This window comes from Artibeus jamaicensis, unplaced genomic scaffold (genome assembly GCF_021234435.1).
Source record: "Artibeus jamaicensis isolate MK-2021 breed Jamaican fruit bat unplaced genomic scaffold, CSHL_Jam_final contig_311, whole genome shotgun sequence".
NCBI lineage: Eukaryota > Metazoa > Chordata > Mammalia > Chiroptera > Phyllostomidae > Artibeus > Artibeus jamaicensis.
In genome coordinates this window covers 3302252-3374340 of record NW_026521717.1, presented here as the reverse complement: position 1 = coordinate 3374340, position 72089 = coordinate 3302252, and positions in this window count along the sequence as shown.

The window sequence follows — 72089 nt, the reverse complement described above, 5'->3', positions numbered from 1 at the left end:
ATCATGCACTCTTCACACAAAGCTAAGTATTTTCTCTGCTCCCATTTATCTCTCCTCTGTCTACCCCCACCCCCTTTTTCCCTATAGCTATCATTGTAATGTTATCTGTCTATGTGTTTATGTGTATGTGTATATAATACACATGTTTAAAGATTATATATAATTATATATTATATTATATATAGTTTTTTCTAATACATTTTATTGATTATGCCATTACAGTTGTTCTATTCCCCCTTCATTCCCCTCCACCTGCACACCCCCTCCCCCTCCTTTCCCCCTTTTAGTTTATGACCACATGTCTCAAGTTCTTTAGATTCTATATTTCCCATACTATTCTTGCCCTCCCCCTGTCTATTTTCTACCTACTATATATGCACTTATTCTCTGTACCTTCTCCCCCCTTCTCCTCCTCCCACTCCCCTGTTGCTAACTTCCATGTGATCACCATTTCTATGGTTCTGCTCCTGATCTAGCTGTACTCTTAGTTTGCTTTTGTTCTAGGTGTGGTTGTTAATAACTGTGAGTTTTCTGTCCTTTCAATGTTCATCTTTCTTATCTTCTTTTTCTTAGGTAAGTCCCTTTAACATTTCATATAATAAGGGCTTGTTGATGATGAACTCCTTGAACTTGAACTTATCTGAGAAGCACTTTATCTGTCCTTCCATTCTAAATGAAATCTTTGCTGGATAGATCAATCTTGGTTGTAGATCTTTGGTTTTCATGACTTGGAATACTTCTTTCCAGCCCCTTCTTGCCTGTAAGGTCTCTTTTGAAAAATCTGCTGACAGTCTGATGGGCACTCCTTTGTAGGTGACTGTCCCCTTAGCTCTTGCTGCTTCTAGGATTCTCTCCTTCATTTTAATCTTGGATAATATAATGATGCTGTACCTTGGTGTGTTCCTACTTGGGTCCAACTTTTTTGGGACTCTCTGAGCTTCCTGGATTTCCTGGAAGTCTATTGCCTTTGCCAGATTGGGGAAGTTCTCCTTTATTATTTGTTCAAATAAGGTTTCCAATCATGACTGTTCCTCTTCCCCTTCTGGTACTCCTATAATTCAGATGTTGGAGCATTTAAAGATGTCCTGGAGGTTCCTAAGCCTCTCCTCATTTTTTTGAATTTTTGTTTCTTCATCCTTTTCTGTTTGGTCATTTTTTTTCTTCCTTCTGGTCCACTCCCTTGATTTGAGTCCCAGCTTCCTTTCTATCACTGTTGGTTTCCTGTGCATTTTCCTTCATTTCAATTAGTTTAGCTTTCATATGTTCCTCTAATTTATGACTAAAATCAACCAATTCTGTGAGCATCCTGATCACCAGTGTTTTGAACTGTACGTCTGAAAGGTTAGCTATCTCTTGGTCACTTTGATTTATTGGCTCTGGGGATTTGAGTTCTTTTTCTGCTTAAGCCACAATGTTTTGGTCAGGTCACACCTATTACATATGAGGGATGGAGCCTTAGGTGTTCACCAGGGTGGGGTGACCCAGTCGCTGAGTTGTGATGCTGCATGTGGGGGCGGGGTCAGAGAGGGGCAATGGCATTTGTTCTGCTCTCTTTCAGATTTCTGTCCCTTCTGCCTGTTCCCACAAGCAAACTGGGCCCTTCTGTTGCTGGTTCCCAGGTGTGGGGGCTTGTGCACCCTCCAGGACCCTGTGGGTCTCTCCAACAAACTCTCTGTCAGCCTGGGAGCTTCTCCCGGCACCTCAACCCTGAAAAATCTTTCCAATTGGTGCTTTCAGGCTCTAGTTCCTATCGCTGGGGCCCTGGCCTGAGCGGTTTGTTTCACTGCTTGCTCCTTTGCTTGGTTTATCTACGCACTGATGTGTGACCGAGGTCAGCCAGCTGCCCTGTGCCCTCACTGTGTCCCCCCCATTGCCACGCCACACCTGGAATCCGCCAACCACCACTTATGCTCCTGGACTTCTGAGCTCCTGGGTCGGTCGGCTGATCTTTCCTGCCTGACCCCACTCTGCCGCTGACTTTGCCCCTCTTACTGGTCTGGATGAATGGTTCATTGTTGTCAGACTTCCATACAGTTCAATTTTCTGTGTTTTGGCTGCATTTTTGTTACTAAAACTTTGTTGTCTTTAAACTTGGTTGTGTGAAGAGGCACAATATTTTCACCTATGCCTCCACCTTGGCCGAAAGTGATTTGTTTTTATTATATTATATATAATTTTTGCTTAATCTCTATACTTTCTTCCATCCAACCCCCTTCCCACCACCCTCCCCTGTGAAAACCATCATTTTGTTCCATATACCCATGCCCCTGTTTCTGTTTTCTTTGTCAGTTTATTTTATTGATAAGATTCCACATATAAGTGAGATCCTATTGTATTTATCTTTCTCTGACTGACTTATTTCACTTAGCATAGTAATCTCCAAGTACATCCATGCAGATGCAAAAGGTATAACATTTCTTTCTTGAGTTCTCCTGCACTAGTGGTGGGAAATGCCGATTGGTACAGCCATTGTGGAAAGCAGCATGGAATTTCCTCAAAAAATTAAAATATGAAACTGCCTCATGACCCAGTGATCCCACTATTGGGAAGAAACCCAAAACACTAATTTGAAAAAAAAAAAAATATATATATTATATATATATATATATATATATATATATATATACTCCTTTGTTCATTGCAGTGATATTTATAATAGCCAAAACATGACAACAGCTCACATCCATCAGTAAATGAGCAGATAAAAAAGCTGTAGTACATTTACACAACATAATTCTAGGCATATAGGATTTACAGTATAGAGTTAAAGCAACAGATACTATAGAGTTAAGGCAACAGATACAAATTCAAATTTCAAATTCTGTGGGTGCTGGGAATAATTTTCAATATGCATTCTCCCTTGGGATATGTATATTCTTCCAATCAGCATGGAACTGTCCATCAAAACTAACATTATAAATTTTCTTTAACTTGGCATTGCTAATGTTTCAGGGCTTTCTTTAAAGAATTCTAGACAGATGAACAATCTTCTATGAAAATGACCTGTGTCACTTTCTCAAGTATTGGCTAGTTATTTCAATGCAGTTGAATTTTGAGAAGGGTTTCCCCTCTTATTTTCCCTCTCCCTTTTAGCTAACTTTATAACCATTTTTAAGACATAGAGCTTATGGCTATTTTAATAAAATCCTGATATTTACTGCACAGTGTAAGGTACATTGAGGTTTAAAGTTTATTTCTAATTAGACCAGAGCAAAAGAAATAGTTTCCAAATGAGAAAATACATCTTTTTCCCACAAATTGCTTCCATCATTTTCGAGCCCTGCTAAGCATTTTTAATAGATATGTGCCCTTAGCTCATCTTCTGCATGCTAACAATTTAACCTGAATACCAATATAGACACAAAATAAAACGATTGTTTCCTGCCAGAGGTATCTGCAGAAGAAAGCTTGGGGTAAAACATTGTCTTTGCAGCTCATTGTGTCTCTAATTAGAGTGGAAGGAGGCAGAAGCTTGCTGGTGTCAGTCCGTGTTTAGCATGCCCTGGAGCCTCAAACTCCTGTGGGTATCAAAGTGCACTAATTAAATGAGGGGTCCACAATATGGCACTAAACATCAGAGTTCCAGAAAGAGTCCAGTGTCCTCAGTGCCTTTGAGAATCCTGACCTACGCTAATTACCCATTGTTGAATTGACTTTCCATTCTGTATGGAATGAATGATTTCACTCTCCCTCCTCCCACCAGCCCCTCCCCCTTTCTATTTTACCATCTTTGCTTTGGCTGCCTAATTAATCTTATGGAAATCTCCCTGAAGCCAGATTCCAGGAAGGTTGCCCCAATGTTTATAATTTGATTTGTGATGATAAAAGTGAAGGCACCCGGTGATGGAACAGTGTCATTTTAAACACTCTTGAGAATCGAAGAGGCTATCAATCTTTCCCACGTGCATGGCAAACTGATATCCTCGAAAATTAACTTCAATTAATAACAGAAATCCCAAGACATACAGGAAACTAGAGCTGCTTTGAAAGAGAACCTTCAAAGATGCCTCTGGACTGTATCTTAAATGCAGAACTTTTTAATATCAGATCCTCAATGAGGAAATGTGTGTGTGTCCTTCTACCCCAATACTAATACCAGGGATTGCTGTTATCAATCATACCTGGTGTAGAAAAAAAATAACCAAAGTTCTCTGGGTTTAATATCAAAATATTCCTGTCTTTAAGCTCCAACATTTGGTCTATTTCTCTTTTAACTTGATGAGCAATGCAATTTTAAACATCATTTGAAAATTTTCTTCTCATGCAGAAAGGTTTTATGTATGCAGTCAATATCTGAAATTTAATAACAAAGAATATATGTGTGTACAAACATAAATAAACACATAAAATTCATAGAAATTTATGATGGAAAAGCTTTAAAAAATTGCCCAATACAATAATAGCTACATTGAATAAGGAGAGATAAAAAATCCTCTATTCCATGGTATTATATTAAATGTTATTTCATTTAACATAATCTACTCTCTGTATGTTCAGTTATGTGCTCCATTTGTGAATTAGGCATTTTTTAAAAGAAGGCATTTATTCTTAGCCCAATTGTAGTTTATGATTAAAATTTTAAAACATTTATAATATTTTAATCAAAAATGGAATGATGAATCATCCAGAATAATCTCATAGATAAATATCTAATTGTCTCCTCCTTACCCTGTTCTTCTGCTTCCTTCACTGCTTATGTTTCTACTACTTTTTTTTTTACTATTTTATTTTTCTCTCTCACATTTTCTTTATACATTCATTCATCAGTGGACACTTAGACTATTCCCATATCTTTGCTATTGTGAAAAACGCTGTAATGAATGTATGACTGTAGATGTCTTTTCAAGATAATAATTTAATTTTCTCTAAATATACCAAATTGTGTTCAGAAAAGTCCAGCCACTGTTAATATAATGAGAACAGTTTGCACAACACTGATGTAACCTGGAAGCCAAGGAGAGTGGACGGGAAAGCATATGCGTGAACAATTACTTATAAGTTTACCGTTCTAGTCAGTGAGAGCAGTAGATGCCATTGAGTGAGCATGTGTACTGTGTGGCCATGGTATTCATGGCTGAGGAAGTAAAGCAAAGAGTCTGCATCAAATTTTGTGTTAAGCTTAAACATTACTCCACGGAAACTATTTGGATGATTTAGAAGGTCACAGCTATGGGCAACTGGTGATTGGCAGCTTCATCAGGACAATGCACTTGCTCATGCACATCTCATGCAGAATTTTTTGACAAAATATCAAATCATCCAGGGGGCTCAACACCTCTACAGCCCATATTTGGTGTCCTATGACTTCTGGATTTTCCCAAAATTCAAATCATCTTTGAAAGAGAAAAGATTTTAGACTGTCAATTAGACTCAGGAAAATACAATGGGGCATCTGATGATGATTCCAACGAAAGATTTTGCAGTGTTTTGAACAGTGGAAGAGATGCTTCAAGAAATGTGTGAGGTCCCAGGGTGCCTACTTTGAAGGAGACCGAGGTTTCATTATTCTATGGACAATGTTTCTTGTACCTTATATCTACTTTAATGTCTCTATTTTTCACAGTACATGCTGGATAGCTTAGGGACAGACCTTATATACTTAAAAATGAGATTGCTGGACCATGTGATAGTTCTGTTTTTCTCTTTTTAAAATAAATTAAATTTGTAGGGGTGAAATTGGTTATAAAGTTATATAAATGAGTTAGTTCTTTTAATTTATTGAGGAAATTTTATACTGTTTTTCATAGTGTTAACTTTCTCACCAACAGTATACAATGGTTCCATTTTCTTTATATCCACAACAATAATTGTTATCTTTTGTCTTCTTGATAATACATACCCTAACACATGAGGTCATATCTCATTGTAATTTTGATTTATATTTCTTTTATGATTAGTTATGCATCTTTTCATTAATTTTGTGGCCATTGGACATTTTCTTTGCAGAAATGTCCACTTAGGTCCTTTCCCATTTTTTTATTTTTAATTTTTAAAATTAAAAAGTGTTATTGTTGGCATTATTATAAATATTCCCATTTTATCCACCAGAAAGATAAACACTTCAATTAAAAAATAGGCAAAGGACCTGAATAGGCACTTCTCCAAATAGGACAGACATATGGATGGACAATAGAGAAAAAAAATGCTCAACATCACTAATAATCAGGGAGATGCAAATTAAAACTACAATGAAAAATAACCTCATACCTGCCAGAATGGCTACCATCAATAAATTTGTAAACAACATGTGCTGGCCTGGAGAGGATGTGGAGAAAAGGGAACTTTCATACACTGATTGTGGAAATGCAGACTGGTGCAGCCACTGTGGAAAACAGTATAGAGTTCCCTCAAAAAATTAAAAATGGAACTGAATTTTGACCCAGTTATTTCACTTCTGGTTATATATCCCAATAATCCCAAAACACCAATTCAAAAGAATATATGCACCCTTATTTTCATAGCAGCATTATTTACAATAGCCAAGATCTGGAAACATCCCAAGTGCCCATTAGTACATGAGTGTATAAAAAATGCTGTAGTCCATTTATTTTGTTTTTTAATGCCTTTAGGTTATTAAAGCATAATTCTCAAAATATTAAAAGAAACACAATTCCTACCAATAAATAATAAGCACCTGTCAACATTTTATTTAAAGTATTAATGAGGGAACCAACACAATTACAAAACTAATTCAAAAAGAAAGAGTGAATTAGATTTGTATGCAGCCTTTGACACAAGAATGGTGAAATAAAATGGGAAATTATAGAACTGATTAATGTTATAGCTCAATGAATAAATAACTTTTAAAGTTAAATTTTCTACTAGGCAGAGAAAAATTACCACATGCTATTTCCTAAAAATTAACATCTAGTCTAATTTTTCAGCTTGTAGAATGCGTAGGCTTTAGTCAAGTGTGAGTTCTGAATAAAATAAAGTCACATTTCTAGAGAAAATCAGATGATCCTCAGCCTCAGGCAACATTGTTAGATAGTTATCTAGCATTACATTAAAAAATGCAATTACTTTTGTTTTATTTCCAAAGTTCTAGATAATTGTCTTTATCAAGGTGAATACACTACAATTTTTGCAATTAAAATAGATGACCAAGGTTAATACTGTTTTACAAGTCAAAAGCAGAAGGAGATAAAGATTCTAAACTAAACTGAATCAGCCAATCAACCAAAACACCCCATAAACTTCTTGGAGTTTAGTAACTAAATTGGATAAATTTGTAGAATTTCAAATTCTTGTTAAAATTAGTACTACATGATTGAATTAATTTTGTACCATTTCTTTGTTCTTTAAATTCTTATTAATAGACATGAGAATCTATGAAATTAACAGACATGGGAATCTTATGAAATCTGTTAATTTTGTTATTGTACTTTACAACTTGGACTATTTTGTATGCTGCATTTTCATTGGCTGAAAGCTTATTTTTACCCTTGATAACTAGGATCACCTTTTTCAAAAGATAGAATCACAATCCAATTAAAACCCTACATAGTTCCTGGCTGGTGTAGCTCAGTGGATTGAGCACAGGTCTGCGAACCTGAGGATCACGGTTCAATTCCCAGTCAGGACACATGCCTGGGTTGCAAGCCAGTTCCCTGCAGGCCAGTTCCCAGTAGGGGACACACTAGAGGCAACCATACATTGATGTTTCTCTCCCCTTCTAAAGATAAATAAATAAATAAATATTAAAAAATAATACATAGTAAAGTTATTATATTAGTTTTACAGGTTAAAATTAATATTCTGAGATCTTCACCAAGTAATAAAAATTACTTTTGCCAAAGGAAAGGAGCAATATCAACTTTAATGTTTTCAATTCCATATGTTAACTGTATATTCCGTTAATTATAGGTAAATGTTAAACTAGGCATCAGAATTGATCATCCATATTCCTTTACATTAAAAAATATATATCTGGCCCTGGCTGGTGTAGCTCAGTGGATTGAGTGCGGGCCTGCGAACCATACAATCGCGGTTCGATTCCCAGTCAGGGCACATGCCTGGGTTGTAGGCCGGTTCCCTGCAGGCCAGTTCCCAGCAGGGGATGCACGAAGGCAACCATACATTGATGCTTCTCTCCCTCTCTCCTTCCCCCCTTCCCCTCTAAAGATAAATAAATAAAGTCTTAAAAAAAAAAAACTTCGCAAACCACTAAAATATATATATATATATATATATATATATATATATCTGCCCTGAGTCTAGAAACTAAATTTATTAGCAAATAAAAACATTCATTAATATAATCAACTTATAATCACTCTTAATATAATCAACTTATACTTATGTTGTTTTCAGCATGTAACATAAGCAACAAAGATTTCTAGAAATTACTTAAGGCAAACCTTAATTTACTTCTTAAAAATTACAAGTCATTTTATAAAGGTATGTTTGTATTCTAAACAGAGAGAAGCATTGTTTTCAGCACATGTTTATTATACCTGATTCAAATATGAAACACTGCTTAGTCTCATGCTGTATGATATGCTAATAATTCAAATAGAATTTTCCCCTGTAAAATAAATGATTAAAATAAAGTTGAAAGGCCTAAAACTGAGAATAAACCACAAGTATAATGCAGATTTACAAACACTATTAACTTCATCTGCAAAATCTGTCAAAGGACACCCTTACATAGAAAGAGACAGTGACATATTACTGTTTAATGTATGTATTGTTATAATTAACACACTCTGTACCTGAGTAATTGCATTGTAAAAATCTAAAGGTGACATTTAAATTATCAAAACATTATTTAAAACATCAAGAATGTAAGAACCAGAATTTTCAATGAATATAAAAAGATGTTTACTCTGGCTGTATTAGGTCATGAAGCAAGGCTATCATATGCTAAGGAAAAAAAAAACTGGCCTATTAACAGAGTCTTGTTTTAAAACATATCATCACAAAACCTACAATAAGGGTTCTTACCTACAGCGAGGGTTCTTACTTTATTTTTATTTTTTAAATCCTCACCCAAAGACATGTTTATTGATTTTAGAGAAAGATGAAGGGAGAGGAAGGAGTGATTGAGAGAGAGAGATCAAGAGAGAGAGAGAGAGACTTATGTGAGAAACATCAATTGGTTGCCTCCATATATGCCCCAACTGGGAATTGAACCCACAGTCCTTTGGTGTGCAGGACCATGCTTCAACCACCTAAGCCAGTAGGCTGAGGCAAGGATTCTCATTTTTTTAAAGATAGATGTTTCAGGGTGCACTAATACTCTCCAAAAGGCAACTAAAGATAGGATGCATATTTTAGCCAAACATAAATATATATATGTAATTTATTTTTGGCAGAACTATGTAAAAACTTAATGTCCTGGATAAGGTTGTTTTACTTACCATATCTCCCAGTTGGCACTAAAAAACACATTTCCAGATCCAGTAGGTTTCCCATTTTTTCAGCACCAGGCTACATTTACATAGCATGATTATCTCATCTTAGAAAGTGTTTAATACATTTCATGTTAAATAAAAGGGAGCTGGGTGATGCGATAAGTGGTTTACATTCAATAAAGTAATCATCATATTTTATGTATTCTTTCTTAGAAAGTACCTGTTTCCACACTTCAGAAATGACCTACAAGTAGCCTAGCAATAATGTTAACTCTATATGGTCTTTGTTCTTTCCTCAGTTAATCACACATTCAATTTACCTATCTTCCTGCCCATGCGCATTATTATGCAAATCAGTTCATGTGGAGATGTGAGAGTTTAGGCAACCTGGCCTGACAAGCAAGCTTCCTTTAATTCTTGCCTTAGAGCTAGTCAGGCTCTAGAGTTGAAAATGAGCATAATTAAAATTATAGAAGGATTTAAATCAGTTTTTAAAAATTAAAAACTATTTAAACTAAATATTCAATTCACAACAAAGTAGAAAAAAGCCTTAACTATCTATATACAAACATCTCAAACCTCAAAGGGTCAGATAGTCTTGAAAAAAAAATGGTTGCAAGTACCTTCTTGCAGCCTTTCTCCTGTGGAAGAAAAGTACTAACCAAGCTCCACTCTATTTGCCACACAGTAATCAGTCCAGTAGAAGAGGTTTTGTTTCACCTCTCCTACAGTTCCCAGTTTTATTCCCTCAAGCCCCTATGTAACCCATGATGGTAATACACAGCACTTTGTTCTAAATCCTAGGAAGCACAGGAGATGGAAGTATAAGGACTGCAGAGTCAAAAAGTCTAAGATCTCGCTAAAGAAAACAATTTCTAATCTGACAGTGTCGAAATTGACTCAAACCTTGCACTCCTGGAAAATAGTAAATGTCAAAAAATCCCCTCACTCTTTTGTGTTCTGGAGAGCACCTTTTCTGATATAGCTTGGATAAGACTCATGGATAACGCCATTAACTATAACAACAACCTCAATTCTAGACAAAGACCTCCAAATTCCAACATTTTGTCTTCATTAATTATTAGCACTACTGCTTGTTACCATGGGTCACAATTGGGACACAATTCCCATCAACCAAAATTTGGTTAAACTTCTGTCCACTCAGGGCCCTGAATTTTTGCCTACCCTCAAACTCAACCAGCACAGAACTCCTCTGAGAACAGGTTAACATCAGGGTAAACATTTTCAGACCTCTCTCTCAGATCATGTCATGCTTTCGTCCCATGTCTCTACATCTAGTTCTTTTTGTTCTACATTGTGGCACTAACCAATTAAAAATCCCCTTTATTTTTTTTTTTGTGATTTAATTTTGTCCACATAAAATGAATTTCTTGAGGCCTTGTTTTTCTCTTTCAATATAAAATAAAATTGTTTTTTTTCCAAATTCTTAGATGTTTACAGGTCTTGTGCTCTCAGTGTCTTCCCTCTTATAATAGTTCTTTTCCCTTCTCTTGTAATTATCGTTTTGAATAAAATCCTTCCTTATTAAGTCTAAATTTATTTTTTATTTGGCATCTTATCAATGTCCAGGCAATTTTTGAAAACTTTAGGTCTGTTTCTCACTCCAAAATTTTGCAGTGCAATTTACAATCACCAAGGGCTGGAAACAACCTAAATGTCTATCAATAAATGAGTGGACCAAAAGCTGGTACATATACATAATGGACTACTATGTGGCAGAAAGAAAGTAGAAGCTCCTACCCTTAAAGACAGCATGGGTAGAACTGGAGAACATTATTCTAAGCTAAGTAAGCGAGGTGGTAAAAGACAAATATACCATATGTGATCTTACCTACAAGTAGAACAAAACAAACAAACAAGTGAGCAAAACAGAACCAGAGAGACATGAAAATAAAGAACAAACTGACAGTGATCAGAGGGGCCTTAGAAAGGGGTTAATAGGGAAAAGAAGGAGAAGGGTCATCAAGAAACATGTTTGAAGGACACATGGTCAAAGACAACAGGGGTGGGTAAGATTGAATGTCAGAGGTGGGGGTGAGTAGGGCAGAGGAGAGTAATGGGGGGATAATGGGGACAACTGTAATTGTGCAAAAAAGAAAAAGAAAAATGCCCTGGCTGGTGTAGCTCATTGGATTGAGCACGGGCCTGCAAACCAAAGGGTCCCTGGTTTGATTCCCAGTCAGGTCATATGCCTGGGTTGCAGGCCGGGTCCCTAGTAAGGGGTGTGTGAGAGGCAACCCCCCTCCTAGGCAGGGAAACATCAACGCTACACATTGATATTTCCCTCTCTTTCTCATTCTAATCCTCTCCATCTAAAAATAAGTAAATAAAAAAGAGAGAAATACTGCATATAGATTAAAGGTTTCACCAAAAGTTTTCCAGAACTAATAAATGTATTCAGTAAAGTAGCAGCAAAAGTTAATATTAAGAAATCAGTTGCATTTAAAAAAATGTTGTAATCCTCACCTTAAGATTTTTTAATTGATTTTTATAGAAAGGAAGAAAGAAAGAGAGAGAGAAACATCAATGTGAGGGAGAAACCTTGATCAGTTGCCTCCTGCAGTGCCCACCAGAGACTGGACATGCAACCTGAGTATGTGCCCTGACTAGGAATCAAACCTGCAACTTTTTGGTGTATAGGACAATGTTCCAACTATCTGTGCCACCAGGCCATGGCCAGTTATATTTTTAATTATGCCAATAATGAACTAATGAATTATGAGGATTAGAAACTAAATGTACCTATATACTCTTTACGGTTGTTTAATTACCTCAAAAATTTTACCTGTGAATAAAGTTAATCAAGGAGGTAAAAGACCTGTACTCAAAATTGTAAGATAATGAGGAAAGAAACTGAAGATACAAATAAATGAAAGTATATTGTGCTTATGATAGGAAGAATTTACATCATAATATCCATGAATAAAGAAGATCCCAAACCGCAGTAGAGTAGGTGGAAACTTCATTCACCTCCTATCAGAACCAAATTAGAATTACAACTAAATTACAGAACAAAGATGAGCTGAAAAGAAGTCTTATAAACAAGAATCTACAGAAGAAGCCACATTGTGACTGGTAGGAAGGGCAGAGATGCAAAAAGGGCCATCTCTTCTCCCACAAGCAGCTCCCAAGGTTCCTCAGGAATATCTGAGCAAGGAGTATTCCCACAGAGAACCGGAAGGTCTAAACCTTGAGCTGTGCTCTCTAGCCCAGAGCATCGGACCTGAAATTAGGCCTCCCCATAATATCTGGCTGTGAACAGCATGGCTGGTGAAGGGTTCTATCAGTGGAGAAATTACTAGAGACACAGGCACTCTCTTAAAGGTCAATACACAAAATTGCATTAACAGTCACTCATCCTGGGTTCTGCTAGAGGGATGCTGGAACAAACTACAGTCACATAAGGAGAATCTCAAGTTTGTGGCTCTGGGGAAAGAGCTGAAGGGACAGTGGCTAGAATCCCTCTGCTGATTCATTCTTCTATAGGGCGGACACTATTTTGTTTGGTGATGCTGCATCTCCTTCATGCAGCATCAGCTTGGGAGAAAGCGAGAGTCCCACACTTTGTACTCTCTTTGGTCCACAGTGTGGAACTTATGCCATGCTGAGGAGTCAGCTGCCTTGGAGAGGGAGTAGAAGTTTGGGCAGATTCAGGGGATGCTGATAACTGAGTTGTGTATGGGTTTCAGGTGGGTGCAATTTTCCCCACTTTCCCATGAACCTGACATCATGTTTAATTTTTTGGAAGGATAGGTATTAAATTTTTTTAATGTTTTGTAGAATTCACTACTGAAGCCATCTGGGACTGGACTTACTTTGGGGGGGAAGTTTTGATAGTTGATTCAGTTTTCTCATGGTTAATGGGTCTAATTAGATTTTTCTGTGCTTTGTGATTTAATCTAGGAGGGTTCATTTAAAGGGAGCACTTTACAGCTTTTGTTGGGCGTATGCAAATTGCTAGTATCACTACTTTTACACTTTGGGGACATATCACTGTGATACTATGACATTTTATTTGATAACCTAGATAACTACAGTGTGACTAATGTGCTGAGCCATTTATAGTAGTGATGGCTATAAATCACCCAATTGTAAAAACCATCACTTCACTGTCTAATAATCATGGCTTTTCCTATTCAACATATTGTTGACAGTTTAATTCCAAAGTGTGAATTGTTCACCTTTTTTTCTCTGGCAACTATAAGCTGTTGAATTTTCCATTATAATCTAAACCTAAAGAGCCAATTTTCAAAAAATTCTTAATATCTCAAGGCACCTTGCTTCTTTAGATATGAATATTAAATGGTGAGAAATCTTAAAACCCTCGGTAGCAAATCTTGTCAAGAGAAGCCACATGAGACATTCAAAATATATCTAGCCAATTCATAGTCTATTGTGGGATTAATTAGCTGTGAACTACAGAGTCAGTGTTATAGTGAAGGTACTTTTCCATAGAGCTTTTGTCACATACTTCTGCCAGGTCCATTTATTTTTTTTCTCAGTATCAAGCAATAGTTTGAGAAAAAAAGAACATGGATGTGGTGGAAAGAGCAGGAGACAGAGGAGGAGGGTCCTGGATGATCCCACTGTATTTATATTACACTTTGCCCAGAAAGCAACTGACTGCTATTTCATCTGAGAAAGCCTTTCTCTTTTTTGAGATTGACAACATTAGAGAAAGCTATCCTTAACCCCTAGATCAAGTAAGCTGACTAAAAATGAAAGAGAAATCTTTTTTTAAATTTAATTTATTTATCTTTAGAGGGGAAGGGAAGGAGAGAGGGAGAGAAACATCAATGTATGGTTGCCTTTTGTGCGTCCCCTGCTGGGAACTGGCCTGCAGGGAACTGGTCTGCAACCCAGGCATGTGCCCTGACTGGGAATCGAACCGTGATTGTCTGGTTCACAGGCCCGTGCTCAATCCACTGAGCTACACCAGCCAGGGCTAAGAGAAATCTTTTAAGTTAGAAAATTTTACATTATTTTGAGTTTGGTAAAAAGAAATAAAAAACCACACCTCTCCATCTAGCAGAGAGGAAAAAGCTCCCTTTTCCAAATTCTTATGTTTTTTGCAATATGCTCCTCAAAATTGAAGAAAGGGCTCATTTCTTCACTATCACCATTATTTTCATTGAGATTTATATTCAGTGACACCTAAAAATTACACATAAATCTAACACTATTGTAGACTAGATCCATCCTCCTAAACTATAAAGAAAAGGATGTTTGTAAATCCATCAGACAGATAATTAGAAAGACTTTTACTCCTCTGCCAAGCCAGGTCTCTTGGTTTTAGTTATTTTCTTTTGGAGTACATTTTTTCTTCTGTAGCTTGCTATAGTTTATAAAATGTCAGAACTTTTTAAATGCATTTTCTTCCAAATAAAGTGATGTAATATAAATATATTATTAAAGAATGTTGTGTTTTGTAAGCCAACAATTAGCATTATTATATTTTAATTGGCACATTTCTAGCTCAATTAAACTATGCCAATTAGAATGATCACACAATGTGTCAAAGTTTTCATTAATATTGTTTAACAGTTAAAGTTTTTATCTCTTTTCTAAGAGATTTGAATTTATGACTTTGGGGTTCCATAAAGCTCTACATGTTCTGGTTTTGTTTGCTGTAGAGTAGATTACTTCCCAGGAGTCGTTACATATTGTCTCACTCCTGAATGACTATTACAGATTTTGTGGGTTTTGTCTAAATAGTGACACAAGTATTCATCTTTAAAATCTATGTAATACCAAAAAAAACTACAGTAATAAGAATATGTGCTTCAATTATATTCCATTGACAAATAATCAAGCCAAACTACATTGTCATTTGATTAAATGTATTATGATAATTAATATAATATTATTAACTAAAATACAATCACAATGATCGTGATAACTGCCTTTTTGCTTTTTCAAAAGACATCTTTACAGAAACTAATGTGTTTAACTATTGACATTGAAATGTATCAGCTATTCTGTGAGTATATCTACACTAACTTAATTTCTCTACTTATATGAGTCACAACTGCCTTAGAGGAAGACAAAATGCTGTCTTCTTCTAGTCTTTTGAAGGCAACTAAAACACTAATAATGATAATAACACTTTTGGAAGAGGAATATTTAGAAAGGTAATCAAGTTTGAAGAAAAGGAGTTGATTTGTACAAACTTGACAAGGTTCAGTTTTTCAAATAAAAAAACATAAAGACATTAAAAGAAGCCAAAGATCAAGGTTAGCAATTTCACATTGATTCATGGTGCATAGGGAACCAAATTTTTTCCTTAATTTCACATATACAAAAGTAATGACACATCCTCTGATAATAGCATTGGAAAAGTCAGTGATAATGTTTTCATTATGGTAGCAGTAACTTAGAGGAAATGCTCAAGGTTTCTTATCCTTTGGGAGGTAAAAACTAGACAAAGCAATCCTTTTTTGTTTTTATTGCTATCTAAAGATGCAAAGTGTGTGTTTTTTTCTGGCTGTGGAACATATTGGATGCATGTTTCAGAAGAACCAAAGGCCATCTCTTCATTGAAGGCTTTTCATTGTGGTCAGATCTCTATTCTTAAGGCATGGATTTGGCTTTTTAGAGCCAAATTTAGAAAAATAATAATATAATTTTATATTGTATGTTATCAGTTTCATTTGTAGGAGTTAAAAGTAGTATTAAGAAATACATATAAACCTCCTTAATATATGAATTTAAAAACAGAGCTTCAGGAGTCTAAGGCTTATAAGTTAATATTCATATGGAGGATTTGAAAGACCTGTAGGGTTGTCATTTACTGTTATATGTCTGAAATATTTTCTGTCTTTATATGCTTACCTACTGAGATCAGGAAGTAAGATTAATTAAAATTATACATACCATGTTTTATCTATAAAATCTATAATCTAGAAATAGATGATCAATCCTTTCTTCAGGATTCCCATGATTTGGTATGTTCCTGAACTATCTGTTAGAAAGCAACATTTTTGACTATCTGTGAATAAGAATAAGCTGTTTTCCTGGGTGCATTATAGGCACCATTTTAGCACATGAATCATAGTTCTAATTTATCATAGAGATGAACATATCTAACCAAACAAGATAATTGTCAGTAAGGTGGTAATTTTTTAACTTTTATTATTTTTTGTAAAGAAGTAAAGAATCTCACTGAACTTATGTAAATAATGGCATGGTCAAGTAAAGTACAGGAACTCATTAAAAATGCTTGGTATAAGATTTAACTATTGTTTTAAGTAGTCTTGTAGACAGTACCCATAAATATATCATTTTTAAGGTGAAACTCACATACAATATATATTAAATAAAGTGCTTAAAGCACTCTAATATTAAATGTACACTTAATATAAATTGTATTCCCCTGGCTGGTGTGGCTCAGTGGATTGAGCTCTGGCCTGTGAACCAAAGGGTCACCAGTTTGATTCCCAGTCAGGGCACATGCCTGGGTTGCAGGCGAGGTCCCCAGTAGAGGGCGTGTGAGAGGAAGCCAGACATTGGTGTTTCTCCTTCTGTCTTTTTCCCTCCCTTCCCTTCTCTAAAAACAAATAAATGAAATCTTTAAAAAAATTATGAAAATATACCATGTAACCAAAACTCAGATCAAGATGTAGACCCTTTTTAGCACCTTCCAATTTTTATTCTTTTTTTTCTATTAATTCCCCTGACTAGAGGCAATGAATATTCTGATTTTATTACTACAAATTGATTTTGCATGTATTTTAACTTATATAAATTGACACATGGAGTATAGACATGAAGTCATTATGATTTCCCCATATTCTTTTTTGTTTATAAACTCTTCAACATCCCCCTGTTAAAATTTTATCTATTTTTTAAAAAAATCTTTCCAAAGAAGTAACTTTCGGTTTTATCGTTTCTCTGTTATTATTTAATTTTCTGTTTCATTGATTTCTTCTGTTGTTTCCTTTCTTTTACTTTTTAAATTAAATTTTCTCTTCATTTATATGGCTGGTTGGTATTCCATTTTGTAAATGTCCCATAGAAAGTTTTACCATCTGTGACATAATGGATGGACTTGGTGATGGACGTTATGCTAAGTGAAATAAGCTAGTCAGAGAAACACAAATAGCATATGATTTCACTAATATGTGGACTCTAATAAACAAACTGAAATAACAAACAAAATAAAAACAGACCTGTAGATAGAGAGAAGGTTGACAGCTAAGGGGCAGGTAGGTAGGAAGTGGAGTCATTGAGCAAAAAGGAAAAAGGACTTAAGGACGTAGACAACAGTGTGGTGATTGTGGGGAAGAGGGAGGTAGAAGGGGACTAAATGTTAATGAAAAACAAAATTAAAAATTATTTAGAAAAAATAATAAAAAGATTTTAAAGATATATGAAAAATTAAAATAAATTTTCTCTTCTAGGGTTATTGAATTATGATATTAGATAATTGATTCCAAATTTTTATTTCTCCAATATATGTATTTAAAGTGATAAAGTTCCCTTTTAGCACTTCTCTAACTACATAACATAGAATTAAATGTTTTGTTTTTATTTTCATTTATATCAAATTTTATTAGACTTTCCTGTTTGATTTTCAAATCAATTCAATATTTAGAAATGTACACTTTAATTTACAAATATTCAGAGATTTTCAGTTATCTTAATGTTACCAATTTCTAACTCAATTCCGTTATCATCGGATAACATATATCTGAGAATTGCATAGATTATTGTTTGCAAGTGAGAAATAACTGATAAGAAAAGAAATAACTGAAATGAACTCACTGATTTCATCATGCTGACAAAAATGGCAGAGGCTAAGTAGTAACAATTATTTTTTCTACTTTCTTTAGTTTCTGATTTCAAGTCTCTCTTTTTAAAATAATTTATCAAAATATGTTTTATGGCCAGCAAATAGTGTACTTTTATGATTATTCTACATACACTTGAAAAAATATTTGAAGGTGTTGTATGTAGTATTCTTTAAATATCATTTGGTCAAATTTGTTAGTATATATTTAAATTCTTTTATAATATTAATGATATTTTTCTCCTGCACATCCTATAAAAGTTACTAAAAATAAAGTGTTAAGTTCTCCAACTATGATTTGGGACTTATCTGCTTTTTTTTTTATAGCTGACAATTATGGCTTTCATTTTATCCTTTGATTACTACTTTTTTGTTTCTTTCCAATTTCCTTTTGTATTTTTTATTTTTATTTTTTATTTTATACTTTATTATTCTACTAGAGTTGTTCCAATCTTCCCCCATTGGTTTCCCCTGCTCCAACCAATGCCAGCCCCACAGTCAATCCCCACCTTATTATCCATGACCATGGGTCACTTATATATGTTCCTTGAATGGACCTTTCATCCCCCCCCAAATTCCTCTCCTCCATCCCCTATGGTCTCTGTCGGTCTGTTACTTATTTTCATGCCTCTGGTTCTGTTTTGCTCATTTGTTTGTTTTGCTCATTAGGTTTCTTTTATAGGTGAGATCATATGGCATTTGCCTTGCACCACCTGCTTATTTCATTTAGGATAATACTCTCCAGTTTCATCCACGCTGTCCCAAAGGGTAGGAGTTCCTTCATTCTTTCTGCTGCATAGAATTTCATTGTGTAAATATACCACAGTTTTTTGATCCACTCATTTAATGATGGGAACTTAGACCATTTCCAAACACTTGGTACATCCTCACCAAACACCTGGCATAAACAGCGTTGGTTGTTTGTTGATTTATTAGTGACAGCAATTCTGACAGGTATGAGGTGGTAGCTCATTGTAGTTTTATTTTATTTTATTTTTTATTGTTGTTCAATTACAATTGTCTCCATTTTCCCCTCACCACTCCTCCCCCCCCAGCCATCCCCACCTCCCACCCCCTGATCCCACCCCCACTTGGTTTTGTCCATGTGTCCTTTATATTTGTTCCTGAAAACCCTCCCCTCTTTTACCCCCCCCATTATCCCCTCTCTCTCCCCTCTCATTACTATCAATTTGGTCTTAATGTCAATGTCTCTGGTTATATTTTGCTTGCTTGTTTGTTTTGTTGATTAGGTTCCACTTATAGGTAAGATCATAGGGTATTTGTCTATCACTGCCTGGCTTATTTCACTTAGCATAATGATCTCCAGGACAGCCAATATCATACTCAATGGGAAAAAACTCACTGTGGTATTAATTTTCATCTCTCTAATGGCTCGTGACATTGAGCATTCTTTCATATGCCTATGGGACCTCTGTATGTCCTCCTAGGAGAAGTGTCTGATCAGGTTCTTTGCCCATTTTTTAGTTAGATTGTTCTTCTTGGTGTTAAGTCATATGAGTTCTTTATATATTTTGGAGATCAAACCCTTGCTTAAGATATCCTTGACAAATATGTTTTACCATATGGTTGGTGCCCTTTAAAGTATGATGATGTTTTCTTTAGCAATTCAGAAGATTTTTAATTTGATGCAGTCTCATTTGTTTATTCTTTCCTTTATTTCCTTTGCTCTAGAGCAGGGATTTCAAACTCATTTTCACTGGGGGCCACATCAGCTTCAAGGTTGCCTTTGAAGGGCCAAACATAATTTCAACTCCTTAACAGTTAAGGGGTAGTTACATTTGTGCAGTACTACAATTATTTTGGCCCTTCAAAGGCAACCACAAAGCTGATGTGGCCCCCTATGAAAATGAATTTGACACCCCTGCATTGAAGGATATATCAGTGAAATGACTGCTGTGTAGGATATCTGAAATTTTACTGCCTGTGTTTTCCTCTAGGACTTTTATAGCATCATGGCTTATATTTAAGTCTTTTATCCATTTTGAGTTCATTCTGATGATGTAAGTTGGTCTAATTTCATTTTTATATGTACCATTTTAGTTCTCCCAACACCATTTATTGAAGAGGCTATTTTCACTCTGTTTTATGCTCCTTACTCCTTTTCCAATATTAATTGACTCTAGAGACATGGGTTTATTTCTGGGATCTCAGTTCTGTTCCTTTGATCTATGTATCTGTTCTTATGAAAGTACCAAACTGTCTTGATTACTGTAGCCTTGTAATGTAGTTTGATATAAAGTGTTGTGACCCTTCCTACTTTGTTCTTCTTTCTCAAGATTGCTGAGGCTATTTGGGGTTATTTTTAGTTCCATATAAATTTTTTTAAATATTTTTCTAAATCTATAAAATATGTCATTAATATTTTAAGAGGTTGCATTGAATCTATAAATTGCTTTGGGTAGTATGGACATTTTGATGATGTTTAATCTTCCAGTCCATGAACATGGTATATGCTTCCCTTATTTGTATCATTCTTAATTTCTTTCCTCAGTGTCTTACAGTTTTCTTTTTTTTAACTTATTTATCTTTTAGAGGGGAAGGGAAGGAGATGGGGAGAGAAATATCAATGTATGGTTGCCTCTCGTGCATTCCCTGCTGGGAACTGGCCTGCAACCCAGGCATGTGCCCTGACTGGGAATTGAACCATGATCCTTCAGTTCACAAGCCCGTGCTCAATCCACTGAGCTACACCAGTGAGAGCTCTTGTAGTTTTCTGAGTACAGTTCTTTTACTTCCTTGGATAAGTTTATTTCTAGGTACTTTATTTTTATTGTTCCTATAGAAAGCGGGATTATTTTCCTGATTTCTGTTTCCTGATATTTCATTATTGGTTTGCAAAAGTGCCTTCAATTTCTGATACCAACTTTGTATACTGCTATTTTGCCATATTCACTTATTAGTTTAGTAGGTTTTTTGGTGGAGCCTATAGGGTTTTCTATGTACTCTATCATGTCATCTGGAAATAATGATAGTTTTGCTTCCTCCTTTCCAATTTGGATGCCTTTTATTTATTTTTTCTTGTCTGATCCCTGTGACTTGGACTTCCAATACTATGTTGAATGAAAAGTGGTAAAAGCAGACACATTTGTCTTGCTCCTGATCTTAGAAGGAAAGTTGTTAGTTTTTGCCCATTGGATATGACATTGGTTGTAGATTTTTTATATATGGCCTTTTTACATTGATGGATGTTTCCTCTATTTCTACTTTGCTGGGGGCTTTTATTGTAAATGGATGCTGTACTTTATCAAAAGCTTTTTTCCACATTTATTGATATGATCATGTGATTTTTGTCTTTCATTTTGTTTATGTGATATATGATGTTTTTTGCATTGTGAATATTATACCATCCTTGCATCCCTGGAATGAATCCCACTTGGTCATGTTGCATGTCCTTTTCAATGTATTGCTGGATCCAGTTTGTCAACATTTTGTTGAGAATTTTAGCATCTATGTTTATCAGTGATACTGGCCTCTAGTTTTCTTTCTTTGTTGTATCTTTACCTGGATTTGGATTTAGGATAATGCTGACTTTTTAAAATTGTTAAGGAGACTCCCCTTCTCTTGAATTTTTTGAAATAATTTACGAAAGATAAGAGTTAATTCTTCTTTAAATGTTTGGTAAAATTTACCTGCAAAGCCATCTGGTCCATGGCTTTTGTGTGCCAGTAGTTTTTTGACTACTTCAGTTTCATTAATTGTTATTCATGTATTCAGGCTTTATGCTTCTTCTTGATTCAGTTTTGGAAGACTATATGTTTCTAGAAATTTTTCCGTTTCACCTAGGTTGTCATATTTCTTGGTGTATTTTTGCTTATAGTAATTTCTCACAATCCTGTGAGAAAATCCTGTGTTTTTGTGGAATCCATTGTAATTTCTTTGATTTTATTTATCTGGGTCCTCTCTATTTATTTCTTGATTGGTCTGGATAAAGGCTTTTCAATGTTGTTTATCTTTTCAAAGAAACAGGTCCTGGATTTTGATCTTTTGTATTACTCTTTTAGTCTCTATGTCATTTAATTATGCTCTGATTTGATTATTTTTTTCCTTCTACTTGCTCTTGGCTCTGTCTGTTTTTCTTTTTATTGTTCTGGTAGATGTAAAGTTAGGTTGTTTACTTGAAATTTTGCTATCTTTTTTTTTAAGTAGGCCTGCATTGCTATGAACTTTTCTCTCAGGACTGCCTTTGCTGTGTCACATAGGTTTGTGGAGTTATGTGTTAATTTACATTTGTTTTCAGAAACTCTTTGATTTCTTCCTAGATATTATTGTTAACCCATTCAATATTTAATGGTATGTTATTCAGTCTCCATGAATTTGACATTTTTTGTTGTTTTTCTTGAGGTTGGTTTCTAGTTTCAAGCCATTGTGATGTAAGATGTTTGATATAATTTTAATTTTCTTGAATTTGTTGAGGCTTGTTTTGTGTCTAAACCATATGTTCTGTCTCTAAATATGTTCCATGTGCTTTTGAGAAGAATGCATATTTTGCTCCTTTGGGTGGAGAGGTTCTGTAAATATCAATTAAGTCCATTTGATCTAGAGTGTTGTTCAAAGCCAAATTTCCTTGTTGATATTTTGTTTAGAAAATCAATCCGTTGCTGACAGGGGTATGTTAAAATCTCTTACTATAAGTGTGTCACTGTCAATATCTGTCTTGTAGTTCTCCAAGATTTTTCTTATATATTTAGGTGCTCAAATATTGGGTGCATATGTGTTTACAAGGGTTATATGTTCTTGATTAATTATTTCCTTAAATCTTACACATTGTCCTTCTTTGTCTCCTCTTATGGCCTTTGTTGTGTAGTCTATTTTGTCAGAGATAAAAGTATTGCAACTTCAGCTTTTTTTCCCCCAGATAAGTTTTCTTAGAATGCTTTTTTTTAATCCCTTCACTTTCAGGCTGTATAGATTTTTTTTTTCTTAGATGGGTCTCTTGTAGACAGCAAAGATGAAGGTCATGTTTTCTTATCCGTTCAGTTACTTTATGTCTTCAATTGGAGCATTTAATGCATTTACACTTAAGGTTATCTTTAATAGGTATTTATTTATTTCTATTCTTTTCCTCCATATCCATGTTCCTCTCTCTTGCTGTTTTTCTTCATCTTCTTAAAGCAGTCCATTTAACATAACTTGTACTGCTGGTTTGGTAGAAATATATTCTTATAGCCTTTTTATTTATTTATTTATTTTGCCTGAAAAACTTTTATTTTGGCTTCCATTTGAGATGCGTTTCTTTCTAAGTAGAGTAGTGTTGTTTATAGGCATTTAATTTTCATTATCTAGAATATTTTGTACCATTCCCTTCTGGTATGTAGTGTTTTTTTTGTTATTGTTGTTTTGAGTAATCAGCTGATAGCTTTATCAGAGCTCCCTTGTATGTTACTAGCTATTCCTCCTTTGCTACCTTTAAAATTCTATCTTTGTCTTTAATTTTGCCATTTTTATTATGATGTGTTTGGAGTAGGCCTGTTTGGGTACATCTTCATTGGGAACCTCTGTTCTTCCTGGACTTGTGTGACATTTTTTCTCATCAAGTGAGGAAAGTTTTCTGTCATTACTTTTACATACAGATTTTCTATCCTTTGCTCCTTCTCTTCTCCTTCTGGTAACCCTAAAATACAGATATTGTTACATTTCCTATTGTCCTGCAGCTCCCTCTTCATTCTTTTAAAGTCTTTATTATTATTATTGTTATTGTATTATTGTCTGGGAATTTTTTAAAATATTTTATTTATTTATTTTTTGAGAGGGGGAAGGGAAGGAGAAAGAGTGGGAGAAAAATATCAATGTGTGGTTGCCTCTCGTGAGTCCCCTGCTGGGAACTGGCCTGCAACCCAGGCATGTGCCCTGACTGGGAATCAAACCTCGATACTCTGGTTCGCAGGCCTGCGCTCAATCCACTAAGCTACACAAGCCAGGGCTGTTGTCTGGGAATTTTTTTCCACCTTGTCATCCAGCTCTCTGATTTGATACTCTGTTTTATCTAACCTGATTTTAATTCTTTCTCCTGTATTGTTCATTTTAGATATTGTATTCTTCATTTCCTCCTTGCTCTTATTGACAGTTTCTATGTCTTTTGACTCCCTGTCTTTGTCGTACAACCTTCTGTGGTAGGAGATCTGTGGGATTCAGGGGTGCGGTCTTCATGGTCTTTTGAAGTTGATGTTCTTCAGATGCCCTGATGCCATTTATGTGGAGTCTAGGGATATGATTGGGTTTTGGTTGCTGTTTGGTCATTCTTAGGTGTGTCCTTCCCTCTGGTTGGCTTGTGAGAGTTACTCCACCAACCATGTCTTGCATACTGCCAGAACAAATCCAAACAGCCTAGGAAAGAAACCCATACCTGCAAAAATAGCCCCCACCCACAATCACACTATCAAAAGTCAATAAGCCAATACTAATAAAGGCGTAAAAATACTATTTTTTTAAAAGATTTTATTTATTTATCTTTAGAGGGGAAGGGAAAGGAGAGAGGGAGAGAAACATCAATGTATGGTTGCCTTTCATGCGTCCCCTGCTGGGAATTGGTCTGCAAGGAACTGGTCTGCAACCCAGGCATGTGCCCTGACTGGGAATCGAACCGCGATTGTCTGGTTCGCAGGTCCGTGCTCAATCCACTGAGCTACACCAGCCGGGGCTGTAAAAATACTATTAAAAGAAAGGAAAAACAGATGTGAGATGACTAACTGATTTTGAGCAGATATGAGGAAAAAGAATAATCAAAGTAGAGAATAAAGACAAAGTGAAGAAAGAAAGAGTAAATTTTACATCATAAATAAAAAAAGAGAAGGAATGGAGTAAGAGAAAGGAAGCTTATACTATTAGGTTTAAAAGGAAATTTAAGAAAATAGTGAGAGAGAAAAAATAAGAACAAAACTGGGGGAAAGATCCACCACAGCACTATCAACAACAAAAGAGCAAAAATAATATAGGAGAGATGGGAATAAGAGGGGAAAAAGAAATAAAGAAAACTTTAAGAGATGTCTAGAAGAAAGGGAAGTAATTTCAAGAAGATAGAGATAGAAGGAATAATAAGAGTGAGGAAGAAAAACCTGGAAAAGATGGGGAAAATTAAAATTTATAACAAAAACCAAAATGACGGGGAAAGGCAAAATGTAGTAGGAGAGGGAGATGGCAAAATTTGACATGAAATACAAAAACAATGAAGATCTAGAAATAAAGTTGAAGAAAGACAACAACAATCACTGTTTTCACAGCCAGTGAGCAAAGACTAATAAAGCTGAAGAGAGAATAAGGGTATTGTAAGAACAAGATAAAGGGTGTGAGATGAATAATGACAAGAAAACTGGTTTTGAGAGGCTGGAGAAGAGAGAAATAGTAAGAGTGCAGAATGGAAACAAGTAATAGCAAGAGAGAAAATAAAATTTAAAATGAAAATAAGAAGAGGAAAGAAGAAGATAAAGAGTAAGAGAGGGAAGGAAGGAGCAAAATATGTGATTTAAAATAAAATAAATCACTAGATTTAAAATCTAGTGACCAAATAGGTACAAATTTTTATTTTTTATTTTTTTTATTTTTTATTAATTTTATTTAGTTATTTTTCAAGTACAATTTTTTGTCTATTTTCCCCATCCCAGCCTCCCCCGGCCCTTGCTCCCCACCTCCCTCCCATTTCCACCCCCATTAGTTCTCATCCCTGTGTCCTTCCTATTTGTTCCTCCAAATCCCTCCCTGTTTTTGCCCTTAAATTCCCAATTCCCTTCCCTCTCCCCTCTGGTCACTATCCCCTTGTTCTCTATTTCAGTGTCTTTGTTTTTTTTTTTTCTGCTTGCTTGTTTGTTTTGTTGTTTAGCTACCTGTTAAAGGTGAGATCATATGGTATTTGTCTTTCAGCACCTGGCCTATTTCACTCAGCATAATGCTTTCCAGTTCCATCCATGTTGTTGCAAATGGTAGTAGCTCCTTCTTTCTCTCTGCAGCATAGAATTCCATTGTGTATATGTACCACAATTTTTGGATCCATTCATTTACTGATGGGCACCTAGGTTGCTTCCAACTCTTGGCTATAGTAAATTGTGCTGCTATGAACATTATGGTGCATAGATTCTTTGATAGTGATGTTTTAGGATTATTAGGATATAATCCCAGCAGTGGAATTGTTGGGTCAAAAGGCAGGTCGATTTTTATTTTTCTGAGAAAATTCCATACTGTTTTCCATAATGGTTGTACCATTCTGCAATCCCACCAACAGTGAACTAAGGACCCCTTTTCCCCACAACCCCTCCAACATTTGTTGTTTGTTGCTTTCTTTATGATAGCCATCCTGACTGGTGTAAAGTGGTATCACATTGTGGTTTTAATTTGCATCTCTCTGATAGCTAATGATATTGAGCATCTCTTCATGTGTCTCTGAATGTTCTGTATGTCCTCCTTGGAGAAGTGTTTGCTCAAGTCCTTTTCCCATTTTCTAATTGGGTTGGGTGTCTTCTTAGAGTGGAGTCGTGTAAGTTCTTTGTATATTTTAGAGATTAAACCTTTGTCTGAGGTATCATTGGCAAATATGTTTTCCCATACAGTTGGTTGTCTTGCTAATTTAATACTGTTTTCTTTAGCCACACAGAAGCTTTTTATTTTGATGAGATCCCATTTGTTTATTCTTTCCTTTACATTCCTTACTCTAGGGGACATATCAGTAGAAATGTTGCTGTGTGAAATATCTGAGATTTTCTTGCCAATGTTCTCCTCTAGGACTTTAATGGTGTCACGGCTTATATTTAAGTCTTTTATCCACCTTGAATTTATTTTGGTGTATGGTGTAAGTTGGTGGTCAAGTTTCATTTTTTTTGCACTTAGCTGTCCAGTTCTCCCAACACCATTTGTTGAAGAGGCTATCTTTACTCCATTTTATGTTACTGCCCCCTTTGTCCAATATTAATTGACTGTGGAGAGTTGGGTTGATTTCCGGGCTCTCTGTTCTGTTCCATTGGTCTATGTGCCTGTTTTTATACCAGTACTAATAGGTACAAATTTGACAGACAAGAAATGAATGTTTAAAAACTCTGCAGGAGAGAAAATAACACAAGTCATGAAGAAGACAACAATGGAATTTGTCTCAATCGAATCTTGTATTTACTGCTATCTTCTCTTTCTGGATCTGCCCCTGGTAATATAAGAAGTTGTCCCAGTCTGGCCCTAGGCATCCAGTTTGAGACTATCAGTGATCTATAGTCTGTCGCTGTCTCCTTCTGCTGTTAATCGAGTCAGTATGTAATCTGCAGTCAGGCTCCAGCTCCATAAGGTGGGGCAGAGTGATTCCTGTGTTTGGAGCTATTGCTTTCCCTCAGTCTGATGCCACTGGAAGGGGACTGTTCTGCCAGAACAAGATGGCTTATGCAGTATGGGGAATAACTCAGCACAGGGATCCTGGCAGCTGCTCCTTCAGTTCTCTCCCCAAAGCCACCCCCCCAGACTCTTCTCAAGCATGTCTTGTCCTCTCTGCCCCTCCTTTGCTGGACCCCAGGGTAAGTCGCTGCAAATGAAATTATGTGCGGTGGACCTTTAGAAGGTTCTCTGTGTCTAGCCACCTCTCCCCAGCAGACAGAAACTCCACCATTTTTTTCACAGCTGGATGCTATATAGTTTCCTTTCTGAATCTGGTGCTGTAGGCTGAGTAACCCAGCTTGAGGTTTAGACCCCAGATTTTCAGAAGGAACTCCCAGCCACTGAAATTTCCCTCTGGCACTTCATCTGCCACCCATGGGCATGCAGCCAGCTCTCTCATGTCTCCTCTGCATTCTGCACCAGTCACACTGTGGTGAAGTGGTTTCTTCTGTCTGTCTGTGGTTATAAGTCTCCTCTCCAGCTATTATTCAGTTGGTTATTCTGAATGATTTTTCTACAATTTTGTTATAATTCTAGATTGGCTCTGGGAGGAGGATGGTGTAGGTTCCACTTACTCCCCCACCATATTGGATCCCTCTCCTTTTGTATTAATTTAGCATGTTTTAGTATTCCATTTATCTCCTATTTGTAATTTTCAAAAATAAGTCTGTTTTACTGCCTTTAATCCTTAGGGATAATGTGTACAACTTTAAAGTATTACAGTTTAACTTGAATTGTTTTTATAGTAACTCACATATAATGAAGAAACACGCAATACCCCTATTATTTTTGCTACTCTTATAATGTATTTACTTATGTTATATACTCTACCATACATCTAGTATTTTACCATAGAGAATCAATGTTTTCATAAAATTAAGTAAAATATTTTATATATGCTCATATATTTCTAGTATGCTTACTCCTTGTAAATCAAGATTTCTGCTCAGTGATATTTAACTCGATCCTGTAAAACTTCTTCTGTAACAGAGTAGCATAATGCCTTGTGGTAAAATGAGAGAGTTTGGTGGTATGTACTAACATAGGAAAGTGAGCCAATGAGCTAGCATAACCCCACAGTAAACAAGTGAATATATATTTCAGTCCTCATCATATAAATTCAAATTGTTTCTAATGTTCTTAGGTCATTGATAGAAAGAAAAATAAATTATCTGTCAGATTACTAGAGGTAACACTGATTATCTTCACTAAAGAACCCACATATGAAACAGCAGCTATATTTGGAATTATTAATACCATCTGATTAAGCTTATAATAAGTCACTGTTATTTGCTATGATTCATTCAGATAAATTAAATAAGATAATATGAATTATACCACTGTATTTTCTAAGTTTTTGAGAACAGAACTAATATTTATTATAGGTTGCTATTATTTTTGTTTTGCTATTTTGAAATGATGAAGCAGCTACTTCCTGCATTGATGGTTCTGGCTGGGTCAGGAGTCAGAGTGGGGCTTCTGCCAATTTATGATTCACTATTTAAATCTTATACTCAGGGTGCCAACATAATCACAGAATAGTGTTAAACTGATATAACTGTGAAATAAACACAGACCAAATTTCATTTTTCATCTGATCTTATAAACTCCCACTCTGAGATGATGTTCTTCATCTCCAAGGTTTAGTGATAGTTCTGAGCCACTGTCTCCTAATCCTGAAATGTCTGGGTATTTTTATTTTCCTTTAGCTTCAAGTAGAGAAATATTTATAGTAGTATTTTTTTAATATACACATCATTGTGGGGTCTTCTCTCCATGATAACCACTTTGCTAGAAATTCAGTTCTGGGAATTACATGGGTAATGTAACTCTATTTCATAGGACTTAGGTGAAGGTTTTATTCACCAAGCTTAAAGTTATAGTCACTAAAAGACCAAGTAGTTATGGCCTTGGTACTTTCCATCTATTTCAATCTTAGAGACCCCATGATTCATTACTGGCTAGCAAAGATATCCATTGATGAAACAATTCTCACTCCTATTTCTACATTGTGTCTGTTATAGTACCTCTGCTTTAATTGTCTCTGACGGTAAAACATTATCATGAAAATTTAATAACTTCTATGAAATAAGAGGGGTCAGAATAGAGAGTAAGGGAACAGCATGTGTCACATTTATTCTAACACCCTTCTCTCCCTATTGTTTTTTTTCTTGTACGTAATATCTATCAGGGAGTGTTCATGTCATTCAGTATAGAGTACATTTGAACTCTACTTCTAGTTATTCAACTAGAGAACCACTCTTAACTACTCAAGCTATCGCACTGAATCCAAAATATTTGGTAAATTTCCCCTATCGATTATTTTTGGCTTATCTAAGAATGTGTTATTTTCCCATGGTGTATCTATCACTGTAGAATCACAGATATATTCCTCAATGCAAATGATCTCATATTTGAATTCTTTTGACATGTAAGTTTTCTTTTTTTGTTTTTTAAGATTTTATTTGTTTATTTTTAGAAAGAGGGGAAGGGAGGGAGAAAGAGTGGGAACAAAACATCAATGTGTGGTTGTTTCTCATGAGTCTCCCATTGGGGACCTGGCCAGCGATCCAGGTGCCTGTTCCAATTCCCAGTAGGTGACATGTAAGTTTTCTATTCTTGGTTTTACTTGGTAATTGAGCCCTTTTTGACATACTGAGATCTGACTATAGCTAGATTGGAGGTTGTCGGGCATAGTATTGGAGAAGCATGAAGCTAACTAGCCATAATTCTTGGTGAAGTTCTTGGTGAACCAAACAAGGTACAGTTGTCCCTTGCTATATCGTAGTTCACTCATTGCAGCATCACTGTATCCGTGATATAGCGAGGGACAACTGTATACTTCACTGGTAAGTACCCATATAGAATTTTATATGTTGTTAAAATTCCATAGGTTTAAGAGTGTAGAAAGTGTTTAAGAGCATATGAAATGTTTATAAGAGTGTGGAAAGGTTTATAGGACTGTGGGAAGGGTTTATAAAGCCTTAAAATATATTTTAATAATAAAATAAATATAACCCTGCTACTTTGAGGATTTTCACCTATTGAGGGGGTCTCTGGAACATAACTTCCACAATAAGTGAAGGATCACTGTAAACCAGCCCTTCTGATAGGAAAGTAGGGTTGCTCCTGCTCAGTGCAGTTTGTGGTCAGAGTACTCAGTCCTCAAATACTTCCAAGTGTCACTATTCTATTCGGAGAGCCTAAATTTTCCAAATTTGTGCCCTAACCTTTATATAAAAAAATGTATCTGTAATTCAGCTTACATTGCAGATTCTCCAACTTGTAGAATCAGTGTGTAAATTTGGTATACAAGAAATGATAGTTTCTTTTCCTCCAATACCTTGAGCTGAGTACATAAAGCCCTGAGTTTGTCATGTTCTTCCTTTACTTCTCAAAGAGAATTAAACACAGTCAGGCCGTCCAAAAATTTTCTATTCTTCATGTGCATCATTCTATGATGTGGCAGTTGTCCTGTGGTCTGACAAAGTCATGCCTTTAACAGGCACTTTATTCCAGTGAGACATTTCTTCTTAAGGAGCTATTTTGCTACTAGTTGGCAAAGACTACTGGCATTCTATGCTCAACTTATAACCAAATCATCATGCCTTTAACACCTCTAATTAGGTCAGATGATGCATTCCAAATTCTTCTGATTCTCTTTTTAAAACTCTCTTGCTTGTTATATATCAAATATTATATCAGTCAGAGTTAAATTGCAAAAGTCAGCAAACAACCTATTTTTTAACTCAAGGTATTTATAAGAAATTATAAATTTAAAAAATTGGTGGAAGTATTAGAAAAGAAAACTCTGGGCTAGATCTTCAGGAATTAGTACTTGAAAAACACCACAAACTGATTAAAACAAGAAATTTTTTACTGTGACACCATCTGGAAGTTTAGTTGTCAGAAATCTAACTCTACCAGCTATTAGCTTGAAAATGTTACTGCATTAATTGCAACTCATGAAACAGAGAGCTAGCTGCCCCTCGTTTGTTTTCACTGGGATGACAATACCTTATGTTTGATAGACAAATCCATTTGGAAATGGTTGCTTAAAGTTTAGCCTCCAAAATTATGCTACATTTGTTGCATTTGTATGTGAAAAAAATCTCTTAGTTTAAAATCTACATCAATGTGAAAGCACACAATTTATAAAATCTAAATCACATCCAAAAAGCAATCTGCATGAAATCCTGAGAAATAGCACATTTATTGTTATTAGTTCTATTAAACTAAAGGACACACTGAGATGTTGAGCAAGCAAATCTAGCATAGTTGCCAGAAGCACCTTTCTGCTTTCCTCAATATTTGAACTGATAGTCACACCCTTCTCCTTGAGACATTATCTTTTAATGAGTTCTGTTACACTATTATTTCAGAAATACACTTCTGAAATACAATATTTTCTTCCCCACTGCTGTCTGATTTTCTGCCACTTAGCACTAAGTAATGGAAGTTTCACAGGCCTCAATCTCAACCTACCATTTCTTTCCCTTCTCCAGATAATCTCATTCATTTATCACAATTCCATATGTCCAGCTCAGTATGTTTTGGGACCTATAGTTCAGTATATTTGCAATTGCATGTCTCTTCAAGATCTCTAAATTAAACTGTATAAAAGTGAAATTTTTAATATTCTATACTTATGTTTACCTTATTTAAAGCTACTTTACTTCTTGGTTACCACATTATATATAACTAGCCCTTATTTCAGTTTCAAGACAGAGCAAACTTCTACCTGAGGTCCTCTGTACATGCCCTCTTGGATTTTTGCATTGATTGTTCACTTACATATTTTTATCTCATCTAAAATTTTATTTTCTCCATGAGGTAAAGAAATACTCAGGGCATTTTAATTAAATGAGTAAATCCATTATTCTCCACCTCAGAAATTTTTGACTGCCTTCATTTCCCTTAGTTTGAGTTTTTACTTGTTCATAATATGTCTCCAGCATTCTACTGCAAAGAGTAGGTAAGACCTAATCCATTGCATTCAATACTACAAACCTAGTATCAAGGATAACACATGGAATACAGTTCATGTTTAATATTTGTTGGATAAACAAAAAACAATAAAAATAGAAAAAGTGAAAATTCCCCTAGATGCTAATTCTCATTTTTCTCAAAGTGATACCATTATTATAAAATAAAACATAAATATTAGTTGTTTTTTAAATATTCAACCAATTTTAAGTGAGTATTTTTTATAGTCTTTCTTCTTATTTTTTAATTCCCTATGCTAAGACAACCTCTGGATTTTTCTTCCTACTCAAGCCTAGGGTTTCATTTAGTTTTTAGAATTAAAGTTTTTATAATTGGTTGCTTTTTTACTATTTGTCATTGTCCATCAATACAATACTATTTTTTAAAATTATATGAAAATGCAATTGTCAACAACTGTAGAGGGTCTGAGTTTTCATTTTATATGTAAAGAACCAGTTATCCTGCCACAATTTCACTGGTGCTAGTAAAAGAACAAGACACCTTGGTCAGAGACAAAGGTTAGTTTATTACTCACAGCAATATCAATAGCCAGAGAATTATATTTTCTTATTCTGGTTTTCAAAGTCCAAATTCCCATAGGACAATACAATGAGGACAGAGGATGCCTGCACATGTAGTGTGTTATAGGAAAGAGACCCTGAATTTAGCAAGCTTGATTTAAAGTAGGCAATAAACAAACTTGACTGATTTTATCCTGAAGGGAGACATTATATATACCAGATAGTAAACAAGCCTGCCATTTTCTCCAAAGGGAAGCGTTATCTCAGTCTTCTGAGGCCACTCTGTATATAAGCATCATTGATAAGATTGTTGGTGCTTCTGCTTACAAGACAGAAATAAATATGAGAACTATAAAGAATCATGCAACATTCAGTAATTAAATAATTATTGTAAGCAATTCTCCCATTAAACTGTAAAGTATAAACTATTTATCAAAATATTTATTGAGGTTCTATTTTATTACAGACATATGACCATAAAAAAGAACCAACCTCTGGCTTCGCAGAACTTATACTTTCTATGGAATATAGATAAAAACAAACAAATATATAACACAATACAATATGGTACAATAAGAGATATGGGATACTGTAACATTATGTGATATAATGTAATATGACATAATTATCAGATAGTATAATAATTAAAAGTTTTTGTGGATTTAATTTGCTCTTAAGGGTTCAGAAATACTTCTTTTTTTAATATAAAAGATTATTTTCAAGACTAAGGAGAGTCTGAAACTATATTCCCATTGCAGATTGTGTATGATTTGCTTTCTTATTTAAAAAAACTGTGATTCATAAATATTATGTCATAGTGAATGAATTAAAATATTTCATAATAAAATTAAAACATATTATTGTGTTATAATAAGTGAAAAATAAATATAAAATTAATGCTTTGTCTGCATTCCCTGTGAACTTCAAATGGTTAAAAATGTCCAGACTCCATGCTTACTGTCAGAGAGTGCATTCTCCTTGAGTCTGGGCTGCTCGTGCCACCCACTTGCTTTTGATCATTACCTAGATATGCAGTGGTCATGTCGGTAGCTAATTGCCCACGTTACCATATTCATTTTTCTTTTTAAAGAGAGATTTTAAAAATGAGTTCAATATATCAGCCCTTTTAACAGAATTATTAATAATCTGTGCACCCTCATTTATTATTTGGTCTTTTTTTTCCTGAGCTTTTCTTTCTCTGAAAAATCTATAATGCTTCTGCAATGCTGTTAGAAATGATTTGCTTTCATTTTATCTTGCTAACTCTTTTACCTAAAACTACAATAAATATATACTTTACAATTTATACATTCCTAGCTATTTTAGTATGAAGTTGATCAAATTTGTCAAATTTATTCACTTGAATTTTAAACCTTAAAATAAAGCACACTTAGACTATAAAGCCGAATGATATAGGACATTTTTAAAGGGTAAAGTATTTGGGGAGGTCCAGAATGAGTTACCTCAAGGTGGGCCTCATGGTATATAGATTACTTTGAGTTAAAGGCAATTATAATTTCAGTCTCAAGAGAAACTTCTGTCTTCCCCTTTAACTTCCTAGAAAATTTTGAATTAGAGGCCTTGCTCATAAGAGATTATCAGAGATAACTTCTTTTGAGCTATTTGTAGAGCAGGACAAATTTTTACATTTATTAAAGTTCTGTTCTTCTTATCATCCTGCAATAATCTTTTTATGTATAAAATGGAAATTATTTTTAGAGTTCCTCAATTACAGTTTATGTTTAATATCATTTTGTATCAGCTTCAAGTATACAGCCTAGTGGTTAGACAGTCACATACTTTACAAAATTCTTTCTCTTGGTGCTAAAGTCTAAAAGAAAATTCCCTTTTAAGTCATTCTCAAAGAACATTGAATAATATAAGTGATTATATTATATGTAATATATGTGATTTTCAATGAATTACTTAACTTTTCTAACTGTTGTTTCTCATCTGCACACTGGATCATTTATCATATATTTTCTATATTTTCTAAGGTTGGCAAACAATAAATTACATAAGTGAATTTTATTCAACAAAGGTTTACTAAGTTGCTTAGTATTTCAGGCACACTTGTAGGTATTGAAGGTAAGCAGTGATGCAAACAATCAATATCTCCCCCTCATGAGTTTTTATTCTACGGGGAAAAGAAGAAAGCAAATAAACTAACTATAGCGTGTCAGATGAAGTAAGTGCTTTGCAGAACAATATTAGGAGGTAAGGGGAAAATGAAGAGGTTAATTTTGAAAAAGCTGCTTATGCAAAAACCCTTTTAGAAGGTGGCATTTGGACAAAGCCAAAGAGGGTAGGTTCGAGGGTGGGAGGCAGGGATGGGTGGGGTGTAGGGGCATAGTAGGGTGAAAATGGAGACAACTGTACTTGAACAATAAAAAATAAAAATAAATCTAACCATATGATCTCACCTTTGACAGGAAGCTAAAGAATAAAACAAACAAACAAACAGAATAAAAACAAAGACGCTGAAATAGAGAACAAGTGGGCAGCGACCAGAGGGGAGAGGGAAGGGAACTTAAGGGGAAAAAGGGGGAGGGGAGGGATTTTGAGGAACAAGCATGAAAGACACAGAGATGAGGACTGGGGCGGGGGGAATGGGAGGGAGGGGGGAGACCGGGCCGGCGGGGGGGGGGGAAGAGAAAAAAATGTACTTGAAAAGTAACTAAATAAAATTTTAAAAAAAATAAATCTAATAAAAAAGGCGGGGCGGGAGGCGGCATTTGACCAGGCACTTGAGTGAAGAAAAGGAGAGAGGTACATAAAGAACTAGGGAAGGAGGATTCCTGCTAGGGAATGGCAAGAACAACATGCCTGAAAACAGTAGATTTGGGCAATGGTAAGAATACTAGTTTCTCAAATAAATAAATAAGTGAAGAGAATGAAGTCACTAGAATAAGGAGTCAGACATATGGACTTGGGCTAAATCAGCTAGACCCTTTCTTTTTTGTTCATCTTATTTATTTATTTATTTAAAATATATTTTATTAATTATGCCATTACAGTTGTTCTATTTCCCCCCTTCATTCCCCTCCACCCTGCACCCCCACCCCTACCATTCCTCCCCTTTAGTTCACGACCATGTGTCTCAAGTTCTTTAGATTCTATACTTCCCCTATTATTCTTACCCTACACCTATCTATTTTCTATCTATTGTCTATGATACTTATTTCTGTACCTTCTTCCCCCTTCTTCTTCTCCCACTCCCCTGTTGCTAAGCCTCCATGTGATCTTCATTTCTATGATTCTGCTCCTGATCTAGCTGTCCTCTTAGTTTGCTTTTATTTAGGTGTGGTTGTTAACAACTGTGAGTTTTCTGTCCTTTCAATGTTCATCTTTTTTATCTTCTTTTTCTTAGGTAAGTCCCTTTAACATTTCATATAATAAGGGCTTGGTGATGATGAACTCCTTGAATTTGATCTTATCTGAGAAGCACTTTATCTGCCCTTCCATTCTAAATGAAAGCTTTTCTGGATAGATCAATCTTGGATGTAGGTCTTTGGTTTTCATGACTTGGAATACTTCTTTCCAGCCCCTTCTTGCCTATAAGCTCTCTTTTGAGAAATCTGCTGACAGTCTGATGGGAAATCCTTTGTAGGTGACTGCCCCATTATCTCTTGCTGCTTCTAGGATTCTCTCCTTCATTTGAATCTTGGCTGATGTAATGATGATGTATATTGGTGTGTTGCTTCTTGGGTCCAACTTCTTTGGGACTCTCTGAGCTTCCTGGATTTCCTGGAAGTCTATTTCCTTTGCCAGATTGGGGAAGTTCTCCTTTATTATTTGTTCAAATAAGTTTTCCACTGGTGGCTGTTCCTCTTCCCCTTCTGGTACCCCTATAATTCGGATGTTGGAACATTTAAAGATGTCCTGAAAGTTCCTAAGCCTCTCCTCCTTTTTTTGAATTCTTGTTTCTTCATCCTTTTCTGATTGGTCATTTTTTTCCTCCTTCTGGTCCACTCCTTTGATTTGAGTCCCAGTTTCCTTTCCATTACTATTGGTTTCCTGTGTATTTCCCTTCACTTCAATTAGTTTAGCTTCCATGTGTTCCTCTAATTTGTGACTAAAATCAACCAGTTCTGTGAGCATCCTGATCACCAGTGTTTTGAACTGTGCATCTGAAAGTTTGGCTGTTTCTTCATCACTTAGATTGATCGGCTCTGGGGCTCTGAGTTGTTCTTGAGCCATGTTTTGATCTGTTTATGCCTGTTACATATAAGGAGTGGAGCCTTAGTTGTTCACCAAGGCGGGGCCACCCAGGTCACTGGTTTGTGATGCTGTATGCAGGGGCGTGGTCAGAGAGGGGCCACCCAGGTTGCTGGTTTGTGATGCTGTATGTGGGGGTAGGGTCAGAGAGGGACAATGGGGGTTCCCTCCGCCACTTCCTGCCACTGGGGCCTGTGCGGGTCAGTCTCACTGCTAGCTCCCTCACTGGTTTATCTGCGTGGGAATTTGTCACCACGATCAGCCTTCAGTGGGTCCACTGCCTTGCGCCCTCAGTGGGTCCTCCCACTTCTCAACACCTGGGATCTTCCCAAGGCTGCTGGTGTGCCTGGGTTGTGTGCCCGGTTCGGTCCAGTGGATCTTTCCTGTCCGACTGACCCCACTCTGCTGCTGGGTCTGCCCCTCTTACCGGTTTGGATGAAGGGTTTGTTGTTGTCAGACTTCTGCGTAGTTCAATTTTCTGTGATTTGGCAGTGTTTTTGTTGCTAAAGCTTTGTTATTTTTAAACTTGGTTGTGTGAGAAGGCACAGTGCTTCCACCTACGCCTCCATCTTGGCGGAAGTCCCTATTTTTTTTATATTTATGATATTTTTGCCAGTACAATTTAGTCCCCTAATACCCCCTTCCCCCCAGCAATCCCCACATTGTTGTCCGTGTCAGTGAATCCTTTTTTCCTTTTTGCTCAACCCCTCTACCCCATAATCTCCCTCCCCAATTATCTGCCATCCGTTCTCCATCTGAGTCTGTTTGTTTGCTTTTTAGTTCTCTTTGTTCATTAAATTCCACATATGAGTAAAATCATATGTTATTTGTCTTTCTCTGACTGGCTAATTTCACTTAGCATAATGTTCTCTAGATGCATCCATACTGTGGATAGAAAAGATACAATTTTCTTCTTTTTTATGACCCAGTAGAATTCCACTGTGTAAAAGTAGACCCTTTTTGTCCATAGTAAGAGGTTTTAATTTTATTCCAAATGGATGGAAACCATTGGTAGGCTTTGAGCTGTGATGTGACTTTATTTTATTTTATTTTTTTCAGAAAGGTCACTAAGATGTCTTTAGTGAGAACTGAATGTAGCAGAGCAAGAATAAAGCTATAAGTTAGCATCTAGAGTTTTAGGAAGCTTTGCCTAAAGAGATTGCCTGAGGTTGTGGGAAGGGGTTGAGTTCATGGTGTATTTTGAGTGTAAATGTGAGATCTAATGCTGATGGAGCAGATGTAATGTATGATGGAGAGGATTTAAAGATAACCAGGAGAAACAGGTACAGAAGGTCATCTATTGTTCTGGTTCGGGCACTCTAAGTTAGGCATACTAATTATTCATTTAGATGCAGATGACACATTCATAGTAGAATATACCAACCTGGAATTGAGAAAGGAGTTAGCACTATAAGAGGCATCTAAAACCCTAGAAATATGTAAATATCAGCTCATGAATAAATATGCATAGATAAGAGAAAACGGTGAAGGACTTACCACTGAGGCACTTGAACATTTAAAGGACAGAAAGGTAAGAAGCTTGAAAAAGTAGATGAAAACTAGTATTCAATGTAATAAGAGGAAAACCAAGAAAGTTAGATATCCTACACGATATATGAAAAAAAAAAAAAACTTGTTTCAAAATAAAAGAAGTGACCATAATGTCAAATGCTGTGGAGGTCAAACAAACAAAGTCTCAGATTAGATCTTAGATTTGGCAAAACAAAGACCATAGGTGACTTTGAAAATAAAGTGGTGAGGTAGAAAGCCTAGGTACAGTAGGTTTAGAACATGACAAGTGAGAAAATGCAGATATAAAGTATACACAACTTTTATGATTTTTCCTAGAAAGAACTTTACACTGTCATAGGTTTATCAATATGCCTCTCCTCATACCTCCGGGTTTTTACTCTTCCTGTTTTTCCTTTTATGTCCTTGAACAAACAGCCAAGACTCACCACAGCTTATGAGTCTCTATATGTACTCATCAATGTCACATTATTTTTCAAAAAAAAAAAGTAGATGACAAGGCATATCATCCCCAAAGCTCTGCCCAATGTGTTATTGTCATTGTGTTCTTGTGTTATCGTCACAAGAATATTTCAAGGTCACCTCTGAGTTGAGCAGAAATCTAAACACAAATTATGTATGAACTTTTTTCTCTTTATCACATAGGACTTTTACACCACAGGTATGAGCAATAGGTTTAAATGACAGGTCCAAGCACAGTAGTAATGGATGACGTGATAGTCTAACTTTAGGCTCTGATCTTGCCTTATCCCAGATGTACCACATCTGTCCTAAGAGCCTAGTTTATGTTGGTCAGCTCTGGATGCCTGGTTAATTCATATCTTGTTATCAGATACTTATTCTGTACTAGAGCCCAGTGAGTAGCATGTCAGGTGTTATTTTTGAGATGTGTATTATTTCCTGGTAAACACTACATGGTTTTATTCTAAAAGTCAAGGGGTCTGTCTATATTATGATTATACACTTGGGGCTTGCTATAAATTCCACATGACTTCTTTTTCAACCATAGATATAGCTAAAATCAGTTTCTAATTACTGGCTCAGAGGCTGATTGCTGAAGAGCTCAACTGTAGTAGGTCTCAAATGTCTTTCATTATGTAGGCAAGTTTTAAAATACCATAATAGATTTGTTAAAAAATAACCATTATTTTCTTAACATAATCATTTTTAGCACAAAGTTGAAAGAACTTACTAAATCAAATATAAACTCAATTCAATTCAGCTGGACCATAAAGTATTAACTAGTATTCTTTATCAGTAATAGTATACCACTGAGTCTTCATCAATATGTAGTAATTTGGGGGTAGGAATAAATAGGTTATTCTGACAATTGACATCAGTGAAGAAAAATAGTTAGGGTGCACTAAGTTTAAGGCAACAACAGCCATTCTTTAGATATTTTATCACGATTATTGAGAAATAACTTAAAGTGTGCTAGCACATACATTTGGAATTGAATCAATCTTTTCTATTTTATTATGACATAATCTCAAATCCAGAATACGTCTGTCTGGCCAATTTTGAAAGAGAGTTCTAGAATCTGGACCCTTCACCTTGACATGTTTCATATCTTTCCTGGGTGGAAAACTACCAATCTTCAATTAAATCTCAAACCAATCTATTTAACATATTACTATTAACATAATACTATTTTGCTGTCAAATTCATTTGGCACAAAAGAAATATTTACAGAACAAAAGACAGCCTAATTAAGAGCTTAATTATATGATCTCTAGAAAATATCATAACTCCAAGACAACATTTAAAGTCAAAAGTTGCCAAAAGAAAGAATGTTGCATGAGCTCTAACCTACAGAGATGATCCTGAGAAATCTGAGTTCAAAAAAAAGAAAAATATTTTATTTCCAGTTAATAGATTAGATTAGATTAGATTAGATAATGATTAGATTATTGATAGTAAACTTGTTAATGATACTGTTGAATCCTAAAATTGATTTTTTTACTGGTAGACCAATAAATGGTTTTCAAAATGTGCTTTAAGAAGAGGTGAAAGTCTATTGGTCAGGGCCAAATTCAAACACACCTCTATTTTGGCTTCTTTAAGCAAAGCAACTCTGCATTTTTTCCCTTCACATTGTAAACTCATGAAAATGAGTAACTTTGCCAGATAATCTTGGGAAGTTAAATCTGTTATTCTAAGTCTATTTCACTGTACATACAGCTGAGTTAATCTGTGTTGATACTATAAATATTTACAACCTATTCTCCAACATCAAAACTCATATTGAGATTTGAGGATTACAATCACTATTTCTATGTTATTTGACTCTCTTGATTATGTTGATAAAAATTTTTGATGGAGGGAAACAAGGAGCATCCAGAGGTGAGTTTTATATGCATAAAAGTCGATAAGAATTTCATTTTGAGAACTAAGAACTGTTATTCAACTTAATAAAGTTACACTTTTAAAACTACAGTTTCCCCTTACTAATGAAGGTTAACTTGCAAACTTAAATATTGTATTTTTGATAGTACAGACCTCTATATACATTTTAAGAAGGCTGAATAATTTTTACTATCATTTACATATGTTCATCTTTTAGATATATTATACATACATCTTCAGGCATTTTAAAAGATGTAAATTTATACTTTTCTTATTTTTAAATACTTTACATTAACTATATCTTGTCATAGATTATCTATATCTTAGATTAATAAATGTGATTTTATTAATCTAAAACTAAAAATATAGTGAGGTGTACATTTTCTAAACAGTTCTAGTTTTATAAAGAAAAATGTTGTAATATTTCAATGTAAATTCATTTCTAAATAAATTGCTCAATTATACATTTTAAATTGGAGTTATAAGGCTTTACTTTAAATGTCAAGTTTCTCTTAAATCCAAGAGTAAAAAAAAATATCAGTTATACACACATGCCTCCCTAACAAGATATTTATACTATGTTTTTTGTATTTCCTTTTATACTAAAGTCTGTGATGTAGCAGATTATATTTTCCAAAAATGGTCACAGAAATATTTCTGGTCACACTTTACTTCTATCATATGACAGAATCTATTACTCTACTTCCTAAAACTGGGGAAGTTTTTGCCACTACTTCAAAAAATAGTGTGCAGAGCAAGTGATTCTACCAGCATGTTGTGAGAAAGCCTTGGCCACTCAGGATGACAGCCCAAGCTCTGGTCTTGCCTGACAGCCAGTATCAACCACCATACATGCAGATGAGCAAGTCTTCAGATAATTTCAGTTCCCATCCTTCAAGCTATTATAATTAATGTTGAGTGGAAAATAAAAAAGTTATCCCCCCTGAGCTTTGCCCACATTGCAAATTTGTGAGCAAAATACATGTCATTGTTTTAAGCCACTAAAACAGGGAGGGTTGTTAAGCAGCAGTTGATTACACACCAGATGCTCAGAAAACCCTGTTAGAAATGTGGCAACCATTTTTCCCCAGCTGGTGGAGGTGTGAGAAGCTAATGGGAAGGTTATCAGAAAAGTCATTCTGCTAAAGAGATTTGCCTTGCCCTCCTGGAGTCAGTCCACTTTAAGGACTGGCCAATGTAAGGGGATTAACTAACATCCCCTTGTCCTAAACTTCAGTAAAGTGAAAGAGGTTTAATTGTCATCCCAGCTCCTGAGCTCCTTATGAGATCCCACAAGACCTTTTGGATGCATCACACATCAACTCTTTTCCCAATGCTATTTTCCTTACTCTTCCACAGGTATAGATCTAGAGAAGAGTCCCCAAAAGAGTTCCTATACACAAAACTCTGTCTTAGACTCTGTTTCCCCGGAATCCAACCTAAGATACTTGTCTATATTTAATTTAAAATCTTCCCATTCTAACTAGTTAAAAAATGCATTCTAACTAGTTAAGACAGCTCTCTAAGCTTTTGAATGGGAAGCTTAATTCTTCCTGGTCACCTTTATCTGACATAGGGAAACCTATTTATATTTGCTGTGTTCATAAAATCATTATGCACAGGAGGTGATCAGGTAGTCCAAATCCTATGGTTCAGTATTCACGGAAAATTGCAAAACCTATGTAGATATATTATTCAGGGTCCAAACAGAAGACAGTAGCCATAGTGTTTATTTGAATTTAGTTCAGAAGTGTTAACGAAAAGAAGGTGAGTAAAAGGGGTAAAAGAGGAACCAAAAGTAACAGATACATGAAGGCAACTACTTCCTCTAAGATGAGAGTATGTAAATAATAAAAGAAAAACAAAACAAAACAAATAAACACAAAGAGTGATTAGGAGAGCTCTATCCCCAAGGTTAAGATTCAGACCTCTTCTTTTTTCTTTTAAGTTTTATTTTTATTTTTTTTAATTTTATTTAGTTATTTTTCAAGTACACTTTTTTTGTCTATTTCTCCCATCGCAGCCTCCCCTGCCCCTTGCTCACCACCTCCCTCCCATTTCTACCCCCCTTAGTTCTCATCCCTGTGTCCTTCCTATTTGTTCCTCCAAATCCCTCCCCATTTTTGCCCTTAACTTCCCTTCCCTCTCCCCTCTAGTCACTGACCCCTTGTTCTCTATTTCAGTGTCTTTGGCTTTTCTTTCTTTTTTCTGCTTGCTTGTTTGTTTTGTTGTTTAGCTTCCTGTTAAAGGTGAGATCATATGGTATTTGTCTTTCAGCACCTGGCCTATTTCATTCAGCATAATGCTTTCCAGTTCCATCCATGTTGTTGCAAAAGGGAGTAGCTCCTTCTTTCTCTCTGCAGCATAGAATTCCATTGTGTATATGTACCACAATTTTTGGATCCATTCATTTACTGATGGGCACCTAGGTTGCTTCCAACTCTTGGCTATTGTAAATTGCACTGCTATGAACATTGTGGTTCATAAGTTCTTTGATATTCATGTTTTAGGATTCTTAGGATATAATCCCAGCAGTGGAATTGCTGGGTCAAAAGGCAGGTCGATTTTTATTTTTCTGAGAAAATTCCTTACTGTTTTCCATAATGGTTGTACCAGTCTGCAATCCCACCAACAGTGAACTAAGGACCCCTTTTCCCCAAAACCTCTCCAACATTTGTTGTTTGTTACTTTGTTTATGATAGCCATCCTGACTGGTGTAAAGTGGTATCTCATTGTGGTTTTAATTTGTATCTCTCTGAAAGCTAACGATATTGAGCATCTCTTCATGTGTCTCTGAATGTTCTGTATGTCCTCCTTGTAGAAGTGTCTGTTCAAGCCCTTTTCCCATTTTTTAATTGGGTTGTGTGTCTTCTTAGAGTGGAGTCTTATAAGTTCTCTGTATATTTTGGAGATTAAACCTTTGTCTGAGGTATCATTGGCAAATATGTTTTCCCATACAGTTGATTGTCTTGCTAATTTAATACTGTTTTCTTTAGCCATCCAGAAGCTTTTTATTTTGATGAGATCCCATTTGTTTATTCTTTCCTTTATATTCCTTGCTCTAGGGGACATATAGGTAAAAAAGTTGCTGCGTGAAATATCTGAGATTTTCTTGCCAATGTTCTCCTCTAGGACTTTAATGGTGTCACGGCTTATATTTAAGTCTTTTATCCACCTTGAATTTATTTTGGTGTATGGTGTAAGTCTTTGCTCAAGTTTCTTTTTTTTGCACAGAGCTGTACAGTTCTCCCAACACCATTTGTTGAAGAGGCTATCTTTACTCCATTTTATGTTACTGCCCCCTTTGTCGAATATTAATGGACTGTAGAGAGTTGGGTGTATTTCCGGGCTCTCTGTTCTGTTCCATTGGTCTATGTAACTGTTTTTATGCCAGTACCAGGCTGTTTTGATTACAGTGGCCTTGTAATACAGTTTGATATCAGGTATTGTGATCCATCCTACTTTGTTCTTCTTTCTCAAAAGTGCAGCTGCTATTCTGGATCGTTTAAGGTTCCATATAAATTTTTGAAGTGCTTGTTCTATGTCTGTGAAATATGCCATTGGTACTTTAATAGGTATTGCAATGAATCTGTATATTGCTTTGGGTAGTATGGACATTTTGATGATGTTAATTCTTCCAATCCATGAACAAGGTATATGTTTCCACTTGTTTGTGTCTTCCTTGATTTCTTTCTTCAGGGCTGTGTAGTTTTCTGCATACAGGTTTTTTATCTCCTTAGTTAGGTCTATTCCCAGATTTTTTTTTTGAAATTTATTTTTTTATTTTATTTTTTTGAGCTAATTAATTTTTTATTGATTATGCTGTTACAGTTGTTCTATTCCCCCTTTATTCCCCTCCACCCTACCCCCCATCCCCACCGTCACCCCCCCTTTAGTTTATGACCATGTGTCTCAAGTCCTTTAGATTCTATATTTCCCATGCTATTCTTGCCCCCCCATCTATTTTCTATCTACTGTCTATGCTACTTATTTTCTGTACCTTCTCCCCCCTTCTCCTCCTCCTACTCCCCTGTTGCTAACCCTCCTTGAGATCTTCATTTCTATGTTTCCACTCCTGATCTAGCTGTCCTTTTAGTTTCCTTTCCTTTTAGGTGTGGTTGTTATTAACTGTGAGTTTGTTGTCCTTTCACTGTTCATGTTTCTTTAACTTCTTTTTCTTAGATAAGTCCCTTTAACATTTCATATAATAAGGGCTTGGTGATGATGAACTTCTTGAATTTGATCTTATCTGAGAAGCACCTTATCTGTCCTTCCATTTTAAATGAAAGTTTTGCTGGATAGAGCAATCTTGGTTGTAGGTCTTTAGATTTCATGACTTGGAATACCTCTTTCCAGCCCCTTCTTGCCTGTAAGGTCTCTTTTGAGAAATCTGCTGACAGTCTGATGGGAACTCCTTTGTAGGTGACTGTCCCCTTAGCTCTTGCTGCTTCTAGGATTCTCTCCTTCATTTTAATTTTGGCTAATGTAATTATGATGTGCCTTGGTGTGTTCCTTCTTGGGTCCAACTTCTTTGGGACTCTGTGAGCTTCCTGGATTTCCTGGAAGTCTATTTCCTTTACCAGATTGGGGAAATTCTCCTTTATTATTTGTTCAAATAAGTTTTCCACTGGTGGCTGTTCCTTTCCCCCTTATGGTACCCCTATAATTTGGATGTTGGAGCGTTTAAAGATGTCCTGGACATTCCTAAGACTCTCCACATTTCTTTGAATTCTTGCTTCTTGACTCTTTTCTGTTTGGCCATTATTTGCTTTCTTCTGGTCCACTCCATTGATTTGAGTCCCAGTTTCCTTTTCATTGCTATTGGTGTCCTGTGCAATTCCATTCATTTCTATTAGTTTCGCCTTCATATATTTGTCTAATTTGTCGGTATAATCAACCAGTTCTGTGAGGATCCTGATCACCAATGTTTTAAACTGTGCGTCTGTGAGTTTTGCTATTTCTTCATTGCTTAGATTTATTGGCTCTGGGGCTCTGAGATCCTCCTGCGCCATTCTTGGTCTGTTCTGGCCCTTTCAGTGTGAGAAGCGGCGCCCTGGATTCCCAGGTCGCTGGGTTGTGAAGCTGTATGTGGGGGCGTGGCCAGAGCGGGGAAATGGCGACCCCCTCTGCCGCTTCTCACCGCTGGGTGCGGAGGAGCAGTGCCTTAGGTGGTTCACCTGGGCCGGGCCACTCAGAGTAGCTGGGTTATGACGCTGTATGTGGAGGTGGGGTCAGAGAAGGGAAATGGTGGCGCCCTCCACTGCCGCTTGCTGTGGGGACCTGCCAGCCCGGTCCAACCGCCCACTCCCTCGCCTGTACACTCTCGCACAAATGCGCGACCTCAGTCAACACGCAGCCCCGGGCCTGGCTGTCTCCCCCGTGGTCGCTGGCCTGGTCACTCGCTTGGTCGCTCGCTCACTGGGTCGCTCACTAGGTCTGACCCTGCCCTGGATTCCGCGGGCCTGAGTGTGTCTGGCGGAGTCCTCCTGTGCAACCCTGCTCCGCCAGCTGCTGGTTTCGCCCCTTACCGGTCAGGCTGAAGAATTTGTTGTTAATGGACTTCCGAAAAGTTCAATTTTCCGTGTTCTGGCTGTGTTTTCTGTTGCTAATATTTAGTTTTCTCTAATCTTGGTTGTGTGAGAAAGCACGGGACATCCACCTATGCCTCCATCTTGGCGGAAGTCCTATTCCCAGATATTTTATTTTTCTTTTTGCTATATCGAATGGAAATTTTACCTTGATTTCTGCTTCTGCTGACTCATTGTTGGTATACAAAAATGCCTTTGATTTCTGGATATTGACTTTGTAACCAGCTGTTTTGCCAAATTCATTAATTAGTTTGAGCAGTTTTTGGGTAGAGTCTATAGGATTTTCCATGTACACTATCATGTCATCTGCAAATAGTGACAGTTTTGCTTCCTTCTTTCCTATTTGGATGCCTTTTATTTCCTTTTCTTGCCTGATCGCTGTGGCTAAAACTTCCAATACTATATTGAATAGAAGTGGTGAAAGTGGACAACCTTGTCTTGTTCCTGATCTTAGTGGAAAGGCTTTTAGTTTTTTCCCATTGAGTATGATATTGGCTGTAGGTCTCTCATATATGGCCTTTATTATTTTGAGAAATGCTCCCTGTATTCCCACTTTGCTGAGTGTTTTTTATCATAAATGGCTGTTGTACCTTATTGCAAGCTTTTCCCGCATCTATTGATATGATCATGTGATTTTTGTCTTTGCTTTTGTTTATGTGATGTATTAGATTTACTGATTTGAGAATATTGAACCATCCTTGCATACCTGGGATGAATCCCACTTGGTCTTGGTGTATAATCTTTTGGATATATTGTTGGATGCGATTTGCCAATATTTTGTTGAGGATTTTAGCATCTATGTTCATCAGAGATATTGGCCTGCAGTTTTCTTTCTTTGTTGTGTCTCTATCTGGTTTTGGAATTAAGATGATGTTGGCTTCATAAAAAGTATTTGGGAGTTTTCCATCCTTCTGGATTTTTTGGAATAGTCTGTGGAGAATAAGGGTTAGCTATTCCTTAAATGCTTTGTAGAATTCTCCTGGGAAACCATCTGGTCCAGGGCTTTTGTGTGATGGGAGTTTTTTTTATTACTGCTTCAATTTCTTTTGCTGTTATTGGTGTATTTAGATTTTCTGCTTCTTTTTCACTGAGTTTTGGAAGATTGTATTTTTCTAAAAAATGTGTCCATTTCCCCTGGGTTCTCAAATTTCTTGGCATACAGTTCTTCATAGTAATTTCTTCCAATCCCTTCTATTTCTGTGGTATCAGTTGTAATCTCTCCTCTTTCATTTCTGATTGTGTTTGTGTCCTCTCTCTTCTTTTCTTCATGAGCCTACTTAAAGGCTTGTCTATTTTGTTTATCTTCTCAAAGAACCAACTCCTGGATTCACTGATCCTTAAAATTGTGCTTTTAGTTTCTATGTCATTTAATTCTGCTCTAATCTTGGTTATTTCCTTCTTTCTGCTTGCTCTGGGGTATCTTTGTTGTTGTTCCTTGAGTTCTTGCTGGAGTAGGGTCAGGTTGTTTGTTTGAAATGTTCCTATCTTCTTTAGGTAGGCCTGTATTGCTATAAACTTCCCTCTCAGGACTGCCTTCTCTGTGTCCCATAAATTTTGGGTTGTTGTGAGTTCATTTTCATTTGTTTCCAGAAACGTTTTGATTTCTTCCCTAATTTCATTCTTCACCCATTCGTTGTTTAATAGCATACCATTCAGTCTCCATGATTTTGGTTTCTTTAGGTTTTTTTGGGGGGGGTTGGTTTCCCATTTCAGTCCCTCGTGATCAGAGAAGATGCTTGGTATGATTTCAATTTTCTTGAATTTTTTGAGGCTCGTTTTGTGTCCTATCATGTGGTCTATCTTTGAAAATGTTCCATGTGCATTTGAAAAGAATGTATACTTAGCTTCTTTGGGATGAAGGGATATATATATTCATCTAGGGTGTGTTTTAATGCCACAATATATTTGTTGATAATTTGTTTGGAAGATTTGTCCATTTTTTATAGTGGGGTGTTAAAATCCCCTACTATAATTGTGTTGCTGTCAATATCTTTCTTGAGATCCTCTAAGATTTTCTTGATATATTTGGGTGCCCCTATGTTTGGTGCATATATGTTTACAATGTTATTGTCTTGTTGGTGGATTCTTCCATTGGGTATAATGAAGTGACCTTCTGGGTCTCTCTTTATGGCCTCTTTTTTGAAGTCTATTCTGTCCAATATGAGAATTGCTACCCCAACTTTTTTTTCTTGTCTGTTTGCATGGAAAAGTTGTTTCCAGCCTTTCACTTTTAGTCTGTGATGGTCTTTTGTCCTGAGGTGGGTCTCTTGTAGGCAGCATATGTGTGGGTCATGCTTTCTTATCCATGACACTATTCTGTGTCTTTTGATTGGAGCATTTAATCTATTTACATTTAAGGTTATTATTGATAGGTACTTATTCGTTGCTATTTTTGTACCTGTGTTCCTCTCTGTCTCCCTCTTATCCTTCTTTCCCTTGAAGCAGTCCTTTAAGTATTTCTTGTAGAGCTGGTTTGGTGGAGGCGTATTCTTTTAGGCTTCTTTTGTCTTGGAAGCTCTTTATTTGGTCATCTATCTTGATTGAGAGCCTTGCTTGGTAAAGTAGCCTTGGTTGTAGGCCTCCGTTTCTCATTACTTGGAATATTTCTTGCCATTCTCTTCTTGCTTGAAGTGTTTCCATTGAGAAGTCAGTAGCTAACCTTATTGGGGCTACTTTGTATGTTACTCCTTTTTTCTCCCTTGGTGCCTTTAAGATTCTCTCTTGGTCTTGGAATTTTGCCATTTTGATGATGATGTGTCTTGACCTGGGCCTCCTTGGGTTCCTCTCGACTGGGACTCTCTGTGATTCCTGGATTTGTGAGACTTTTTCTCTTATCAAATTAGGGAATTTTTCTCTCATTACTCATTCAAATATGTTTTCTATCCCTTGTTCTTCTTCTTCTCCTTCTGGTATTCCTATTATTCGGATCTTATTACGTTTCATATTGTCTTGCATTTCTCTTAATTCTTCATTCTTTTTGAGCCTCTTTTCATTTTCTTGCTCTTTCTCTGAGATGCTTTCTACCTTGTCCTCCAACTCACTAATCCTATCCTTTGCTTCATCTATCCTACTTTTGAAACTTTCTACTGTGTTCTTCAATTTGGAAATTTTATTCTTCATTTCCTCTTGTCTCTTGCTGATAGTTTCCATTTCCTTTTTCATGTTGATGTAGTTTGCAGAGAGATCATTGTAGTTCCCCTGTAGTTTCTGATAGTTTACTGTGAGCTCTTTGAACATCATAATAACCAGTCCTTTGAATTCACTATCTGATAGCTGATTAGCCTCTATTTCATCTAACATTCTTTCTGAAGTTTCTGCTTTTTCTTTCATTTGGGGATTGTTTCTTTGTCTTCCCATTGTTTGAGGCTCTTCTTGTTAGTCTCTGCTTCTAAAATTGATCTGTTCTGAAACCCTGGTTTTATGGTGTGAACTTCTGTGGTATGATCCTTGTGAAGTTCAGTGGTGTAGACTCTTTGAAGTTTCTGGATGCTCTCCTTCTCTACCTACTCTCGCGCTGGTCCCTGCGTTGGTCACCTACCACTGCTGAATTTCCCAGCTCTAGTAGCCGCCTCCTCAAGTGCCCAGGCCCATTACTAGGGCAGCGGCACAGGGCCTGGGAATATCTTCGCTCCCGTAGCTGGCTCTTCTGCAGCCCAGTGCCGTCACAGGGGTTTCAAGTTTCCTGGCTCCCATACCTGACTCCCCGCTGTCCAGTTCTGTCTCTATGGCAGTGGCACAGAGACTTAGAATGTCCTAGCTCTGGTACTTGACTCCCCAGCATCCAGGCCTGTCACTATGGGAGAGGCATAGGGGCGGAGAATGCCTTGGCTGCATAGCTGTCTCCTCTGCCTCCCAGGACCGTCACAGGAGTTTTGAGTGTCCCGGCTCCCACACCTGACTCCCCTGCGTCCAGTCCAGTTGCTATGGCACAGGGGCTGAGAATGTTCTGGCTCCCATAGCTGGCTCCCGGGCGCCCAGGCCGGTCTCTGTGGTGGTGTCACAGGGCTCTCCGGTGTCCCTGCTCTTGCAATGGACTCTTCTGTTCCCCAGGCCGGTAGCTATGGCATCGGCACAGGGGCCGAGAATGTCCCAGCTCTGGTTCCTGACTCCTCTGTGGCCCAGAACCGTCACAGGGGCTTTGAGTGTCTGGATCCCATACCTGACTCCCAGCTCCCAGGCCTGTTGCTCCAGACCTCTTCTAATAGGAGGTGACTATTAGAAGATGGTGACTGCTGGTGGCAAAGATATTTTCTAGAAGCTGTAGAAATGGCCTGCAGTTGCTGGAGGCTGTGGCCAGGTCAGAGCTACTTAAAAGCAGCCACTAGCAGAAGGTTATAACCAAAGGACATAGCTGGCAAAAGGCCTCTGGGCTCTCTTATAAGCCAGGTGGTGAAAGATAAGTATCATAAGATCTCACCTACAAGGGAAAACTAATCAACAAAACAAACAGGCAAGCAAAATATAACCAGAGACATTGAAATTAAGAACAAATGGACAGTAACTGGAGAGGAGGAAAGAGAGGGATAATGAGGAAAGTAGGAGTAGGTTAGAAGGGGGTAGGTTAGAAGGTGGGAGACAGGTATGGGTGGGGTAGGGGGCTGTGGTGGGATGCAAATGGAGACAACTGCACTTGAACAATAAAAAGAAAAAGAATAATACAAATTGAAGACCAGATCCCCAAAAGAAGTATCTTTTTCTCTTGCAGCCTCATAGTATGTTTTCAGTGCACTCTACTGATGTTACTTAACATTTTTGCCAGGTGGCAAAGTAAACCTGTTAACAAGGTTCAGTTTCATTATCACAAAGCATGGAGGAGATTGAATTGAAGCCGAAAGAAAATAACTGATCACTGACAAACCAGGTTACTCATTTGATTGGATTCAGCATTTCTTTTGCTCTCTATACCTGCCTAACTTAGAACTTACAGACCTTAAATTCTCAGCACTACCCAATCCCAACTGCATTAAAAATGCTATCTGTTTGAATTTTGGTTACCACACATGGCTTCTTATAGCTGATTTTTGCACCTTATGAGATAAGTTTATAGTCATGCATAGTAGTTTTGTTACCTCAATTATTAAGGAATTTATTTCAAGGAAGTACATTAGAATAAGTAATACAGGAATAGGAATCTTAACCATGTGACCACTCTTCATAAGAACATGGGAAAATTATGCACTTATCTCCACAATCAGAACAAACTTTAGGTATTAGAAGCATCCAGTGTTGAACTAGTGGCTTCATTACTTTGCTATCCTCTCCTCAATGGCAGTAATTAATGATATTTCACAATGTAGTCTACCAGCTGAAGTCTATCTTTTCTTCTGTGCCTCCCAACCAAGTCCCTTACTTTTAATCTGTAATAATTTTTCCAACTTCACAGAATTTATTTTTAACTATAGCTTAATTTCTCTCTAGCAACAGTAGGTTGCCTTTTCTTTTTAGGTATTTTGCCATCTGTATTTGCTACTAACACGTTGATGTTTCCCCCATATACCTAGTTCAAATGACAAAGAAATAGACTTTGACTGATTTGTAAAATTAATATCCCTTCTTGGAAGTGATTAAATTTCAAGCTACCTTGTAAATCTATGGCCATTCTATAGATGGGTTCTCACTGAAATACATTTGCCTTATTATTTTTAAATAATTATTCTAAGAATAAATGAAGGTCCTGACAAGTAAAGAACAAACTTGCTTACTGGGGTAAGATGAGGATACAGATTAGTTTAAAAAAGAAAAGAGAAACAACATTATAATTAATATTCACTCTTTTTTCAGTATATCACTGAGTCCCTCTTCTGTAGTTAGAGATAGGGCTAACTGATGTCCAAAGGCATCTTGGAGGTCTGTGAAAAAAATCACAAAATAAAAAGAATAGAGTAACCTCTTTTATAATAAGAAGGGTTAAACATTGCAAAAAATGAGGAAAAATAAGCAAAATTAGGGTACTATAATCAGTGTTACTATATACTTTCATTCATCCCCCTTCCAAAATACAATTGATATTTATTAAGAGAAGAAAAGAAACACAAATCAAGTGAAAATAAGCAAATAAAATAGTGACTTAAAATGTTATTAGAAGAAAAATTAAAAGTCTGTATCGGATATATTGGGGGAAGTCAGAAACATAAGAGAAAATAGGACAACTAATAAATGAGAGAAAAAATTAATTATTACATTAAGAAGGCTGATATATTGAGCTCATTTTTTAAAAAGAATGAAAAAATTAAAAAAATTAAATTTAAATATAAATTTAAATTTTTTAATTAAAATTTTTTAAATAGGCAAATTTACATTTTATATAGGCAATGAAAACTACTAGTAAAAATGTTAAGGAGGAAAATGTGGAATACATTGTGAAACAGAGATTAGTGATTCAGAGACTCTAAGTAGGGTGATGGATCCTTATTTAAAAAAAACAGAAACACTGTCATGAATAAGCAGTTGAACATATGAGTACTGTCTTGGATTTTATATATTCAATTGAATTAACTCTGAAATGTCAAAAACATGTAAATCACACTTTAAAATATATATATTATTCAGTAAATGAATGGATCCAAAAACTATGGTACATATACACAATGGAATTCTATGCAGCAGAAAGAAAGAAGGAGCTCCTACCCTTTGCAACAGCATGGATGGAAGTGGAAAGCATTATGCTGAGTGAAATAAGCCAGGTGTTGAAAGACAAATACCATATGATCTCACCTTTAACAGGAAGCTAAACAACAAAACAAACAAGCAAGCAACATATAACCAAAGACAGTGATATAGAGAATGAGCGGACAGCGACCAGAGGAGAGAGGGGAGGGAATTTCAGGGGAAAGGGGAAGGATTCACAGGAACAATTATAAGGGACACATGGACAAAAACTAACAAGGGTGGAAATGGGAGGGAGGTGGGGAGCACTTGGGGGGGGTGGGCTTGGATGGGAGTAAAAGACAGAAAACTGTACTTGAGCGGCAATTAAATTTAAAAAGATAAAATAAAATATATATTACTCAAAAAGAATTTCACAGAAATGCAAAAGCAGTGCACATGTTTCTATTATCCTCCTTTTCCTCTTAACCCTCAGTTTCTATTGGATCATTTTCAAGAGATTGGTGACATAAAATGGCTTTGACTAGCACTATTCAATGCAACTCATTCCAGCCCTATGGTCTTCCTATAGGAAGACCAGAAAACAAAAAGTACTTATATCATTGAAAACTCAGACTTACTAGCAAACTACTGCCAGAAAAACCCATCAACACTTTGTGGCATAGCTACTTTATAAAATAGAGCCCATGTATTTAAAAGGTGAGAGTATGTTTTGTACTTCTCTATTGCTTAATCCTTGAATCATGGGCTGTGCCAACCCAAAAGTTTTCCATGCACATAACTTGAGTGAGGATAGCCAAATCACCATTTTATGCTCTTATCTCCATTCCTACTTTTACATTAATCAGAAATTACAAGTGTCAGGCAACCACAGAGCAATAATGAAAGGGGAAAATATAGTATAATTACAATTATGGGGCATTTAGTTCCCCATAAGTATTGCTACAGAAATCAGAAACTGAAAAAATCTTGGTATACTACATCCTGGGAGTTGTATCTATTCATATAAGTCATTGGTTTAAATCACCAGAGGACCAAGAAATGGAAGTAGAAGAATGTTTTGCGTCATTGCAAATAAATAACATACACATGAAAAATAAAAAATCCATTTCAATCAATGAATTAGTGGCCTGTTACAAAACAACACCCCTAACCTGTCTTCCCCTCAACCATATCAAATAAATAGCACTGACTTGGCAATTTCAGCTTCCATTAAGACTGCACATCTGAGTCAGCCAAACTTTCTAATACCCAAAACAGACTCATAATTTTATGGCTTCTACTGATTTGAGGAATCTTACATCAGACTCAAATCCAGAAAATTTTCAGAGAAAAATTATTTGTACAGATAAATTTCAAAACAAATGAATAAAGTATCAAATTAACAGTCATCATGAATATGACCATTTTCTCAATGCAGTTGATTTTTTTGTATCTACCCAGCAAGCATCTGTTTTTACAATAAATGCATGAGTTAATGTCTCTGAGAAGAACAGCCACACTCTAACCATCTTGTCAAATCCATTCCCTGAAACCTCAGGGGTAGAGCCTTCCTACAACCATCAGGGAGGCCATATCAGCCTTTCTTTCCATTCCTCAATCTTCCATTGTCAGACCATGTTGGTAATTGGTTTTTAATTGGTTCATTTACCAGAATGATTTATATTGCCTCAGGTAGAAAAGATTTAATGACACTCATTACAGTGATTTAGATTATTTCAAAAATAGATACGGCTGTTGTCCTTCAAGATAGAATATCCACGTATATGAGTATTATCATTCCTATATCTCTGATGTAGAAAAAGTGAAGTGCCTTGTTAACAATGATTAAAAAATAGCTTTTCTAGTCTGAACTATGAATCAGGCATTTTGATAATTTTTTATGTGCGTTATCTCATTTAACAGGCATTTTTCATAAGGACAGAGGAAAAAAACATAAGTAAACTATGTCCATAGGGTTGCATTTGTTTTGCAGATAGGCTGTTTACAACTGTTTCTCCTTAACTTTCCAGATATCAATTGCTTTGCTAAAATTTAGTTCCTCCATTTGGAACAATGATGTACTTGGAAAACAACTAGAGAGAGTAGGTAAGAAATCTAGGTTCATTTCTTTTCTTTGTATTGAATTTATGGATGTGACACAGCTTAACAAAGTTTACACAAGTTTCAGGTGTACAATTACACATAATCTGTGTACTGTATTGTCTTCTCAATACCCTAAGTCAAGTCTCTTCCATCACCATTTATCCCCCCCATACCCTCTTCCAGCTCCTCCTGCCTATATTCGTTGAAACATTATTTATGATAGCCAAAATCTGGATGCTGCCTAAGTGTCCATCAGTAGATAAGTAAATAAAACAGCTATGGTATATTTACACAATGGAACGCTACTTGGCTGTAAAAAGGAAGGCAATCTTACTCTTTGCAACAGCATGGAAAGACCTGGAAAGAGTTATGCCAAATAAAATAAACCAGTTAGAGAAAGAGAAGTACCATATGATTTCACTCATATGTGGAATCTAATGAACAAAATGAACTAACAGAATAGAGACAGAATCACTGACAGAGAGCAGGCTGACAGCTGTCAGGGGTATAGGTTGGGGGGCTTGGTTGGGGTGTGAAGGGATTGAGAAAAAAAGGAGGAGAGAGAGAGAACTTATGGATAAGAAATCTATTTTTGATCTTGATGATAACTGAGAGACCTTAATCCAGGTTACTTAATTTTGGGGGGTTTAGACCAGCTCTTCTGAAGGGATTGTTGTAATTCTAAAATAACATATCTTACTTCCTATTCCTATTTTTAATTTTGATGGGTTAGTTCCTGGGGTGCTGTCAATATTTTATAGTTTAACCTATGCTTGTATTTCATTATATTCTTAAACATAACTTTCACCTAAACTGTTTAAAAATATTAGTTCAACTCATGATTCAATTACTAAGGAGTTATGTACAGTTACACAAATGCCACATCTGAGTAAGGACAGTGATTGCTCTTTTGGCTGTACATTACTCTTTTTAGCAAAAAGAGTAATCAAAAATAGTGTGTTCATAGATGTACAGTTTCAAGCAAATGTAGGCACTGTTCTAACAATAAAGAGACTAATTTTCTACTTCAATATTTCATTTCTTTTAAGCAAATATCCTAGTAGCACAATAAAACTTTTTAAACATTTCTTGGAATTACTTTGCATATATACAATGTCATGCATGTGACTTAAGAGATGTATTGATATTTAGAAACAGGTTGTAGTATTTTTAAGTAAAATAAAAATTCAAATGTATTCTTATGACTGAATTTGGACAAAGAGACATATTTTAAGATTGAGGTTTCACCCAATTATATAGATTTCCACAAAAATTAAGTAACAAAAAATTGCACATGGCATAAGCTGTCTTGCTTTAACAAGACATATTATTTGGCAAACCTAAATATTTTCAGAAGAACATCTTTTCTTACCTGGATTAAAAAATTTAGTATTTATTTTGTACTTATGGTAATTGACAGACTTTTGTTGAATATCTACTTCTTCAACATGTGCAGTTTCTAAGAACTATTTTGCATTTTTCTGATTATTTCTCATAGTGTCCCAAATTTAAGGAAGCAAATCTACAAAGATTTAATGTAAGCACTGCTTCATCACAATTCTGGATTAGTCTAGGCACATTTAGATGGGATTAGATATTTACTTGTGCATACCCTGTGCATTTCTCAATGAGTCAAATAAGTTTAGTTTAGTAGAATTTAAATGTAACTGGAAGAAAATGTGGAATGGAATTATGGAGCTTACCTCAGAATTATCCCACTTGAGGAAAGTACAAAGTATAGTCATGTACCATATGATAACCTTTCAGTCAATGATGGACTGATTGTATGACAGTAACTAAATAAGATTATAATGGAGCAGAAAAGTTCCAATAGCCTAGAGGCATCACAGCTGTGGTAATGTTGTAAGGCAATGAATCACTCATGTTTGTGGTGACACTGGTATAAAAAACCTACTGCATTACCAGTTGTATAAAAAGAAGTAAAGCATACATAATTATGTATAGTACATAATTTGATAATTATAATAAAGAACTATATTACTGGTTTATTGTATTTATTATTCTATAATTTTTACAGAGCATTATTTTTACTAAGAAAAAAGTTTGCTGTACAAAAGTATGCCATATTACTTCATACAGCTTGTGTTTACCATGTCTCTTGATTGTATAATTTTCTCTTGCGTTTTAATCTTGTGTTGCTTTATAAATATAGTATAGGCTAAGTGAAAAGTATTTAAAGTCTTTAGTCATTTACTAGGCCTTCACATTCACTCAGCAATTACTCACTGAGTCAGCCAGAGAACGTATAGTCCTGCAAACCCCATTCATGCAAAGTGCCGTATACAGGGGTACCATTTTTTAAATCATTCATACCAGATTTACTGTATCTATTCTATGTTTAAAGATGAAAATACCATTGTGTTACAATTGCATAGTTTTCTGTACAGTAATGTGCTGTGTAGGTTGGTAGCCTAGGAAAAATACTATATAGTATAGGTGTGTAGTAGGTTACTTTATCTGTTTGTGTAAGTTCATTATATGATATTCGCACAATGACAAAATTGCTTAATGACACATTTCTCAAAACATATTTCTGTCTTTAAGCAGCATATGATTATAGTTATTTCAAAGTTTTCATTTCATCTTACTGTACCCAGAAAATGAACATGCAGGTGCTGAAATCTCTCTGTTGACAAAAAATAGTTTAGCAGTAGTAAATATTTTATTTGCTTGAAGATATCTGTGTATATTTCTCTTCCTTAATTTAGTTCTGTGCTGTCCAATAGGCACTTGTGACTACATACTTGAAATATACCTAGCCTGAATTGAAATGTGCTATAAATGCAAAACCCACACACCATATTTTGAAGACCCAGTATATATTAAAATGTAAATTATACCATTAATTTTATACTGATGTTGAAATAATAAATTTTAGATATTATAGGTTAAATAAGATATATTATTACATTTTGTTTCCTTTTTCTTTTTTAAATGTGGCGCTCAAAAATTAAAATTATATTTGTGGCTCCAGTTATATTTTTATTGGAGAGTGATTTCATTGTCTCCAACAATTATTTTTTTTGTTATTGGGATATGTGTATATGTAGTTTGATGCAACCATTACTTCCCAAATGTTTAGGAATAACACAGGGCTTTCAGGCTACCCAGACCAGGAGTAGTCAAAACTTTCCCAGACTATATGCTGAAATTCTCTGCCCCTTGGTTCCTAACTCAGCACCATTTCCTTCTCCCTCAATCATCATAGTATCTTTCTAAATTTAATAATTTAGACTTTGGGAAAATATACTACACATGACTTCTAACACCATGTGCCAGGCAAAGATCTCAACAATTTATAACTATCAATTAATTTAATTCTCTTAACAATTCTATGAAGTAGATTTCATAATAACCCTTATTTTACAGATGAGGAAACAGGTAAAGAAAAGCTCATAATCTTACTCAGAGGTCACAAAGCTAATACAAAGTAAAAATGAGGCTGTCTGAAATCTGCCTGAGCATAAACATGTATTTTTTAGCTCTCTCTGCTTATTTAATTAGCCGATATCCCACAGATTCCACCCCTTCTCCCCTCTCCCCAGTTGCTGGGTTTTTCATGCTTCAAGTACTCCCAAGTCCCTCTCTTTGGTCCAGAAATATCAAAAGTTTTACTTTGTCCTTCAGAGTAATTAGCATTCTTGACCTCTCTCTATAGATTCCTGGCCTTCCCGCAGATCCGCAGATGTTTTGAAGCTCATCTTTTCACAACCACAAAATAAAAGGGAAATATTTTATAAGGGAAAGTAATTTATCCCCTTAGAAGACAGAAGCTTCTTTAGATATTTGTGAATTGAGGTAGCATTTTATTTCTCTGCAGAACACTAACAAAGACTTCGTGTGAGAAATAATGTTAGCAAATTAGGAAACTGACTCACAGATCAGAACATGCCAAGGTTACACAGCCATCAAGGGGCGGAAAAAAAAAAAAAAACTTTGCCAGGCAGAGTCTTTACTATTCATGCATCTTATCCATACAGATCACTTAAGATTCTTCTGGGTTCTGTGTCCTGGGGCCTCGCCTCTCCCAGAGTTCACGCAGCAATCAGCTGTGATGTCCATAGCTCTGCCCACCATACATGAGTTATCACTACACAGTCACCAGATACTACAAGGATACTTCAGCTACCTTCCTTATAGCATGGCATTGTATCATCCAATAACTTTGAGAACATTATTCCACCATATGTATTATTGTCTCTCTTTAGGTTATGGGAAAGGAATATGTATTTCATAGTGAGCACAAGTAGTGTCTTTGGTCAAAAACGTGTGTTAGAAGAATAAAACTCTTTATAATTGTTATCATTACCTAGAAAAAGGAAAAATGAAAGTCAGCAAGTGCTGTTTTTCTCTGCTAAAAAAGGAAATAATAAATGCTGTCTAGACATAAGATGATAGAGAAATTTAGTTCTTAGAAAATAAATTATTAGTAGTCAAAATAATGAAAAGAAATGTGAGTATTCAGAATTTGACTGGAGAGCAAACTGATCAGTCAATGAAACCTTTTTCAGTTAACAGTGAATGTTTCATCTCAACTTGAAACAAATCTGTATGCCCTACTAGAAACATATAATATCAGAGAAGAGGAAAGCTGTCTCATAAAGGCATAGTAGCATCAATTTGTCAGGTAGTGTAATTTTCTTTCTAAGGACCATGAATATCATTGTATTGAAGCCTACTACAGAAATACTACTAGAATTCTCCATATAAGTCATCTGAATAAGAAAGTTTCAGCAAAAGTCAGAGAAGATATAGGAGAAAAGGCTGAGGCTGATGAATTTTACTTATGACCAAAAACCATGACCTTGACTTATTTTGATTTAATACTAATCTATTATCTCTAAACCAGGAAAAACTGAAGCCGAAATCAGTCAGAAGCCAGAATTATTTCTGTTCCAGATTTACTCTAAGTAGTACTATGCCATCTAAATACATTTATATGCAAGTGACAAGATTTAGAGAATGTACAATTGTTATCTGTGCTTTCTCTTCTATTTTGAGTACCAGGGATAGGTAATAGTGATTTGAACTCCTGGGTTTCCAGCATATAGCACATAATATGCATGTAGAAGATGAGGAAAATATTTTATTAACTCCCTTTTCAGTGTTATCTTGTGTTTATACATATAAATGCATTTATTTATACAAGGTAACACTGAAAAAAGTAAATAAAACAGTATTTTTGTTTTTATTATTTATAAAAACAGGATTTTTACATTTGTTTATTAGTAGTTTTTTATTATCCAAATAATAAGTTTTGAGAAATGGCAAACTAAATTTTCCATTTTTTTAAAAAAATTTTTCTAGCATACCAGAAATATGTCACTGTGAGTGGGAAAGCTTCAGTTAGTTATGTCTTTCTATTTCAATGTGACTTTGCAGAATACAGGAAACATAACAGAAACTATAATGACATCCCTATCTTCTAATGGCCTCTAAATTTAGGTTGAGTTACAATTATTATTCTTTAGTTATTTTCTAAATGACCTTCAAATTTTGGGTAAATTTTGTTCTGGTAGGACTGACATATGTATGTACTATATGGAACTAAAGACCATATTTACTTCCATACATAATTAAACAAAAGATTTTGCAAGTTCACAAACAGAATCACTCAAAGTCACAAACTATGTTGTAGGTTATTCATTAAGCATAGTGTTTTTTTAAGAGTCAATAATTTCAAATTAAGATTTACATTAGAATCTTCATTTTTACCTTCTCTTGAAAAAATTGAAGATATGATTACTTAGAAGCTAGACTTCCTCATGGCAATAATTTGCAGGATCCAAGTATCTAAAGCCCCTTTAAATCTTCCATTCTTCACAGCCCCATTCCTGTCAGGGAGCCAATTGACTGTCTCTTAGTTACCTAACAAACTCCTGTAAAAATTTTGTCTTGTCTAGGGGGGAGGAAATGGGAGGGAGGTGGGGAGATGGGGCAGGGGGGGCTGGGATGGGAGAAATAGACAAAAAAAAACTGTACTTGAAAAATAACTAAATAAAATTTAAAAAATAAAAAATAAATTTGTCTTGTGACCTTGATCTAACAAACTGACAGTAATCAGAGAGGAGGCAGGAGAGGAATAATAGGGGATAATACAGGAAGGGCTTCAAGGATCATGTATAAAGGACACGTGGACAAAGCCAAAGAGGATAAGTTCCAGGGTGGGAGGCAGGTAAGGGTGGGGAGGGGGTGTGGTGGGGTGAAAATGGAGACAACTATACTTGAACAGCAATTAAAATAAGGAAAACACTTTATAAGCATTACTTACAAGAGAAACTCCACTAGTGTACTATGTAGATCAACTGTATTTTTGGTAATCATTTCATATTTTACTTAGTTAAAAAGCATATTTAATTTTTAGCTGCATTATGAAATGTTAATAACAATACCATTAATTAGCAATACATATTCATCGAAAGGTAGTGACTTAAAGACCTCTCTAACTTCATATTTGTATTATTCTTTAGGACACATATTTTAAAACTAGCATCACATCCAGCTATAGATAGTGAGAAGAAGATCATGTATCTAGCCTAATACTTTTGTAACAAAGAAAATGAGAACCAGGAAGTACATGCATCTTTATCCAACATGATCAAACCAGGAGGATGACCAGGGACTAGAATTCAGTCTGGATTCCTAACCAGTAAGTATTTTTTTCTACTACCATTAAATTCCAATCCTTAATAATGAAATAATAGGACAATTATCTGATAAAGACAATTGACTCTTTAGTTTTCCTTTTAAGGTTACTTACTAGCCTTTACTGTGCTAATACTGTGCTAATGCCTTGTATATGTCTATAAATTGATTGGTTCAATCATCTGCTTAAGCAATTATTTTGATAAATAATATGACTACCAGGGTGGCTAGTAAACTTACATTAAAATTATTCATCAAACCTGCTATTTGCTTATAAACACACACATTCACTGGTTGGGGAAATCCTTTATTCTTTATTCTACTTTTTTGATGCAGTTTCAGCTTCTGAATGAGGCCATAATCAATTGGTAAGAGGTGTAATAAACTCGTGACAACTTTTTACACGACATCAAGCGACCACTTAGACTTAATATTTATCTTCCTTCTAGTAACTCTGGCATCATGTTTCCAAATAAGGCAGTATGTTCTGAATTTCCTTTGTTCACTTCTGGAAGTCATCATGAGGCAGGATAGTTGGTGTCGTTTGCCACCTGGGAACTTAGGGCTAGAGGACACAGAAGGAAATGAGTGTAATTGCTCAAATGAAAAAGACAAAGAACAGATACAAGACTGTAGGAGAAAAAGCAAGAAAAGAGAATTTGGTAAATGTGAACTATCACCATTATATAATTTTAATCAAAAGTTCACTTAGGCCCTGGCTGGTGTAGCTCAGTGGATTGAGCTCGGGCTGTGAACATGTGACAGGCAACCACACATTGATGTTACTCTCCCTCTCTTTCTCCCTGTCTTCCCCTGTCTCTAAATAAATAAATAAAATATTTTTTAAAAAAGTTCACTTAGTTACATTGCTTTGTTCCAAAGCTTAGGCACAATTTCAACAACTAGAAGAAAATGTTGCTCCCATTACATGTTGATTCAATCCCATCTCTGTTAAGAGTGGCTATTAAATAAAGAAGTTGATGCCAAAGCAAAGTGTTACAGAAACTAAACTAGCTCCCAGCTACTCTTTTACTGCTGAAAAATGCCCAGAAATTGTTGTTAGCAAGTAGTCAATTTTCTATGCTCTTCTAAGGCACTACAGCTCCCCCACTTTATTTCAAATACTTCCTCTGGAGATTATGTGACAAATGAGGTTGTGATGGATGAGAAGTGATTTAGACACCTCTAAAGATTATTTTCACTGTTGTATAAAATTGTCTAAAATAATTTTTCCCAGGAAATAGATTTGGGTTTATTTCATACAGAGGAGGATACACTGAAGGAAAAGGGGGAAAAAGAAGAAGCACATGTCAAAAGATAAAACAGTACAGCAGAAGAATTCATTGCCTAGGTAGCTTTTTTCTTCTCTCATTTTATTTTGCAATAAGTTCTCAATGGACAGATTCATTTAGGCTATGATTTTTATTCATATTTTAAACTGTTGAGCCGGATGTTGAAATCTCCCTTGTCACCAGTTAGACTTACTAGTTTTAATGATTTGGGTTTTAAATGAAGGTCATTGTATAATATCCTGCATTGCATGCAGATTATAAAATTCCTGCTGGCTTTACCTTTTAATTAAATTATTCTTTCAAGTGGGACATAGAAGTAGAAAAGTCCATCTTCTTTTTATATCAAAGAGACTCTATAGCCAAACCTTTATGCTTTATTACCAATGGGTATTTAAAATAATGTTATTGAATAAGTGTTGCTTGGGACTAAAAGGATTATTTGTTTAATAAATCTTTCCCCCATCTGCACCCAATTCATTTACCTACATTTTGAAGATGTAGATACATGCAGATAAACATGTCTCTTCAGTCTCTGTCCTTGTCTCTCTCTCACTCTTTCTCTCTTGCTCTTGCCCTTGAATTTTAAATATTTTTGACACACAGTTAAATAACATCAGTACCCCCCCCCAAAAAAAACAGGCAAAGACTTAATGAATCTGCTGTTTTACACTCCAGAAGAAGTAACTAACCAAAATTCAGGGATAAGGGAATAAACAGGTTTCCTAAAAGGAACAGTGTTACGGGAGAAGTTTTAGGGAGAAAGGCCCATCACTCTGAGTAGAAAGAGTGGCACATTCTATCCAGCAATTCAATTTTGTAAGACAGGTATTCACCATGAAGAGAAATGGGGAAAAATTCTCTGACTATGGTGGGAAGAAGAGCCTAGAAAACTCAGTTTCTAGAGCAAAACTGCCAGTCAATATTCTAAGGCATGGAGAGCTAACAGTGACAACCAACTTGATAGGGGCTTGGAGTATTTCTGTACCATGGTGGCAATGTTTCCAATCCAGATTGGTTTATAAGTTCTTAGACCCATCTCAGTAGACTGGGATTCCAAAAAGCCATGTATGAGACAGAGCAAATGGGCAATTCTAGGATTAGAATGTGAACATAAAAAGCCAAAAAAAGAAAAAAAGAATCATGATAGCAGGAATAATCCATGCAGGAAATCATATTTTAGGCCCAAGAAATTAAAAATCATCTTGAATATACCATTGTCATAGAAAAGCTGAATGAAGGCTAAAGCTAGAGTTAGAAAAGTGAATTTCTAAGGGACAGAAGGTACAACAGAAAAGTTGATCTTTCTTTCTTATCTGTTGCCTCATTGAACAATCGATGAGGTGTCAGAGGTGTCAGAAATCTTGACCAGAAATATCAGTAGGTGGCATGTCAATGCTTTTAAAATCCATTTCTAAAGTTCAGTGCTTTAAGCTCTCTTGATGATCTGTTATTCTGAATAATAAACAGTTTTGGGGTGGCACCTGTAAGTCAGTGGCCCAATTAGACTATTAGCCTGCAATGTCTCTGTAACCTTTTCAACTTACACTATGTGCCAAAGTGTAGGGTTGACATTCTGAGCTTCAGTTTAGAAATAGGGTACCTTGGCATCCACTTGATGACTAATGATGCAGGGCCCCCTGTTTATTTGCTTTCTATGGAATATGATACTGGTTTTCAGTGCCCCTTTCTGGGTCTGATACAGAACTAATTGTTGGCAGATGTGGCAAGTGTTGTGAGCCAAGATATAGTATTTGTTTGCACTGTCTGAGTTTTCAGCCTTAACCAATGTCAAGCCACTACAGCTGGTTTCTATCAAGCTCTGTATACTGTAGACCATCCACCTGACAAAACAAGATTTGCTCCTATGACCTTTATTTGAAAGCCTTAAATATGGGAATTCCACCAAAGTAATGGGGAAGTTATGTTGAAAATTCCTAATAAATGAATCAATGGTTTAATTTTTATATGTTTCTTTTAAAATACATTAATTAAGGTTTATAGTTTTAGCTCATCATGAATTTTAATTTTAGACATAAGATGTATATTAAATTCCTATCCTCTGTATAGGCATTACTCATAAAACAAAGCTTATAAACCACTTTTCAGCCTTAGTGAAAAAGTGATTTCATAGTCAAAACTACAGTAAACATCATGAGCTGGACCCAGCACACTAATTTTGCATTTGCATTCCTTTCTTTACTGACAGGGTGTTCACTTTTCCCTTACAAGCCAAAATCACTATGGTGAATTATTTTTATGATCTTCCTCATTGTTTTAAATAAATAAAAGATTGGCATTTCAGCCCCCTTGTTTATATTAAACTACAAATTCCTTAAGCCACAGTAGTGTTTGTATTTTCAACTTTCATGCATTTTTTTCCATTGGTACATGAATTCATTTGATTTGTTTCAACTACCCAAAATATTTTAAGAGTACTGCACTGTGGAGAAGTATTTATTTGAAGTAGCTGTGAATAATTTGCAAACTCTATGATGATAAGTGTTTTTACTAATGAAGCAGGCTTTTATTCTGTAGTCTTCATGACTCTGCAGGAAATAAAATCTCAAAAAACCTAAGCTTTATTAAAATGATTATAGTTTCGATTTATATCTACTCCTTGGGTTGTAATGCATCTAACATAATGTGATTCAAAAGTAATTTTACCTGTTTTTATGCCATCTTTGTGGTTACAAGATATTTTACATGGCTATAGAATAAAAGTTGTTTGAGAGCCTTACTAAACAGTACATTTAGAAAGTTATGGTTAGAAAAGCACAAAGTAAAAATAATATCCCTTTCAGTTTTGAAAAATTTTGAAAATAATTTTATTTGGAAAAGTTTAAAATATCTTACAATATGAAAAATAAAATGATTATCATCTGTCAGAATGGCTATCATCAATTAATCAGCAAACAACAAGTGTTAGCAAGGATGTGGAGAAAATGGAGCACTCATTCACTTTTGGCGGGATTATAAACTGGTGCAGCTACTATTAAAAACATACTAAAGGTTCTTCAAAAACTTACAAATAGAACTACCATATGACCCAGCAATTCTACTACTGCATATTTATTAAAAAAATTCAAAACGCTAATCTCACTAATTTGAGAAGATATTTATATCCTTATATTCATTGCAGGATTATTTAAAATAGCCAAGACATGGAAGCAACCTAAATGTCTACCAATAGTCAAATAGATGAAGAAGAAATGGTACATATATATGCTGGAATATATATATATATACTCAGCCATAAAAACGAGTGGAATCTTACCATTTGTGACAACACTGATATACCTAGAGGGTGTTATGCCAAGTGAGATAGGTCATACAGAGAAAAACATATAGCATATGATTTCACTTACATGTGGAATCTAAAAAAATAAAATAAGTGAACGAACAAAACGGAAACAAACTAACAGATACAGACACCAAATTAATAGTTGGCAGAACAGACACTGGTTCGGGAAATGGGTGAAGAAGGGATTAAGGTGTACAAATTGGTAGATATAAAAACATTTGCAAGGATATAAAGTACAGCATAGGGAATATAGTCAATAATAATGTAATAATTATATATAGTTTCACATGGGTAATGTGAGATACTTATATAACTTTGTAATTTATATAAATGACTAAGAACTATGTTGTATAGCCTGAAACTAATATTATATGTCAACTGTAATCAGTTTTTTCCTTTTCATCCTGTTGTTCAAGTATAGTTGTCTCCATTTTTAAATGCAAACATTATATATATGTATGTGTGTATATATACAAATATATATGTGACAATCATGATATAAATAAACATCCCACTTTTCCAATGAGGAAACTTTTTTACATTTACCTACAATTGTTTGTAATATAACAGTATTTTTGATTGTTGTGTTATTGACCCTGGAAGCTATGTCCCAATAGACAAGACCCTTGAACTTAACATCAGAATATATTTTTTATTGTTGTCTTGATTTCCAAACTATAATGTACACCATTATTGTTAACTTAATTCCACACCTAATGGAGAATAAAACTGCTAAATTTCTGTTCCTTCTTTTATAACAGTCTCACCAGTTAACCTCACTGATTCTAAAATCCAATAAAACAAATTGCCAAAGGGGACATTGACTATCAAAATAAGATAACTGGGAAAGCACCTATAATGCGAGATACTTTATAAATGCTCAAATGTAAATCAACTAATTCTCTCCTTTTGAAAGATAATGTGAGATGAGAATCTCCTTATATTCAGGTATGCACAGTGTATTCTTCCAAATAATTTAATTATCCAAGTATTATCTAACCTTCCTAATTATTGCCAAGATAAGTTACTTCAAATTTTGCTTAAATATGTATATTTATATTTATACAGAATATTATATTGATTATGCCGTTATAGTTGCTCCACCTTTTATCTCCATTTTATCCCCCTCCATCCTGCACCCTCCCTCCTTCCAGCATTCTCCCGCCTTAGTTCATGTCCCTGGTTTGTACATATAAGTTCTTTGGCTTCTCCATTTCCTAAACTATTCTTAACCTTCTCCTCCCTATTTTCTTCCCTGTACCTTTTCCCCCCATTGATAAACCTCTGTGTGATCTCCATTTCTGTGATTATGTTCCTGTTTACTGTTTAAATATATATAGTATATATAGTATATGCATTTAATCTATACTATAGTATATGTATTATTATAATATATAGTGATTATACTATATGATTTATATTGTAATACATAATATGTGGTATATAATATATCATATATAATATTCTACATTACATGATGTAAAATATGTAATGTATACTGATTGATATAGGGGTTTTATGGCATGTAATATGTAATGTGATATGTAATATGATAATTATGCATATTGTATGATATATAATGTGTATATTATATAATACATAATATAAAATATCATATAATATTATGTGTTTTACTATGTTATATTGTATTATATCATATTAATTATATTATTTTATGATATGATACATTATAATAGATAACATATGATAACTGCTATAATATATTATTTTAAATATAATATATTCATTGTAAATTATTATAAATATATGATATATTATCATATTTTATCATATAATTATATATTTATAATAATATAGTTATAATTATGTAAATACAATTATTACATGTTTTATATATGTATGTTATAGTAATACATAATTGTAATTATACATAAATATGTTGTGAATGATAACACATTCATTATAAATAAATGAAATATTATTACATTATATTATTATAATAGCTTATATTATATTATATTATTATAACATATAATATAGATTAAATATATAAGTGGAACCTAATCAACAAACAAACATACAAGCAAAATATAATCAGACACATTGAATTTAAGAACAATCTGACAGATTCAGAGGGGAGGTGGGATGGGATGATGGACAGAAAGGGGCAAGGGATTTCAGGAACAGCTATAAAGGACACATGGACATAACCAAGGGGAGGTCGAATCAAAGGAGGGAGAAGGGAAATTGGACTGGAGAAAAAGTGGTGGAGGGAAAATGCAGACAACTACACTTGAAAAACAATAAAAATTTTAAGAAATGTTTAAATATATATATATTAAATAAATAACAAATAAATTATTCTTCTTTGAAAAAATATTTTTATTTATTTTTCAACTACAGTATTCTGTCTTTTACTCCCATCCCAGCCGACCCCAATTTGCCCCCCATCTCCCTCCCCTTTCCACCCCCCTTAGTTGTTTTCCATGTGTCCTTTATACTGGTTCCTATAAATCCTTCCCCTTTTCCCCCCAAAATTCCCTCCCTTCTCCCCTCCAGTCACTGTTACCCTGTTCTCGATTTCACTGTTGTTGTTTTTATTTTGCTTGCTTGTTTGTTTTGTTGTTTGACTTCCTGTTAAAGGTGAGATTATATGATATTTGTCTTTCACCAACTGGCTTATTTCACTCAGCATAATGCTTTCAGGTTCCATCCAAGCTGTTGCAAAGGGTAAGAGCTCCTTCTTTCTTTCTGCTGCATAGAATTTCATTATGTATATGTACCATAATTTTTTGATCCATTCATTTACTGATGGGCACCTAGGTTGCTTCCAGCTCTTGGCTATTGTAAATTGTTCTGCTATGAACATTGGGGTGCATAGGTTCTTTTGGATTGGTATTTTAGCGTTCTTAGGATATAGTCCCAGCAATGGAATTGCTGGGTCATAAAGAAGGTCCATTTTTAGTTTTCTCAGAAAATTCCATACTGATTTTCATAATGGTTGTACCAGTCTGCATTACCACCAACAGTGAACTAGGGACCCATTTTCCCCACAACCTCTCCAACATTTGTTGTTTGTTGCTTTGTTTATGATAGCCATCCTGACTGGTGTAAAGTGGCATCTCATTGTGGTTTTAATTTGCATCTCTCTGTTAGCTAGGGATATTGAGCATCTCTTCATGTGTCTCTGGATATTCTGTATGTCCTCCTTGGAGAAGTGTCTGTTCAAGTCCTTTTCCCATCTTTTAATTGGGTTATTTGTCTTAGAGTGGAGTTGTGTAAGTTCTTTGTATATTTTTTAGATTAATCCCTTTTCTAAGGTATCATTGGCAATTATGTTTTCCCATACAGTTGGTTGTCTTGTTAATTTAATACTGTTTTCTTTAGCCATCCAGAAGCTTTTTATTTTGATGAGATCCCATTTGTTTATTCTTTCCTTTATATTCCTTGCTCTAGGGGATATATCAGTTAGAATGTTGCTGCATGAAATATCTGAGATTCTCTCGCCAATGTTCTCCTCTAGGACTTTAATGGTGTCACGGCTTATATTTAAGTCTTTTCCACGTTGAATTTATTTTGGTGTATACTGTAAGCCTGTGCTCAAGTTTCAGTTTTTTTGCATGTAGCTGTCCAATTTTCCCAAAACCATTTGTTGAAGAGGATATCTTTACTCCATTTTATGTTGCTGCCCCCTTTGTCAAATATTAATTGACTGGAGAGAGTTGGGTTGATTTCTGGGCTCTCTGTTTTGTTCCATTGGTCTATGTGCCTGTTTTTATGCCAGTACCAGGCTGTTTTGATTATAGTGGCCCTGTAATACAGTTTGATATCAGGTGTTGTGATCACTCCTACTTTGTTCTTATTTCTCAAAATTGCAGCTACTATTCAGGGTTATTTATACTTACATATAAATTTTTGAAGTGTTTGTTCTATGTCTGTGAAATATGCTATTGGTACTTTAATGGGTATTGCATTGAATCTATAAATTGCTTTGGATAGTATGGAGATCTTGATGTTGTTAATTCTTCCAATCCATGAGCACTGTATATGTTTCCATTTTTTTATGTCTTTCTTGATTTCTTTCTTCAGGGCTGTGTAGTTTTCTGCATACAGGTCTTTTACCTCCTTAGTTAGGTTTATTACCAGATATTTTATTTTTCTTTTTGCTATATCGAATGGGATTTTTTTTCCTTGATTTCTGCTTCTACTTATTCATTGTTGGTATACAAAAATGCCTTTGATTTCTAGATATTGACTTTGTAACCCACTGTTTTGCCAAATATATTAGTTGAAGCAGTTTTTTAGTAGAGTCTATAGGATTTTTTATGTACACTATCATGTCATTGGCAAACAGTGACAGTTTTGTTTCCTCCTTTCCTATTCGGATGCCTTTTATTTCCTTTTCTTGCCTAATCACTGTGGCTAAAACTTCCAAAACCATATTGAATCGAAGTGGTGAAAGTGGACATCCTTGTCTTGTCCCTGATCTTAATGGAAAAGATTTGAGTTTTATCCAATTGAGTATGATATTGGCTGTAGGTCTCTCGTATGTGGCCTTTATTATATTGAGGAATGCTCCCTATATTCCCACTTTGCTGAGTGTTTTTATCATAAATGGGTGTTGGACCTTATCAAAAGCTTTTCGGGGTCTATTGATTTGATCATGTGGTTTTTGTCTTTGCTTTTGTTTATGTGGTGTATTACATTTACTGATGTGTTAATATTGAACCATCCTTGCATCCCTGGGATGAATCCCACTTGGTCATAGTGTATGATCTTTTGGATATATTGTTGGATGCTATTTGACAATATTTTGTTGAGGATTTTAGCATCTATGTTCATTAGCGAAATTGGCCTGAAGTTTTCTTTCTTTGTTGTGTCGCTAACTGGTTTTGGAATTAGGATGATGCTGGCTTCATAAAAGGAGTTTGGGAGTTTTCCATCCTTTTGGATTTTTTGGAATAGTCTGTGAAGAATAGGGGTTAGGCCCTGGCTGGTGTAGCTCAGTGGATTGAGCACTGCGAATCAAAGGATCGCGGTTCGATTCCCAGTCAGGACATATACCTGGGTTGCAGACTGGTTCCCTGCAGGCCAGTTCCCAGCAGGGGATGCACAAAAGGCAACCATACATTGATGTTTCTCTCCCTCTCTCCTTCCCTTCACCTTTAAAGATAAATAAAATAAAATCTTAAAAAAAAAAGAATAGGGGTTAGCTCTTCCTTAAATGCTTTGTAGAATTCTCCTGTGAAACCATCTGGTCCAGGGCTTTTGTGTGATGGGAGTTTTTTTTATTACTGCTTCAATTTCTTTTGCTCTTATTGGTGTATTTAGATTTCCTGCTTCTTTTTCACTGAGTTTTGGAAGATTGTATTTTTCTAAAAATGTGTCCATTTCCCCTAGGTTTTCAAATTTCTTGGCATACAGTTCTTCATAGTAATTTCTTACAATCCTTCTATTTCTG